This window comes from Papaver somniferum, chromosome 1 (genome assembly GCF_003573695.1).
Source record: "Papaver somniferum cultivar HN1 chromosome 1, ASM357369v1, whole genome shotgun sequence".
Lineage (NCBI taxonomy): Eukaryota > Viridiplantae > Streptophyta > Magnoliopsida > Ranunculales > Papaveraceae > Papaver > Papaver somniferum.
The window spans coordinates 121,214,407-121,284,847 of record NC_039358.1 but is presented as its reverse complement, the minus strand read 5'-3'; the positions used below and the strand labels follow the sequence as shown (position 1 = coordinate 121,284,847).

The following is a 70,441-nucleotide window of genomic DNA, read 5'->3' as shown; positions in this document are numbered from 1 at the left end:
TGTATACTTCTCAGCAACTATCTCTAGGTTTGCGAATTTTGGATCCTTAAGTTCTTTGGAGTAAAGAGATCCTCTACCAGCACCAAGATTAGCGAACTCTAGCATCAGACGGATGCAGTCCCCACTTAGTTGGAAGATGGCTCGCGAAAATCCCGAATGAGCGAGAATTTCATAAAATAAAGGAAGATATGGGTTATAAAGAGGAATAGGGAGACCTGCGAGAATTTGACCTAGCAAAATTATGATTGATTGATCATTACAATATTGATCATAGAAAAGCTTGACAGAAAGAATTGATTTGGCATTCTCACCAGGAATGGTGGAGAGTGTGAAACCTTTATCAGCAAGATCTTTTTGGACATCTTGTAAATTCTTCTCATATCTATGACCATTTGGAGCCATGTTTGAATATAGAGTATGGGAATGTATAGAAAGTAAAAGGATTGAAGGAAGAAAAAATTACAGCAGCAGAATTTGTAGAAGAATAACAGAGTTGCAGAGATGAGAGAATAAAAATATAAGAGAAAGTAAAAAGAAAAGTGGAAAAAGAGGGTAAGAAGAGTATATAAAGAATATTTTTTACTCGAAGAAATAAATACCATTAAGACGAAGAGACGTGAGCGGTTGAAAAGTAGCGGTTACAGAAGACGTGTCAAGAAATAAATGGAAGAGAGAGTACGTGTGATAAATGTGGAATATTAGAGATAAACAGCTGCGGCATTTCTCACATCGTTCTCTACTTTGCAGAGAAGATATGAGAAGAGGCAAGATGTAGGATCAAAATTTCGCAATGACAATGTTTCAGCGAAGTTATCAATGACACAGCATAACAGCGTCGCAGAACAGTTTCAGAAATGATAGAATAAATGACGTCATCTAAGGTCACGAGAAAGATGTGATAGTCTTGCGAAGATTAGAGAGTTTACGAAATTAACATCTGTAAGGTTGCGAGAATGTCGCAAATCATATCCGAAAATAAAGGACAGATTAGCTGTCATCCACTATGTATTTCCTTATAAATAGTCATTCGAGTTGTAAAGAAAAGGGGGATGTTTTTTGAGTAAGAAACAAGTAAATAGGAGAGAGAAAGTTCAGAGCAGAGATCCTTCTTGACTTATATATCTTTCTTGTAAGAACATTCACAAATTAATCAATAAAATTAAGAGTGTAAACCTAAAAATGGGCTGATCAACAATGAAATCATATGAGGGGTGTAGTGTAGGATTTCCTGCAACTACAACAGCTTAGCGATTATGTTTTCAATATGCACGACTTGAAAGATACATTACGTAATGAAACAATTCAAGTCAAATATTACTAACCTCAAGTGGAAGGATGATGTCGTCGTTGTAGCTCCTTACTTCTTCACATTCTTCAAGTCTTCACGTAATACTTGTAATGTCTCATATCCTAATACTTTCAAGATAACCTATACGAAGTTGACTCTAGTAAATAATCAAGCGACTCTTTAAATGAGTTTTGGTTCACTAAAATAGGACAACCAAACTTGACATACCAAGGCTTGGTGGGTTCAACCGAGCTATGCTCTAACATAGCAATTGATATTCACTGTTAGATGAACTCCTGATTTAAGATTCAAGCTAAGTCTGCTTAGAAACTAAGCAATCAATCTCCATCGTTAGATGGTATTAGCTTGATACACACAAATAAAATATATCTATATTTAGATATGGATGAACCGTACCTAAACGTGTATAACTTGTAGGCCCAATAACAGTTAACCGAAGTTAGCTATATGAACATTTATAGTTTAGCCACATTCATCTAACACTTCTAGATCAAATATGATGATCAATCAATCATGATAGATAATCAAATGAATTTAAATGTGCTTTAATAGAGTTATTCAAATATTCAATATCTCAGAGAAATATCTATAAATAATTTGAAACATATTCGGTTTGGTTTGTAGTTGTGCAAAGTATTATGCAAGAACCAATTCATGAATATAATGCCACGGTTTGCAAAACAAGTTCGTACACCTTATTTCATTAAAGTTCCAAGGACTTTAGTTCGCAAACTGATTTCAAACGAATGTAGGATCAGAGTTTCGCAACGACAATATTTCAGCGAAATTATCAACAACACAATACAACATCGTCGCAGAACAATTTCAGGAAGAATATAATAAATGACGTCAGCTAAGATCACGAGAAAGATGTGATAGTCCTGCGAAAATTAGAGAGCTTGTGAAATTAATATTTGTAAGGTTGCGAGAATGTCGCAAATCATACCCAAAAATAAAGGACAGATTAGCTGTTATCCACTATGTATTTCCCTATAAATAGTCGTTCAAGTTGTAAAGAAAGAGAGAGAGATCTTTTTTGAGTAAGAAACAATTAAATAGGAGAGAGAAAATCTAGAGCAGAGATCATTCTTGATTTCTTTATATTTTCTTGTAAGAATATTCAAATATCGATCAATAAAATTAAGAGTGTAAACCTAAAAATGAGTTGATTAATAATGAAATCATATGAGGGGCATAGTGTAGGATTTCCTGCAACTACATAATGGCGCTAGAAACAGGGAGATTGAAGATTGAAAGTTGAAGATTGTTGTTGAGAATATTCAAATCAAGAAATTGATTAAATAAATCAGTGAACCAGTTAAAAGAAAGATGAATAGAATTAATGAAGATGACAAAAGATTGGAGTGTAATATGATAACAAAAACGATGGTTAATGAATTCCATGAAAACATCAAAGGAAGAATACATAAACGAAATTTTGAAGGAAGGAAAGTTATGGCGGTAGAAAATACATCACCCTTGAAAGATTGGGAAAAGCAAAAAATTACATTCATGGCGGCAGAAATACCAAAAGAAAATTTGAACCACACATCTCCATTGGTTATCACAGTGCCTATTACGCGAAAAGAGAAGGAGACAACGACAAAATCCACAGGAGAATGGATATTGAACAGAACTTTAATCGATACAGGAAGTTCAGTGAATATAATATTTTATCACGCATTCCGGGGAATGGGATTTAAAGATGAAGAAATGTCCAGTTCAACATATTTTGTTCACGGCTTTGGAAAATCCACAACAAAACCTAAAGGAGAGATAGTGGTACGAATTCCACTTGTAGAAATCGAAACACATGTAACGCTGTGCGTAGTGGATATGGAATCGCCATATAATATGTTATTAGGAAGACCATGGATACATGCGATAAAAGATGTAGTATCAACGTTTCATCAATGTATTAAATTCCCCACACCAAATGGAGTAGGTGAAATCAGAGGATATGTTGACAATGCGAAATTATATCATCAAATTGAAGTAAAGCATTATGAAGGACAAGCAAAAAAGAAACAATTTCGCAGAAAGTTGGCAAAGGAAGCAAAGAAATAAGAAGAATTTAGAGTATATATGATAAGGGCAAAAGAAGGCAAAGGAATACCCAGCGAAATTTCGGAAGAAGGAGAAGGACATATGAAAACAATAAAAGAACCAACACCAATGGGAGAAGCTAAACCCAGTTACACTGCCGCAGAACCAACAAAAGAAATAAACGTTGGGACTATAGAAGAACCTTTAATATTGAGAATTGGAACCAAAATGGATGTGGAAGAAGAAGAAAGAATTGTTAACTTGTTGCGAGAATATAAAGATGTTTTCACAGGAAGCATGGATGAAATACCGGGAATAGATCCATCAATTGCATGCCACAAGTTGGAGATTAACAAAAATGTGAGACCATTTAAACAGAGAATAAGAAAAATTGCAACAACTTACCATTCCCAAATAGAAGAAGAACTACAGAAAATGCTTGATACGGGAATCATAAGAGAAGCTAAATACCCAGAATGGATAGAGAATATGGTCATTGTCCCAAAGAAAAACAAAGGAATTAGGATTTGCATAGATTTCAATGATTTAAACAAAGCTTGCCCCAAAGATAGTTTTTCGTTACCAGATATTCCTCAAATGGTGGAATCCGCAGCGGGAAACGATAGAGTATCATCTTTAGATGGGTACAAAGGGTATAACCAAATCCCTCTTGCTGAAGAAGATCAAGAACATACTGCTTTCTTTTCCCCTAGAGGTTTATATTGTTACACGAAAATGCCATTTGGTTTGCGAAATGCGGGAGCGACATACTAAAGGATGGTAGAGAAGGTGTTCGCAAAATGGATACAAAAAACATTAAAAGTATACGTGGATGACATGTTAGTAAAGAGTAAAGAAGCTAAAGACCATGTACAAGACCTGAGGGAGATTTTTGAACAAATGCGGCAATATAACATTAAATTGAATCCTGAGAAGTGTACTATTGGAGTTGCATCGGGAAAAATTTTAGGCTACATTGTATCAAAGGAAGGAATACAGGTTGATCCAGAAAAAGTGCAAGAAGTTCGTGACATGCCTACACCAGCAACAATAAAAGATGTACGAAAGTTGAATGGGCTTCTAGCTTCGCTGGGGAGATTCATTTCGCGATCATCAGACAAATGCAAATATTTTTTCGATATACTCAAGAAGGGTGCGAAATTTAAATGGACTGATGAATGTGAAAAAGCTTTTCAAGGGATCAAAGAACATCTTATGAATACAACTATTTTACAAAAAGCAGAATCAGGAGAAGAAATATTTATCTATCTTGCGACGACGTCGCATGCATTAAGTGCTGTGTTATTGCGAGTAGACGCAGTAGTGGAGAAACCCATTTATTACATTAGCAAAACTTTTAATACTGTCGAGAAGAATTACTCAAAGATTGAGAAGTTAATCTTAGCATTAGTTTATGCATCATTTAAGCTCCGCATATACTTTCAAGCGCACAAGATAAAGGTATTAACAAAAGTACCAATTGAATCAGTGATGAAGAATTCTAAAAGATCAGGAAGAGTGGAGAGATGGAATGCACAAGTAGGCCACTTTTATATTAAATATGAAATTTTTTCTTCACCAAAATCACAAGTTGTTGCAGATTTCTTGGCAAAATTTCCATTAGAAGAAGATGAAGCAGTAGAAGAAATGATGGATGTAGAAGAAGAGCATGGAGATCCAAAAGATTTATTAACAGAACCAAATAGATGGGAGATATTGGTAGATGGATCATCAAATGGAGAAGGAAATGGAGTTGGAATTGTTTTAATTTCGCCAGAAGGAATAAAGATGGCTTTTTCATTCAGATTGGAATTTGCATCCACTAATAATGAAACAGAATATGAAGCTGTGATACATGCCTTAAAATTCGCAATAGAAATGAAACTAGAAAATGCCAGGATCACTAGTGATTCGCAGCTAGTTATTCGCCAAATAAAGGGAGAGTATACTAAAAATGAACCATCCTTGAAGAAATACAAGAAGCTGGTTGAAGAATTGTCAGCGAAAATCCCAAAAATAAAATGGAGGCACATTTCAAGAAAGGATAACAGACTCGCATACGCTTTTGCTTTCATCTCAAGCATGATGACAGATCCAACTGCGAGATGCATAAAAATACAAACACTTCTGTCATCATCAATCAATAAAGAAGAAGAAGACGTGGATGTGATGATAATAGACAATGCAGAAGAAGAACAAATGAACAATATCGCAGACTGGAGAAGGGAACTTCATGCATATTTAGCGAAAGGAGAAACACCAAGAAATAGATTGGAAACACACAAATTAAAAAGCCGTGCAACGAGTTATGAATTAAGAGATGGGTTGCTATACCGAAAATCCTTTAACGGACCATCACTCAGATGTTTGACACGAGAGGAAGGAGAAAAAGTGCTAAAAATGTTACATAGTGGGGATGCTGGCAATCATAGCGGAGGAAGATATTTGGCACATAGAGCAAAAACGCAAGGTTATTACTGGCCATACATGCACGAAGATGCAAAACGAATATCAAGACGTTGCGAAGATTGTCAGCGGCATGGAAAGAAAATACATGCACCTGGAGCACCACTATCATCTTCAACCAGTGTGTGGCCTTTTGGAAAGTGGGGCTTAGATATTGTGGGACCATTTTTACTAGGTTCTGGACAAAGAAGATATTTAATAGTCGCAACAGATTATTCCACAAAATGGACACAAGTGAAGGCAGTACAGCATATTCGCGACAAAGATATCTTTACATTCATATTCGAAAATATCATTTGCAGATTTGGAATTCCTGCACAGTTGGTATTTGATAATGGAAAACAATTTGAAGGACAGAATATAGAAATGCTACTTAATGCATTCAAGATAAAATGTGGAAAGTCTACTCATTTGTATCCACAAGCTAATGGGCAGGTAGAAGCAACAAACAAAACAATTGCAGATATATTAAAAAAGAAATTGGAAGGACATCACAGAGCATGGTGCGAACAAGGACATAATGCAGTATGGGCTTATAATACAACTAGAAGAGAAGCTACTGGAATGTCACCTTTTTGTTAACATACGGAGTTGAAGCGGTGTTACCAACAGAAGTTGTTATTCCGACAACAAAAAGAGAAGCTTGGGAGAAAAATCTTAGTGCGGGCTTGATTTTAAATAAACTTGATTAATTAAAGAAAGAAGAGAAAAAGCTTTACAACATATGGAGAATTATCAGCGAAGATTAGCCCGAGAATATAATAAACGTGTCAAAATACGCGAATTTCAACCAGAAGAATTAGTTCTGCGAGAAACACCAATATATCAGCGAGAAAATGGTGGAAAATTAGCGAAAAAATGGGATGGACCTTACATCATTAAGGAGATAGTTGGAACATGATCTTATAGATTAATGGATCCAGAAGAAAGAGATGTTGGTCATAGATTAGATAGACGATGGAACAGATTGTTCTTAAAAAGATATTATCCGTAAGAAACTTTGAGAAGTTATGGATTCTGAAAGAATAATTGCAAGATTACTCATATCAAAACAAGATCATGATGTCACAGAACAATGACATAAAAGAAAGGGGCGAACCTTTATGGCGTACACCCTAGTTCGCGAATAAAATTTCGCAAGAGGCAAATGTAAGACCTAAAGTACGTCATATTAGGGGGTACCTGTTGCATGGCTCAGGGAAAGGCTACACCGCCACCGGAACCTGAGTCATGGAGATTTGGGGTCAATAAAACCCATCCGGGAGAGGCACCTTGGATTCTTAGCTTAAGCATATGACTTGGGTTGGGCGACTAAGGTAATAAGGACTCTCCCAAGGAGTGCAGATCTGATTAAGGCGTCGAGGTACACGGCTGAGTCAAGAGTGCCAGGGACGTTTGAAGTGTACCTTGCCATTCTTGACAAGTCTTGGCTTATACTGCACTCGGCCCGAAGAAAACCCCACTTAGGGTGCAGTCTCGTAACTATAAACCCTATAGGTAAAAGGGATAAGAGGCTGCGAAAACAACTGGTTGTTGTTAAGACTGGATGGGAGGAGCTAACCTTGTATGGTAGAAGTACGCCTCCTTGAAGGGGAAACCAGGGGGAAGATAAGGGCGGCACCCTCCATTAGGGAGCTGATGAGTTGTATCTCTTTCAGTGATAGATGAATCTGTTACTTCTTTAAGTTCATTTCTCAAAGAGCGAAGAGATTCCTCTTGGTCATCACATACTTTTTGAAGAATAATAAGTTGTTGTGAAGATATCGCCATCTTGTTTAAATAAGTTCGCTTCTCTTGAGATAAGGTTTTATTCTCATCTAATAAAGTTTCCATCCCTAAATTAGATTTAGTTAAAGAATAAGAAAGACGATATACTTCATTACTTAATAAATCTTGTCTTTGAACTAATTGGGTATTTTCATTGGTAAGATTATTTATATGATCAAGAGAATATGAATAGAGGTTATCTAATTGGTTATATTGATCCATCAAGATTTCTTTATCAACACGGGCTTCTTTAACAGTAGATTCAAATTGATATCTCTCCATTATTCGTTTCTGGTATAAAGCTTAACATGCGAAAGAGGATTTCAAGGATAATTAAATATGGGAAGGATAAAACCATTAAAAAGGCAAATTAAAGACACAGATAAGAAAATCATACCTCTCAATTCATCATTCTTCTTGCGAAGAATGTCACGAACCACCAAAACATTCTGAAGCTTCTGATTTTCGAGACGAAGAGCATTACATTCTTTTTCCAAAGTTGTCTGCGAAGCAGTTCTGTCAGAACCCAAATGCTTGCTCAGAATTTCGCAAACATTATACTTGATAGGATGAATAGAAGACTTCTTAACATCATCCAGAACTTCAGATTAAACTTTGAAGGAAATATCTATCCCTTACACAGTTTCTTTCGAAATAGGAAGAGACTTAGGTAGAGAACTGGTAGAGATAGAAGGTTGAGAAAAATTCTCAATGGGAAGAGAAGAGGTTTCATTCACAGAAGGATCAACAAGGGGGGTTTCAATAATTGAAAGGTCAGATGAAGAAATGAAGTCTGAGGCAGCTTTTTCGCGGATTGGAGATAAAGGTTTGTCTTGCGAAGATGTCGCAGGAGATTTAGAAGAGATGAGTAAGTGGAAGGGAACAGAAGTTGGAACAGTTTTAAGGTGGCGAGATTTCTTGAGAGGTTTATTAACATCTTTATCACCCTGCGAATTACAATCGAGATAAGAAACAGAGGCAACAATATTGTTATTAGAAAAGGATAGTGTTTCTTACTACCTTCTCATTCGCAGACTTTCTTTTATGCGCAACAACCTTATGCTGCGATTTGGGAATGTTAGGGTTCTGAACTGTAAATCTAGTGTTGCAGGCACTTTTGCTGAAATAACAAGAGTATGGAATCACATAAACAACATCAAATAAGGCAATAAAAAAGATCAATTTCAGCAAAACTCATAAAGAAGAAAAAAGAAAACTAACCTTGATGAATCCATGGAAAGCAATATCAGGGAGATTGTTTTGAAGAAAATTACGAATTATGAAGATATGTAGAAGAAATAGTATAAAGATGAAGAAGAAATTAAAATGATTGAAGAAGAAAGAAGAAAAATTGCAATATTGGAATTTGCAGAAGAACGATGAAGTTGTAGAGAAAATAAAAAGAAAGAAAAAGAGAGTGAGAAGGAATATATATAGAGGGAATTTTTCCTCGAGAAAATAAACACGATTAATACGGAAAGATATAAGCGGTTAAAAAGCAACGGTTACAAAAGACGTGTCGAGAAATAGATGGAAGAAAGAATACGTGTGATAAATGCAGAATATGAAGAGGAGAACAGTTGCGGCATTTCTCACATCATTATCTACTTCGCAGAAAATATATGAGAAGAGGCAAGATGTAGGATCAGAATTTCGCAACGACAATATTTCAGCGAAATTATCAACAACACAATACAACAGCGTCGCAGAACAATTTCAGGAAGAATATAATAAATGACGTCAGCTAAGATCACGAGAAAGATGTGATAGTCCTGCGAAAATTAGAGAGCTTGCGAAATTAATATTTGTAAGGTTGCGAGAATGTCGCAAATCATACCCGAAAATAAAGGACAGATTAGCTGTTATCCACTATGTATTTCCCTATAAATAGTCGTTCAAGTTGTAAAGAAAGGGAGAGAGATCTTTTTTGAGTAAGAAACAAGTAAATAGGAGAGATAAAATCTAGAGGAGAGATAAAATCTAGACCAGAGATCATTCTTGATTTCTTTATCTTTTCTTGTAAGAATATTCAAAGATCGATCAATAAAATTAAGAGTGTAAACCTAAAAATGAGTTGATTAATAATGAAATCATATGAGGGGTGTAGTGTAGGATTTCCTGCAACTACAACGAACCTGAGTTCATGAGTATGAATTTCCATACTTAGCGATTTTAGAACCTAACCACTATGTTTGCATACTGAGTACGTGAACCACAGTTCCGGACTTTGGCCTAGTCTTGTCGTTCGCAAACAGAGTACACAAACCACAGTTCCGAACTTAGCCTTGTCTAGACGTTCCTAAACATAGTATGTGAACCACAGTTCTGGACCTTTCACAGGTAAACCTGTTCGCAAACAAGAGTTCCGGACCTGAACTAGAACTTCACAGTTTTCATACAAGGTATACATACTGTGTTATATCCAGGCATTGGTAGTAGTTCTAAACTCGCATTTGATCATTGAAACATCCTTTGAAGACAACGATGGTAATCTTACACATACCACTAGTTTCAAGTAATTTTCAAGTGATTAATCGATCAATACGAACTTCCCAAGTTAACATCAAATGATTGTCTCACACAAATCATATAAGATGTTCAAGGTAATTTTCACATGATTATCTTGACTTAATATTTAGTTCCAATAAATAAATTATCTACAAGTAAACTCGTCAAGTAGATGATGAAGTTTAAGCTAAAGCTAAAAAGTTTCCAACACGTATTTCGATAAATATATAAACGAGATAAACTCGACTCGAAATTTCAAATGTGTATAATGTAAAAGTCTATATAGCTATACAACTTAGTCTCATTAGAAGATAGAATAAAATAGACTTTTGAGTGATAGATAAGTTTTAGTCTCCACATACCTTTTGTTGATGAAGTTCCTCCAAGCTCTTCAGTAAATCTTCTTCTTCAATTGGTGAACGTCGTGAAGTCTAAAGCTCAACTACACACTTCTATCCTAATCTACATAGCTATAAGTAGACTAGAAATCAAGTATATAGTTATGATCAACTAAACTTGACAAACAAGCTTGATATAACAACGCTTGCGAGTTTGACCGAGCAGTGCTCTAACACCCGTAACTCATACAATGTGTTGACTCAACTCCCCCAAATTATAACGTAGATGAAAATATATATGAAAATGCTGATTGAGACTAACGAAGTTAGATAATCATAAATTTTGTAGGTGCGCCTGTGTAAATCCTCACAAGACACAACTCGTCAATTAGACCACCTAATGGTTTAAAGGCTTCTTGCGCATGTGATTCCTACGAAAGTGAGTTAGGATTTAGAGTTACTTTGCATTTGGTTCCTAAGTTTTGGTATGTCATAGTGTTTGTATCCTAAGTGTCTGTGCAGAATTTTTTTTATGAACACTAGAAGAAATCTTAGATTGAATTTGGAGATTGATATTGCCTTGTTGACCACACACTCCATTTGTATTTGGTATTTTCACATCTTGATATTGTTGTTGATCTGATTGATGTGAAAATCAATTGGGTTTTTGTATTAATGTTGAAAAAAGGGTCCCAACGCGCTTCCAACTTTTTTAAGAGAAAACCCTTACTCTTCCCTCTATAGTCGTTTCATTTCTCTATGAATCAAAATATTATTTCTGTTTAATCATTTTTTTTTGCGTATCCAGGTGGAACTATGACACGTGGAGGCCATTCAGAGACTGCCATCACCCGTGTGTACCATACGAGTCGTAGTAGAAATTTGGGTTGGTACAAAATCATGTGTATTATGAACAACCTCACTGCTCATAAGACCGTTGGATTACTCGCCCGTTATTGGATCATCTACCAGAAACTCTCCCACTATCATCAAGTGAATATAACTAAAAACACACAAAAAACCTTTGTTATGGATATCGCCAGAAAAACAATGACATATTTGAAGCTTGAAACTACCCACACGATTATTCACACCACATCTCTTTATAGTCTTAAACCCTCACCATGCGCTACGTTTGTTACTCAAACCAGTACCTTGAAACCTCATTTTTAACTTTATTTGCACATGCATATCTATTATTTATACTCTTTATATTATTGTACTTTTGATGTACTTCGAATGGTATTGCAGATATACCCACAGGGACATACTAGTACTAAACAACACCAATTTGTCCAAAGGATTTGTCATAAGCACCAAGATGCTCACCCTCGATAAGACTTGGGATCCTGATGATATGACTGCCTGTCTGAATCCCATTGGAGAAGTGTCTAGCATCCATCTTAGTCTGACTAAAGACTGTTTGAAATTAAAGGATACTCAACCCATGATGTATTACAATCTGAATAGCCAATGCGACATTACAATTCAAATTAAATATCTTCTTATTTTGGCATCAATTATTTACAATCCATCTCCTCATTACTCTTACCAAACCTCAGTTCAATTTTCTTTACATCATGCCTTCTCCCTCTAATTCCAAACGTGAACACACTATTGCAAACTTGCTAGCCAAATGAATACATCTCTCAATATCCTTGAAAACCTTTTTCCTAAAGTTTACATTAACTTTGATAAAATCCTACCCAGGAAACAAATGAGTTGGAAATGATGCTTCATTTGGAGACTCAGCCGTAAATATCCCACGACCAAAAATCATTTATAGGTTCATAAATACAAATTGGGAGCTCAGAAGAGATTCTGGGGTTGACTTATGTAATTCTATCAAGTTCGGAAGCATGGATGACTGCAAAGTCTTTATACAAGGTGGAATTAGAGGAATATTTGGAAAATAAATTGTTCTTACTGAAGCCCCCCATCTGGTCCCGATTTCATCGATGAAGCCAACTTTATGTTGTCAAGATATGTGTGCTTATCAATGGAATCCTAAAACATATCATTGCAGATATAAACAACATTCTAAGACCTGCTGGTATATTCCAAGATCCTAAAAAACCTTATGGTAGAGACTCTGATGACAAGAACATGGAGGTTCTCTTGGATATCTTACTATACTAACAGTGTGTTCGGTTCACCAAATAGGAAGCCCGTTAATCGGATTACAAGGGAATCGGGAAAAAATAATTGGATTACAAGGAATCAATTCCTGGAGCAAACTTTTAGTGTTCGGTTCAGGGTTTTCAGGGAAGAATTCAAAGAATGAGAATATACAATATAAAATGACTTGTAAGGACTACCATGCTAAACTAGATAAACTTTAATTGTGATGAACTTCAATGTTTATACCGAGAGAGAATGGAGAACTTGACAGCAGCGAGATTAAGGATTTAGGGGTTCTGGTTAGAGAAGAGAGAGAGCGAATACCATAGGTGAAAACATATTTCTTCTAACTGATAAAAATTTATATGAGAGGGCAAATTTTTCAATTGACATGAACTCCACCTCAATTCCCGAGAATCGGTTTCCATTCCACTCCATGACGAGTGCAATTGAAAACAACGAATTTGAAGTAATCTGATTCTCGTGGAATCTGATTCCCTGAGATTTCGTCGTGTTCGGTTCAGATAATTCATCTGATTCCCCTGTAATCATATTAATGCGCTTCCAACTCGGTGAACTGAACAAGCTGTAATATAAAGAAAAGAGTTATTTTTGGTGAAGCCTGCTTTTTGGTTGGTCACAAAAAGACAAAATAGCTTGGTATCACCCTAATATTACTAATATGACCTTAAATATCAACCACTACTATACATATGTATTCAAGGGTGAAAATGTACATTGAATCAATATTTGTATATTCACAGGAATGCAATTGTTTTAAAAATAGATCAAAAAATTTAAAACTTAGATATCTTTCAAAATACACATCGGATTTTTGCAAAATTAGTATGTTTGGAAAGCTCTTTGAATTATCTATACAATGAGTAAAAATAAGAATGCTAAAATTTTATTTTAAGAATATTTTTTTCATTATTATCAAATTTGGTGTTGTTAAAAGAATCAAATTCAATCATGTGCATCGCACATGTGGTCTTACTAGTTAATATTATGAGAGCTTTGAAATATGAAATTGATGCTTATGAGACTCCATTTATTTCCCATTGGCTTGAACTCACGTATGCTCTAAATGTCCTTCAATTTTACAAAGTTTGTAGAGTCCCTGATCATTCTGGTCCTCCTTGTGAAGAAAGAATGAAGACAAACAACAGAAACCACCCCCACATACCCCAACTATCCCATCTACCCTAAAAAACTCTCAAAACCTCAATACCCCTTCACCAACTTCAAATGTCATAATCAAAACCCAGACCTAAAAAACTCTCAAACCCTCAATACCCCTTCACTAACTTCAAATGTCATAATCAAAACCCAGAGGAGAGGTTACACTTGTAGATGGGGAAAAACGATTTGCTGGTTTTTAAGGAATTGAGGAGACGATCGTACGGAGGAGACTCCTCGAACCGAGCGAAATGTTAAACCTCACACAGATGCACTGCTGCAAAGGGGGTGCTTTAGATTCGAGAGATCAATCTGTAGTACTCCGGCCTAAATCAAGACAATGACCGTTCCAGAGTAAATTCGGTCACAAGAGAGGATGGGTTGATCTGTAGGAGGGAAGCTGAGAAATATGTGGAATCAATGGTAATCAAAGATTGTGGGTGTGTGAATTACGAATACGATAAGCTCTGAGTGATTGAAATTGCTCAATTGAGAGTAGTTGCTCAATTGATGAGTTGATGATCTCGTGTTGTCGATGAGACGTGAGATTGATGATACTGTTGATGATGATTCAATCATGATTCAGAGACTTATTTATATTGCTGGAATTGTAGACACCATGATTCCATGAAGTGTGACAGTTGATGGAATCAAGGAGTGGGGAAGTGGAGATCGTGTTTGAAACCAGTTGCTCAACGTATGGAGACTTGGTCGATTTTCCACCCACTACCTCGTGAATTCCTTCAACTTATTGCACTACTTGCTCACATTCCATCGTGTGTTTGAACACACGTGTCGTAGACCGCCAGACCAAAACCCTAAGTGATATCCCCCCAAGTGACACGATTGACGTCTCGTGTTTTGTTAGTCAATTGATGACTTCGTGGTTTGATGAGACGATGAGTCCATGTAGTTGTTGAGTTGAAAATGATGTTCTGAAACTCGTGAATTGAACATGTCATGAGACAGAGGTATAGTTCTTATGATGAAGTGAGCAAGTATTGCTCATTCGATGGATCGTTGAATATTGATTGTTGAACCAATATTCCTTGGTTTGAACAAATATTTATCATCTGAGCAAGTGTTGCTCATGTGATGAATTGTTGAATATTTGGTCGTCTGAGCATGTGTTGCTCGTCTGGTGGATTATTGGCAGCGTACCAAAAATATTAATTAGAATACTGGTCGTTGAACCGAGCATAATTAATAAAATTAATGACCATGAGGTCGTCATAAAATTATTAAGGTTAGAATCTGGAATGATGATACTTGGATTCAGAAACCCTAATTTGATCAATTGATGATCAATTCATGGTTCGTCAGAATTTCAACCATGGGACGGAGGAGGGAGCGATTACATGGGACCGTGGATCAACCATGTAGTGTCCATATGCTCACGTGAGCAAATACGAAGAACTCCTGAAGAGTTGACGATTTGTTGGTGAAAGAATGATTAAATGCTGGTTTAATCATTTATTTGAAAACGCTCGTCTGAGCCTTAGGTGAGAAAACCTAATTAATTATGACGAGGCGAGGGACCGACCATGGAGTCATGAAACCTGCCCTGGGTTGCCCCGTGACCTCCTGACGATCACTTCATGAAAATCCAAAGTGTTTGGGAGAGTTCTGGACCTAATACGAGCAATTGTGCAAATTAGGTCAAAACTGTGAAAATTGATGGAACCGGCTTCCGTGAGCCAAATAGCCAATCTTGGTCGGTCTAGATAGTGTGCTCGTGTCCCCAAGGCATCCGCGTCTCAGGCCTGAGAATTTTGATATTTTCTGGCGTGCAATTGAGCATCCATTCGAGAAAATATGCAAAAATTAGGGTTTCTACGAAACTGAGGAAAACACCATGAGATGATGAAAAATAATTATAAAATAAGGAATGAGAGGCGTGGGACCACCGTGGTGAAGGCATGGTCGTCCGTTCGTGACCACGGTCCCGTGGTGCCTTTTCCTTAATTTTATAATATTTTGATGATTTTATGAAAAATTCATGAATTTTGAGAAATTTGATGAATTTTAGGAGTTTCCATGAATTGAAGGAGTTTTCATGAGTTCAAGGAAGCAAAAGATATTAAAATAATAAAACAAGGGCATGTGGGACCGTGAAAGTCATGGCCGGCCGGCTAGGGCCCGGTCCCACGAGTTTTCCTAATTTTATAATGATTTTATGAAAAATTCATGAATTTTGAGAAATTTGATGAATTTAGGGAGTTTCCATGAATTGAAGGAGTTTTCATGAGTTCAAGGAAGCAAAAAATATTAAAATAATAAAAAACAAGGGCGTGTGGGACCGTGGTAGGCATGGCCGGCCGGCTAGGGCCCGGTCCCACGAGTTTTCCTAATTTTTTAATATTTTTTAGGTATTTTGATGATTTGAGGGAATTTTTCCTAATTTGAGAGAAATACCATGAAATCAAGGAATTTGATGAATTCAAGGAAAACTAATAATAATAAAATAATAAAACAAAGGGGCGTGTGGGACCGTCTAGGGCATGGCCAGCCGGCCAAGGCCTGGTCCCACAAATTTTCATAATTTATTTTATTTTATTATTATTTGATGATTTGTGGAAAAATAACATGAAATCAAGGAGTTTTTTCATGAAATTAGAGAAATAATAATAATAATAAAATAATAAGGAACCTTGGGTGTGGGGCCGGTTGGGACCAAGGAATGGCCGGATGGCCAATGGTCACGCCCCACACTCCTTTTCTTAATTTTATATTATTTTTTATCGATTTATGGAAGTACCATGAAACCGAGGAGTTTCCTCAAGACGAAGGAGATTTGATAAAATGAGAGATTTTTCATCAAATCATGGAAAATAATAAAAATGCATTAAAATATAAAACTGGCGTGGGATTGACCACGACACGGTTGATCGGTCGTGTGTCCGTGCTCCCAGCACCCTGGTCAATATTTTTAATTATTTATTATTTTCTTCTCTATTTTGCATATGTTCATCGTTTCGTTGTATTTTTGAAATACTCGTTCGTGCGGTGACTGTTAGTGTATCATCGTTGAATACACCTTCACCAATTGAATCGGGGCTTACTTAGAGGTAGCTCAGACGCCCGGTTGTTGATTATTTATTACTAATTTTGGAATTCGGTGGAGAATAATTCACAAAACTGAGTAATAAGATGTTTATTATTAATTCATAGGATCAGCTGAGGATTCGACTACGAATTCATAATAATAAAGTGAGCGTTACCATTCCATGGGATCGTAGATTCGACCATAGAATCAGAGTAATTGAGATTTATCTATTACCATTTATGAGACCAGTTGTGGATTCAATCATGAAATCGGACTAATGAGATAATATAGTTATTTCTATTCTATGAGATCAAGCCGTGGATTCGATCATAGAATCAGAACAATTGTTATTGCCATTCCACGGGACCAGTCGTGGATTCGACCATGGAATATGAACAATTAGGAATAATTAATTTTGTGGCTCTATACTAGCAGAGCAAGCTGTCTAGGAGCATTAATTATCCCGATATGAGCTTATCGGTAAGTCATATTCTTTATATAGTCAGGGTAAACTCGTTTTTTGTTCCTGAAGACGTTATCGCTCTATACTAGCAGAGCAAGCTGCCTAGGAGCCGTCCATCTCGTGATGTTATATAGAAATAATCACTGAAAGTATTCAGTATTCATGAGATATGTCGTTGTTCAGTCGTGAGAATACATATCTACATTGTACTCTGAGAGAAAGTACTCTCTGTTGAGAATTCGATGAGAGACCAGTGTCTCGATACTCACGTCTAATTGTTGAATCAGAGCTTCGTATAATTATGAGTTTACGAATTTAGCCTTTGTCGAAAATCCACCATCTACATTAAGTCCCCTGCTTACTGAGGAAAGTTGTGTTCCTCAGTCAGCATTAAATGGTGATTTTCCGGCCATAAATAATAATACCAGTAATTGAACTTAGTCGTAAGTTGAGACGTTACCGGATTTAAAGAGCATGAGCAAACCACGACTTGATGAAGGCTTCAATGTCATGATTGGAGCGTCTTTTGATGAACATAAATTGGTGTTGAACCGCTGGTTTGGACGACGAGTCCGTGGTCGGTTAGGATTCGCGGGTCGGGCCCAATAAGGAAATCCTTAGAAAATTAGGTTTTGGAAATAAAATTGATATAAAAGGAATTAATCCTTTTCTCTTTTTTTTCTTTTAATTTTCTCACAACCGATCAGTGCTTCATCACCTCTCCACCACCTTTACGCTAGCAGCAGGAGGAAAAAATTCGCCCGCACTCCACCGTCCGCCGTCGTCCGATCACCGACCGGCCAGATTCCGGCTGGCATCGACCAGGTAAGCGCCGAATTTTTTTTCTTCCATATGTTATTACCTTCATGAGTTGTTCATGTTTTGATCATGATGAAGTTATATACATGTGTGTATATTAGTGTGAGTTTTATGAAAAACCCTCGTTTTTGAAAACGTATGTTCGTTCGATCGTTAGTTTTGTAAACTAACTATAATCCCTGATTTAGGAGAGATTTTTTTTTATATGAACCTAGGTTCAGTGATAAAACTTAGTTTATGAGTTTTCATGTGTACCAAGGTTTTATCATAAAAGAAGTGAATTTTCATGAAATCGGAATAATCCTTCGTTTTAAAGACAAATAACGATGACACGAAGGAAAATATGTATGATGAACTTGTGTGCAGTGATAAAATTTTGCTTATGATCTTTCATGTAAATACAAAACTTTATTATATGTATGAGATGTGGGATTTCACAATATTTTTTGAAATAAACCTTCGTTTTAAAGACAAATAACGACGATACGAAGGAAAAATAATTTTTTTTATTTTTATATATATGTAGCCGTGACATATATTGTGTAAAATATGATGGTATATTTTATTTGCATGAATTTGTTTTCATTAGATAAAATTCTTGAGAATTTATGTAAGCAATGTTGCATTAATTGCTGTTTTTTTGAAAAATAAAAACGTGGGTTTTGAGAAACCTTCGAAGATAGACAATATATTTATGATGAAATATTTTATTGTTGTAAACTTCATAGGTCAGTTGTGTGAATGTTCACATTATGAAAATTGTGTCCGTGATTTCATGAAAAATCAGTTTCAGAAATTAAATAAAGTTTCTTTCGTTTTTGCAGTTTTCGAAGAGACGAACGATTTTGAGGTGTTAACTCTAGCATTAATATCACTATTGTTAGTGGAAGTATAAAAGGTAAGAGTTAAGAGTTACCATTTTTTCTTGTATTTCCTTGATTTATATCTGGACGGCATACTGAAGTAGAATGTAGTGTGAACCTTTTCAGCTACTTAGCAAAGATGTCCAATTCCCAAGCTGACGACGCCTCGAGGGAAAAGATGTGCGTTGATGATGGTATCTCCAGAGATGAGACATGCATGGATGAAACTTCCGTTGGGGGAGACGAAGATGAAATCCCTGGGATTAAGAATGTCCCGTACATAGATGATGCATTCTTTGAGAAAGATATTCCAGGAGCTGAGCAACATTTGAAATCTCCAGTGTATCGTCTTTTGATAAATCTCATAACTGTTACTCAGAAGAAATTGGTGACTCCTAAGACAATGATTCGATTTTGTCTTGAACGAGGGGTCTTCACCTCATCAATCATAGAGTTTAAGCTTTCTCGACGACCTTTGGAGAAATTTGTCGGTTGGGCGAGGCATATGTTGGGTTTTCCTCATGTGAGGACTATGCTCGACCAGGCGCAGGTGACGAGAGATATTCAAGCTTCTGGAGAGTTGTTCATTTATCATGACGCAAGTGGTATTGTGGCTCTGCTTGCTCGCTGGTGCATTCTCACTCACACTTTCATATGTAGATGGGGAGAGTTTACCATTACCTTGGAAGACGTGGCGGCTCTAATGCATCTCCCGATCACGGGCAATCTTCCTGGGGATCTTTCAGATGAGGAGACCGCCGTTTCTCATGTCTTGACAGCTGCAATAAAGAAAGCGAATAAGGCTGGTAGTAAAGGATGCTATGCTTCCTGGTTGACACACTGGTGGCCCAAAGACGAGGTTTCTGATAAACCCATCGACGGTATGTTACCCATTGCTGCTTTCTTATGTTTATGGTTGTCCAAAGACGTTTTTGAAGACAGTGGAAACTTGTTGAAGCCTTTTGTGATTCCCTTTGCTATTAAGATGGCTCAAGGTGAGCAACTTCCGATAGGTAGTTTATTCTTAGGATCCTTGTATTACAACCTGGACTCCTTGATTATAGACTCCAGTGTGTCGAACGGCTCTATGAAGATTGAGTGTTATGCCAACACGATGTTTCTTCAAGCTTTGATGTGGGAGCATTTTAAGAATTATGCACCTACTCCACGTAATGTTCTGCAAGGACCGAATACTGATACGCGCCATACTTTCCCTGAGAAAGATAATGCTAGGATCATGCGTTGGTCCACAAAGAAGCCTCGTTCTAAAATACGCTTTACTGATGTGTTAGATGAAGAATCTGAGTTCAATTTTCGCCCGTGGGTGTCAGTCCCTGATTATGTTTCTCAGCCGATGACTTTCAATACTGGAGAAGGCACGAGTTTGACGTCTGGTGCGCATCTGAGTGATGGCGAAAGATCTTTCATGTTGAGTTGCACTCCTGGTCATTTACTATCAGTCACGTTTGGAGAGCTTTCAGTGGAGAGTATAACATTGATAGAGCAGCTCGACAAATGGGTATGGATCAGTGTGTTCCAACCATACGGAGGAGGAAGCCATCAGTTGAGCAACTCAGGACTCATTTGGATCATACTCACGTGGATGGGAGTAGCTACTGGTTTCCTGGTTCTGGTAGATTCGCCTATGTAACCCCAGGTTATGTAGAATTCTGGGATCAGCAACTTGGGCGTTTGCGTGGCTTTGTAAGATTTCCCAGACCTCCATTCAAGGATCTTCCTTCGGCTGAGATGATTTCCAGTCGACCAAGATTGAAGTATATTTCTGGTGATAAACGAAAGTCGTCTCCAGGATGCTCTCAGGTATGTTTTTTCATATAATCTTCACGAAATTATAAGAAATGTATTCTGATTATATTACTGGATTTCACCATAGGACGGTCGTAATATACGACCTCGAATCTGTGTAGATTTCTCAGAGACTGAGGCGGTTATTCATGGCGGAGAAGGCAGGCATAAAGGTTATAAGATGTTACCCAATACCGTAAAGTCCCCAGTTGGTGCTTTGGTGAGTTCCCAATATTTCTCACCGTGACTTTCATTGCTATTAACATTAGAATCATGAAGCCAATGTTGTTAATTTTGTTGCAGAATTTTACTCCATCGAGTCTTGAAGGTCTTCAATTTTCTGCTACTGAACAAGCAATCGCTGATTTGAGTGACGAAGAAACTGTAAGTATTTCTTCATATGTTCAAATGTGGTGCTTCATAGATGAAAATATTGATTGTAGAAGACGTGTACAGGAGGATGTCGTCATGGAGATGGAGAATTCTGGAATTCAATCATCCTCTGGGAATGGGAATAGAGGTAATTCCCAAGGTTCGGAGCCGGATGGAAGTGATGTTCCTCTTGTCGTTGATGTGGACAACTCCAACCCCTTGGACACTTTAGAGACTCCTCAAGTAAGTATATATCCTGTATATTCTTCATAGAAGTATAAAAGTGATGACTTGTGAATGAATGAATGAGAACCCATGTGAATATATGAAAACATAGTCGAATTTCGTCGTCAGCAAATTCAGAACCAAGCTTTTTAATAGAAACGCTGTAGAATCTTCGTCCGGATTCGGATTTTGATGATCTGCATGTGCAAATTCAAGCTCGGAAAATTTCCAAGCTTTAGCAAAGAAGCTTTTTAAGTTTTGAGCACGTTCAGAGCCTGAAAAAGGCGAAATAGTAAACTTCCAGGAGACTTCCAGAACTTTTTCAGATTGTGCATCACTTAATATTTTGGCCACATCTACTTGATCGTTCATCGGATTGCCATGAAATTTTGACATGTCATAGAGGACATCCGTTCGAAGAGAATGGCATATGATCCATCCTCGGATTCCTTGTATATTTCTCCCAGTTTGTCTCCTAGTACACGGCAGAGTTCAGTTTCTTCAGACGGATTCATCGTAAAATGTGTTTTCATGAATTTCATGTTATTTGCTAGTGCCTTGAATGTAGTATGATGAACCTTGATGATGTTGCCTTTCTGGTATACTGTGATTCATAATCTCCTTTGGATTCGTGACTCTAACCTCATGTAATCTTCGTATTAGGTGCTAAATACCGAAGTTGTGGATACTGGAGCCAACGATGATAACCCTAACCATTCCGGAGTTATTGATGAAGAGACAACCATACCTGTATTTCAAGGCCATGAGAAGGTCGCTACTGCTGTTATGGAAACCCAGATGGTTGTTGCCTCAGTGATAGAAGAAACCGAGACAGCAACGGAGAATACCGAAGGAACTGTTGCTTTAGTCGTGGGAGCCACTCTAGTGACCGAGAACCGTATAATAGTGTATGAATATCCAACTGCAGGGGTCGCTTTCGATCCTCCCTTTAACACTTCACTCCCGTATCATGAACTGGTCGGTGGATTCAGCGTTCCCATTGGACATGCACGCTTGTATGAGACGATATGGAAGAAGTTCGGCCATATGATCGTTGACAGGAACCCTGGGCGTGCTTACGCTTTAATCATGCAAGTAGGCGTTATCTTGCGTGTCATGAGTGATATGCATACGAGACCCAGGAATACCGTGACTCAAGATATACTCTTTGATTGGGAGTTTAACTTGGAGAATTCAGAAAGACTTGGCCTCAACGTGAAATGGCTTCGTAAGCAAATAAACGTTATCAAGGATTCATGTGAGAAGAACATACCCTTTCCGAACGATGCTGTGAAGGGGAAGGAGAACAAGATTGCCAAGCTAACCGAGGAGTTGAACAAGGAGAGGGCGGCTTTGCAAATCTTGAAGGATGCTGATGAGCGAAAGCCTTTTCTTGCTGATCTCTTGAACTTCTGAACTTCTGAGAGATGTGAGGTTTATACTTGGGTTTTTGATATTTAGATGGTTGAGGATTTTCTTGTAGATTTGATAGAGATTTTCTTTTACGAAATATGAACTGAATTTTGATAAATTGCTGAATTCAAATACTGTTTGCAAGTATTGCAAATGTTTTGGAGGAATTAAAATACAAATGAAAGAAAATCCTAAATGTTAAATCCCAACACCATGAGTGCTTCAAACGCCCAATACCTTAAATGTCCAATAATTTCAGATAAACGCCTTGAGCCAATTTTCGTGAATTACTGGTAGGGTTCTGCCATCTGTGTTGGTCAATTTGTAGTATCCTCCGGCCACGGATTCAGTGACCATGAATGGTCCTTACCAATTGGAGTTCCTTGTAGAATGAAGACCGCGCTTAACTGCTTTGAGAACCAGGTCCCCTTCATGAAACTTGTTAGGCTTGGTCGATCGTACCTTGAATATCTTCCGCTGATTCGGAATTCCCTGTTTGATGGAATTCCTCGATTGTGGCCCGTATGAACACTCGCGCGGAAGATAGTATCCAACATAGTGTTGATCATGTTTATCCAAGTCTTCAGCAATAAACCTCTCGATGGAGTGACCGATTTGAAGAAGTTCTGAACCTAACCATTGAGTGTAATATTGTCGAGGTGAAGTCACCCACTCGTAGCTTTTGATGACTGCTAAATTATTCATGGGGAGAAGTCCCTGGAGCATAGTAGCGTATTTGAACATTAGTAATATTGGAGCAAGAGGAGGAATAAGACTTGCCTGAGCTCGAAACCTTCTGACAAAGGTGTGCGGATTATCTCCAAGTTCCTGCGTAAGTCCCATCAGAGTTTTTACTTCTTCCAGATGCTCAAACGGTGGTGCGTCCTCTGCTTCGTCTTCCGACTCGGAATCCTTGTCGATGACAGGATGTGTTGAAGGCATCGTTGTCCTTTCAGCATGAATCGAAGTTCTCCCAAGGACCATGTCGTATCCAGGGTCTTCCCGGATTATGAAAAACTTGGCCTCAGTGCAGATCGATCTTTCCGTAACTTTGAGAGTGATGAAGCCGTATGCGTTTCTGGAGATTCCTTCATGGTCCCTGATTTCTATGGGAGCGTGGGTGGCTTCCCGTCGAGTAATACCAGCAGCTCTGAGAGTTTTCAAAGGGATGATGTTGATGGCGGTACCAACATCGATGAACTCCCTCTTGAACTCATTTTCTTTAATGTGCACTGTGGTGAGCAGTCCCCAGTCATACATTTCTGTGTCGGTGGCTGAAGGTCCGGTGGTAGTCTCTTGGATCAGCGGACGTCTTCCGGACACGATGTGGTTCAGTGCAGCAAACATGTCTTTCCTTTGAGCTTTCGAAAGATACAACAGATCGCAGACATGTTCGATCAGAGGTTGGACTGTTTCCTTGACAGGAGGTTCGGAGATGGTAAAAGTTCTGACTGGGAGGGGTTTTTTGTGCACCCCTTCAGTCCCCAGGTTGAGCTCTCCTGATTCGACCTTTTCTTTGAATATGCGCTTCAAAATTTTGCAATCACTCGTGGGATGGCTGACGTATCTATGGAAGCGACAATACCGAGGATTTTCCATGGCCTCTTCAGTTGGGTCCTTCTTGACATAAGGCAATTTGATTGCGCCGTCTTGAATCCAGGCATCGAGTAGTTCATTAACTTCTTCCATTGAACAGGGAAAATCAGGTGCTTCTGGATCTTCCGTGTGTTGAGGAGGGATTTTCGAATTCTCCTTCTTGTGTGTCTTTGAAGGGGTGGAGGAAGTCTGCTTGTGTTGTGGTTCTGCTTTTCGCTTACTCCCTTCCGCAAAAACATTTGTTGAAGGTTGCAGGTTATACTGCTTGTTGATCAGACGCCTGCTTCCTCGAGTGTCTTTTGAATCTTCAGTCTTTGTAGACTTTGCTCTTTCCAAAAGAGCGGGTGCAGTGGTTGTCGACCTCTTCACAGCTTCGTGAAGTTCTGAGAAAGTCTGGAATCGAAGGTTTTATATCAAGGCCCTGTAGACCGGGAGCATGCCATTGATGCACAAGTCCACCAGTTGTTCCTCCGTGACGTTTGGGTCATGACAATCCAGGGCTTGGACTCTGAACCTTTTCACATAATCATTGGAATTTTCACTGACCCTTTGAAACATTCTTCCAAGGTCGGAGAGGGTGACTTGTTCTGACGCGAAGAAGTATTTCCTATAAAATGCGTTAACCATTTCTCCCCAATTGTTGATGGTCCCTGGTGTGATGTTGTTATACCAGGTGTATGCCCTGCCTTTCAGAGATTTTGAGAATTCCTTGTGACGGACGACATGATTATCTTCATGTTCTCCCAAGGCTTCGAGAAAACGAGAGACATGTTCCCGAGCATTGCCAGTTCCATTATACAAGGTGAAAGTTGGATAAACATAACCTTTGGGGAGTGGAATCCTCTGCGTAGCGGCAGGATAAGGAGGTTGATGACGATGGTCATGCGATGTCTTTCCTTTTTCATGGTTCTCCAAAAGATGCTCCAGATCCTCGCGAGTGATGAAATTCGATGATCCCTTCGGTGATGAGTTTTCTGCAGCAGTTTTGTGGACTTCGTCGTCTTCTACTATATGGATTGGAATTACTTCAGGACCGTCGTCTGAGGATTTCTCCTTCTCCTTTCCCTTCTCTTGAGTCTTCTCTGACATCTTGTCAGTAAGAGTTTTGAGATAATTATACAACTCCTTATGTGTAGCAGCCATGTCAGTCTGGTTCTTTGCAAGAGTCTCCTGCGCTTTGATAAGATCAGCAATAGTAGGCGGTGGATCTCCTCTGACTTCTTCAGGGTATCGTCCGGACAGTGGATGACCTTCGGCGTGAGGAGGAGTAGTGTCACCACCATCAGTGTTGGAGGTTGGAATTATCTCCGGGATATTCTGATTATTGTTGTTGCTACTGCTAGCACGGTTTGTGTTAGGATTCGTAACTGAACCTGACCTGAGATCAACCATCTTGTGAAATTGTGAGATTGCAACCGAGAGAATGATCTCCCACTGTGGTCCCCAATCTGTATATGGGGAAAAAAGATTTGCTGGTTTTTAAGGAATTGAGGAGACGACCGTACGGAGGAGACTCCTCGAACCGAGCGAAATGTTAAACCTCACACAGATGCACCACTGCAAAGGGGGTGCTTTAGATTCGAGAGATCAATCTGTAGTACTCCGGCCTAAATCAAGACAATGACCGTTCCAGAGTAAATTCGGTCACAAGAGAGGATGGGTTGATCTGTAGAAGGGAAGCTGAGAAATGTGTGCAATCAATGGTAATCAAAGATCGTGGGTGTGTGAATTCCGAATGCGATAAGCTCTGAGTGATTGAAATTGCTCAATTGAGAGTAGTTGCTCAATTGATGAGTTGATGATCTCGTGTTGTCGATGAGACGTGAGATTGATGATACTGTTGATGATGATTCAATCATGATTCAGAGACTTATTTATATTGCTGGAATTGTAGACACCATGATTCCATGAAGTGTGACAGTTGATGGAATCAAGGAGTGGGGAAGTGGAGATCGTGTTTGAAACCAGTTGCTCAACGTGTGGAGACTTGTTCGATTTTCCACCCACTACCTCGTGAATTCCTTCAACTGATTGCACGACTTGCTCACATTCCATCGTGTATTTGAACACACGTGTCGTAGACCGCCAGACCAAAACCCTAAGTGATATCCCCCCAAGTGACACGATTGATGTCTCGTGGTTTGTTAGTCAATTGATGACTTCATGGTTTGATGGGACGATGAGTCCATGTAGTTGCTGAGTTGAACATGATGTTCTGAAACTCGTGAATTAAACATGTCATGAGACAGAGGTATAGTTCTTATGATGAAGTGAGAAAGTATTGCTCATTCGATGGATCGTTGAATATTGATTGTTGAACCAATATTTCTTGGTTTGAACAAATATTTATCATCTGAGCAAGTGTTGCTCATGTGATGAATTGTTGAATATTTGGTCGTCTGAGCATGTGTTGCTCGTCTGATGGATTATTGGCAGCGTACCAAAAATATTAATTAGAATACTGGTCGTTGAACTGAGCATAATTAATAAAATTAATGACCATGAGGTCGTCATAAAATTATTAAGGTTAGAATCTGGAATGATGATACTTGGATTCAGAAACTCTAATTTGATCAATTGATGATCAATTCATGGTTCGTCAAAATTTCAACCATGGGACGGAGGAGGGAGCGATTACATGGGACCTTGGATCAACCATGTAGTGTCCATATGCTCACGTGAGCAAATACGAAGAACTCCTGAAGAGTTGACGATTTGTTGGTGAAAGAATGATTAAATGCTGGTTTAATCATTTATTTGAAAACGCTCGTCTGAGCCTTAGGTGAGAAAACCTAATTAATTATGACGAGGCGAGGGACCGACCATGGAGTCATGAAACCGGCCCTGGGTTGCCCCGTGACCGCCTGACGATCACTTCATGAAAATCCAAAGTGTTTGGGAGAGTTTTGGACCTAATACGAGCAATTGTGCAAATTAGGTCAAAACTGTGAAAATTGATGGAACCGGCTTCCGTGAGCCAAATAGCCAATCTTGGTCGGTCAAGATAGTGTGCTCGTGTCCCCAAGGTATCCGCGTCTCAGGCCTGAGAATTTTGATATTTTCTGGCGTGCAATTGAGCATCCATTCGAGAAAATATGCAAAAATTAGGGTTTCTACGAAACTGAGGAAAACACCATGAGATGATGAAAAATAATTATAAAATAAGGAATGAGAGGCGTGGGACCACCGTGGTGAAGGCATGGTCGGCCGTTCGTGACCACGGTCCCGTGGTGCCTTTTCCTTAATTTTATAATATTTTGATGATTTTATGAAAAATTCAGTGATTTCAGTTCTTCTTCTGGGTAGATGATCAACTTCTCAAAATATGGTATTTTCTTTAGCAAAAACATTACTCCTAAAATTGCTGACAGTATAAGCCTCTTCATGAAGTTTTAAAAGATTAACACTAAGGATTGGTACTTGGGCTTCCCTTTACTCATCAATAAGAACAAGATACAAGTTTTTCAACCCTGTATGGGTAAACTCAAATCCAGGCATGCTGGATGAAAAAGTAAAAATATATCTCCAAGTGGCAGAGCCACCATGATTGCAAGTGTTATTTCAACTTCTAGTATCTAAGATGAATTCTTTGAAACTTCATAAGAAGACTTGTAATGATATGAACAAAATTCAAAGGGATTTCTTCTGGAATAAAGACCCTGAGAAGCCTATGGGCATCTACTACATTTCCTAAGACTCCATTCGCAAACCCAAAGAATCGGGAGGTCTTGGTTTCAGAAACAAGGAACTCTTCAAAAATCCAAATGATCATTAATATAGCATGCAGACTCATCACTGAACCAGACTCTTTATGGTCTTCCACCATGAAAACAAATCAATTTGAAGGTCAAAAAGTTATTAGAATGGATGCCAAACCCAAAAGAACTGACTCTTAGGTATGGAAAGGTATCTTATAAGGTGTTGAAAATGTTCAGAAGTATTACAGATGGAAAGTGTCGAATGGTCAAATCAGAATCTGGGAAGACGGATGGATACACAACAAAAATAACATTTTTATAAAGCCCCAACTTTGCCCCAATGATCTAACTATTTTCGACAACTCATCAAAAATATATGCGAATGGGTACTGACACTCTTGCTCTCTGGTTCTCCCAAAATGATCAAGTTGTTATCCAGGATATCATCTTCAACATCCAAGAATAGGATACTATTGTTTGGAGCTTTCATGACAAGGGGGAATTTACGGTCAAATCTCTCTGTGATATAATAAAATCCAGGACAAGTACAAAGTTGACTTTATCAACACTACTTAGAAGGATACCTGGAAGATGGACACTTATCCTTTATTCAAATGTCCATATGGAAATACGCGCATGAAATTCTTTCCACGGGTACTAAAAATGCTAGCATCCTCAACTACACTGATCTTATCTGCAATTTATGCAAAAATGTCGAAAATGATATAATGCGTACTTTGATGTCATGTCCTTATGCTTCTGTTGTCTGGTTAAATCTCTTTGGTGCTCACCGTCAGGTATTTAGAGAAGCTACCAACTTCATAAAGTGGTTAGCACTTGGTTCTAACCTCTGAGCCCTCTCAACAATTGGATCTCCACCTTTGCTACCACTTGCTGGTTCATTTGAAAAGCTAGATGTGACTTCATCTTCCAGAAGATTCCCTAATAGCTGAGGCCACGACCAACAAGATCAGACAAAATATCTACTCATTTGACAGAGTCATGCACAATCGAAACCATATTCTTAACAATCTATCAGAGAAATGGTCAGGATAACTTAGAAAGACTCATCAGAAATCATAAAGAAAAATTGGGCGTATATATTAGTATTAGTTCCATGGACTCCTATATCATGGAAGGAAATGCTTACTCCTATTCTCGCATACTAACTTTGCTCTAATTCCCATGTCTTATTCAGGAAATTGTGTGGAAGCAAGAGACTTCAAAGACATTATTGCTGGAATCTGCAGAGCTATGAGGGGAGCTGAACTAGCAATATGGTGGCCAAAGAGTTACAGAGGACCAATACAGATTTCATACTGAGAATGATGCAAATCTAGAGGAGATAAAAGAAACATAGATAAAAAGTCCAAGGAAAATTCAATGTGACATTTCATCAAATGAATGATGGAAATTTTGAAGCAGTATCTTTTGTCCAAGGTAACCTGATCAAAATCAACCCCGACCAGAACAAAACGGTAGTAACAACTTCTTAAACAATTTTAATTAAAAAGGTCCAAATTTGATGTACTTTTATAAATAAAAATTGGAGTCAGTAAAATCAAATGGCAGTGCCAATCTTATATTTGATAACCTCAGACTTTTGCATGATGTCGGAGCTGGCTGCAAACTCAAATATTATTATTGAGTAACTGTTTTCCATGACAGTTATCTCTTTTCTTATATATAAAAAAATGTTTCAGTTCGTTTCAGCCATTTTAGTGCATTCTGCACCCACTGATATGCCCATCCTTTTTAATCCGGAACCTAGCTCCGCCCCTGCCGAATCCCATTCGTTTCCTCACCATTGTGCCTTCTATCTGTTCGATCTAACATAACAATGTGACTTCTACATCTACGTTAAGGCATGTCATCATCTGGGGATTGGATTCCATTCTCCGGAAGACCATGGTATTTATGGCGATAGGATCAGAAACATCCAATCGCTCAAATAAACTATGAGTACAAAACAAAAATGGTCTCACCAATCGAGGAGATAGTCACATACATTTGGTAGTTGACTCCAATGTATCGGTCGGTTTGCACCTGCACACACTCTGACACTTTAACTCTCCTTAACAACCAACCAAACATCGACATTTGTAAGGAAGGAAATGAAATAGCCCATCTTTCCGTTAAATATAGGTCAGCATCCGAAGTAGCTACTAACGTTCCACGTGTTACCCGTCAATTTGGTCTCAACCCTGACGTCGCATTGTCACTGTCGCTACTATAAATCTGAGAGCATCAGTATTTAGATAATCCACCGCCACGTGTACATCATGAATGCCTGCTTGTATAAGAAACCGCAGTAGACTAGATTTTGTGTGTAAATCAAACCGTCCTGTCGTTTCTCTCCATTTCTTTCTCTGTTTCTTTCTATCTTTACAAACAAAACCAAATTTCCTGAGTTTTCAAAGTTATTTCATAATTCATTAGTTTCGATTTTTGGTTCTCGAATCCAATCAAAAACAAGATCAGAGTGAATTTATTGATTATCATTACCATCATCAGACTGTTACTGCTACTACTAATCACTGAATCTACCAGATGTTTGTCAAAAAATTAGTGGAGAAGGCTTCAAAAAAGGTTAGTAAAAGTATGATTCGATCTCAAATTTCAAATCTTCTTTACTTATTTGACTGATATCCACAATTTAATCTTTCTTTTAACATTTTTCACAAGTTACCATGAATCATATTAGTGACTCAAATTTTGTCATTGAACTGTGATAAGTGTGATTTTCTCCGTTCTATAGCATTTCCAATTAAGTTAGTTTCATGAATGAAAGTTATGATTATTTTTCCTATAATACAGCTTTTGCTTTTTCAAGCAATATTTTATTTTGCTTATAAAATGAATAAATGATTATGATCTTCCTTTATTTGAAATTTTGAAGCAGATTCCCATGTTAGAATTTCAGAGTGTTGATTATATTTCCATACTGGATTTGAGATTCCATAACTAGCTTTCTGGCCCATGCTTTTAGATGTATGATGGCCCATAATAGGTATGACCTTCTCTCATTACTGTCTTGTCGGCCCAGAAAATGTAAGTACTCTGATGACCGGAGCATACCAGAGGAAGATAAATAGAATTGATCGGTACAAATCTGCGACTATAGCTGGATACCAGGTTTACTTCGGGACAGTGAGCATCACCATTGGACCGTAATCATAACTTAGATGGTCTAGGTCAATTAGCAGATTCGTATTTGAACACTAAACTATATGCACCCAGGATCTGTCATAAGACACAGTCATTTACATTTTTGTGATTTCATGTGAAGGTCCTACTTTGATATTGAAAATCAGACGAACCAGATAAATAAAGAAAAGAAAGAAATAAAGAATGTTACAGGGTCACCTTGTACCAATGAAATGCTATAAAGTGGCTCGTTTAAAATTTACAAATGGGTACCCTTTTTCTTTTTCATTTCTTTTTTCCAGCTTAATTTAAGGTCAATCTAGATAAGTCATGATGATGTAGACAGGAACATTGGATCACAAAGTAGCTAGTAAGTAATTGGGTCCATGACTACTTCAGGGTTACCTAAACCATCTTTAGATGCATGTGCTTTAACCACCATCAGGCGCCAGATTAATCTGGATTCACCTTTTTTTTGCCACTAAATGGGAAAAAGTAGACAGAAAAATATTCTCTCAGGGAGAACTGAACTCGTGTCTTCTAATTAAAGCGACCATAGTCAACAAACTACCACTGTACGACTGTTAAAATGAGCTGCTTAGGTATTGTCCTTGGGACCAAGGTAATCCAGTAAGTATGAGCTGCTATATGAGAGTGCTAGGCTAAAGAGCTAGTAGTCTAGCATGGTTGATGCGGCAGAGATGGCCGTGACTGTGAACTATGAGCAATACAGCAGTTGGGCTGAGTGGGTTCTCAGTTCTCTCTTTGTTCTTTACGCGTTTGTGTAATGTTCCGTGTGAAATCCGAGTGTTCAGAATTTTTTTTTTTTGATGTTTCTATAAGCAGCCTGGAGGAGGAAGTTTGAGTAGTTTGAAGTCTGATGATGTAAACCCACGTCTAGTTTTCCATTATGGAATTCCTGCAGGAGCAATTAAACTGGCTTATGATTCGATCCAAAACATACTTGCAATATCCACCAAGTAAGAAAATTTCTCTCCTCAAATTTTAGTTTGAATGTTTGATAATATATACTACTCACTCTTACTGCTAAAGGATGTAGTGAAGGATGGAATAAATAGCTTTTTAACATTTTTCTCAGAGATGGTCGAATCAAATTACTCGGCAAAGAAAACACTCAAGCTATACTGGAATCCAGTGATCCAATTCCTAGCAAGTTCCTACAGGTTTCTTGCTCTCTCATCGAAGTTTCCAGTTAGATTTTTTTGTAACATTGCAATTATGAAGAATGCTCCAATTGCTCTTTTCGTAAGATAATTTCTCATGTTGCAGTTTCTTGAGAATGAAGGAGTACTTATAAATGTAACAGCCCAAAACCACATTGAGGTGTGTGTTTCTGTAGTTTACTTACTTTCAGCATACTATTGTTTCATTACATCTACTTCACTTTCCATTTTATAATATGAATCAAAACTGCTACTATATTGTTAGGTTTGGGATGTAGAGAGGAAGCAATTATCTCACGTGCACAAATTTAAACAAGAGATTACCGCTTTCACTGTCATTCAGCATACTTCTTATATGTAAGTAAATAGTAGATATATAATCCAGAATATGATTATCCTTCTTTAATGCATGAAATGGATTTGCAGCCATAAACTGAGATAAAATGCTGTGGTGATTGTAGCTACATTGGAGATTCCATCGGAAATGTTTCAGTATGGAAGGTTGATCAAGAAAATCATCATATACTGCAGATGAGATACAATATTCCTCTCTCAGTATCCCATGGTAGTAAACTTTCACTATCATACATGTGTGATGCGTCCTTGGATATTTTCATTGATTATATAATTTGATTCTTATGTCATTCTATAATTTGATTCTTATGTCATTCCCTCAGGGAATACAGCTGAAGCAGAAGGAGATGCTGCAGTATTGTATATACTGGCACAACCAATGGCTGAAAGCAAAAGAGTTCTTGTGATCTTCAGAGATGGTGCTATAGTCTTATGGGGAGTGGAAGAAAGCAATGTTATCTTCATCACGGGTGGAAATTTGCTTCATTCACTGTCTCCTGAAACAAAAAAAGTTACTTCTGCATGTTGGGCATGCCCGTATGGTAGTAAAGTAGTTGTCGGATATAACAATGGTGAGATATTACTCTGGGCTATACCATCACTTTCTGATTCAAAAGGTTCGAGTAACAAAGATGTATCTGCAACTCAAAATGTTCCTACTTGTAAACTCAATCTTGGGTATAAGATGGACAAAATTCCTATATCTTCGTTGAAGTGGATTTATGGAGATGGCAAGGCTAGTCGTTTGTACGTCAATGGAGAATCTGACTCTGTGACTTCGAATTTGTTTCAGGTAGTTTCTTTATGCGAACCTACAATTCCTTTGATGTTAAAATTTAATTTTTCTATTTGCGAGCAAGCAAGAGTTACCCTTTAGCAGTTTGTATCATAGTAAAGTATTACAACGATGAGGCAATATATTATTCCATGAATGTTTTTGTGAATGTAAGTTGATTATTCATTGCAGATAATCCTTCTGAATGAGCACACAGAATCACGTACAATTAAGCTGACACTTCCACTGCCGGAACGTTGTTTAGACATGCAAATTATACCAAGCACCAGTGACCAAAACAAGCACAAACACGATTCGCTTATACTCCTTTTGAAATCTGGTCATCTGTGTGCCTATGATGATTCGGCGATCGAAAGATATCTACTGCAGTTGCACTCCAAGTCAACTCCTTCCCTTCCAAAGCAGGTCATGATTAAGCTGCCATTTGTAGAGCCAAGCATTACTACAGCAAAACTCATTACAGATTGTACAAATCTTTCTATGGATGAGGTAATACCATTATGAAAAAGAATTTGGTAAACCAACTCTTATTTGTTCATCATTCTCCACTTCTAAATTTACTACTTCTGTAATTTTGCAGGATTACAAGTTGGTGGCTAAAAGTTTGCCGTCATTTCTTCCAGTTGAAGCAAAGGAGAAAGATGGAAAATGCATAAGTAGTGGATTCACAAAGGTTAAATGTTTGTATATAACGGGACACAGTGATGGATCTATAAATTTTTGGGATTTATCATGTCCCTTGTTTCTTCCTATTTCATCTGTTAAACAGCAGGTAAATATCTTTCTTTTGAGCTTACCCTCAATTGAATTTATATTTTTCTGATCTTCTATTGTTTTTATTCCAAATCTTTTTAATCACGCAGAGTGAGGATAACCATTCTGTTACTGGCATTCCAGTGACAGCATTGCATTTTGACCACAGCTCACGATTGCTTGTTACAGGCGATCAAGTTGGAATGGTAAAGTATTTACTTCTAATTTATCACCTTAACAATGAGAAAAATGCTGGATCTTGTACTTTATAATTACTTGTCCCCTGATTCTATGTAGGTCCGCATATTCAAACTCAAACCTGACCAAATCTCAATGGAAAATAATCGTCTTTCACTACAAGGTGTTTTTGCTTGAAGATAATGATTGTCATATATACTTGAGATTAACTTTTCTATGGACTGTTGGAAATCCTTTACCATGGCGAAATAACATTGTAATGAATTTGACTATGTTACAGGAAGTACAAAGAAAAATATTATCCACAGTGTTAAGGTGATAAAGGTTAATGGAGCTGTACTTTCTATAAATCTGAAGCAGGACTCAAGTCATGTTGCTGTAGGGTCTGATCAAGGATATGTGGGTTTTTTCTATCTCGTGCCCTCTGACTTTGTAAACTCGCAGTTATATCTCTAAACGAGTTCTTAGTAGTCACCTTCTAAAAATATTCATCAACTTTTTGGCTTTCAGATTTCTATAATTGGCATGGAAGGCCCTACATTACTTTCTCAAAAACAATTTACCAGCGAACTATGCACTGGTGTTATCTCCTCACAGTTTGAAACCTGCAGCTTCCATGGTTTTGAGAACAACGTTTTATTGGTGGCCACAAAAGACTCATCAATTGTGGCGCTTGACAGTGACAATGGAAACACATTAAGTGCCAACACTGTCCATCCCAATAAACCTTCTAAAGCCCTTTTCATGCAGATTTTAGGTAATAATCAGAATTTCTTGTGGATCATACTAGCTAGCTCTTTCTTTCGTAGACATTTCATTAGTTAATCAACTTGTGCAGATGTACTGGATGATCTGGTATTGCTCTGCAATGAGACATCTATCTACATATATTCCTTGGTTAATGCGGTTCAGGTAATTCTATTCATTGATGGTAGTACTATTATATCCATATTATGTGCAAAAGTAGCTGAAAATACTATTACTTTCTCCTTGTCCATTGAACTACTATCAAAGGGAGTTAAGAAGGTCTTGTACAAGAAAAAGTTCCATGGTACTTCTTGCTGTTGGGCTACAACAGTACACGATAACAACTCAAACATTGCAGTTATACTTCTGTTTGCAAGTGGAAAAATTGAAATAAGGTTTGTAGTATTCCAACTCATGATGGCTTCAGTGTTCATTTTGTTGAACAAAAACTGAAGTTTGAGTTGTTCTTATGTACTTTAGGTCTCTTCCAGAATTAACCCTTCTCAAGGAAACCTCCATAACAGGTCTGACAGTATCAAATTCAAAGTTGAATTTCTTATGTGCTTCATCTGGTGGAGAACTAGTTGTGGTCAATGGAGATCAAGAAGTTTTCTTTGTCTCACTTTTACTCCAGAAGGAAATCTATAGGTGCATTCTTTTGGTTTTATTGTCCACATATTCTGCATGTACTGCTAGCCTAATTAAGTGATTTAAGCTCAATTTTCCTTCTCAATTTCAGGATTTTAGACCATATTAGTCTAGTTTACAAGGAGAGAATGCTAGTTCAGCAAGAAGTGAATGTACCTGTTATCCATAAAGAAAAGAAGAAGGTAACAGTCTTTTGAATCATTTTACAGTATTCCTTGTTATACGTGTAAAGTAGTCCATAAAAAGTAAAATTGATGGACTTTTCAGGGTTTCTTTAGCTCTGTTATGAAAGGAGGTAAAGCCAAGGCTGATTCAGATGTAACATTTGAGGAACCCAGAGCAAGTGTAGGAGAGGAGCTTAACACTATATTTTCGGCAGAAAACTTTCCATTAGATGCTGAGAACATAGATCATGTGCCCGTGGATAACGATGACGCTGAGCTAAGTATAGGTATATGTAACTCTCTCTCTCTCTCTCTCTCTCTCTATCAGTGTTTAACTTGATCGCAATGAGAAGAACATCCCATTGACTGATTGTGTATGCTGGTTCTTTCCGTAAAGATGATATTGATATTGATGGTGAAATGGAGAAGCCCAAGGGAGGTGGACATAATATGATTCCAGGACTAAATACCCAAAAGCTGGCAAGTAGATTTCAAGCACTCACAGGTTGGTGTGCACTTTTTTGGGTTCTCGTATTTGTATTTATTTACAGTTCAAGAATCTTTCGACCATAATGACATCATAAACCATTTCCTTTGTAACACTGTCAAGCATTTTTTTTCTTACTGAAATTACAGGCAAACTGAAACAAAAAATGGTTAAAAACGAAAAAACTCATGCTAAAATAGAGAATGAGGCTGGGAAAAGTGGATCTCCCAGAAAAGATGAGAAAAACAGTTCAATTGACGAAATCAAGAAGAGATACGGTTTTCCTTCCTCTGGTGTAAGTTCACTTACCTGTTCCATTTTGAATGATAATTTATCGCACCACTGGTTGTGGACAGCGTAAGTCTTTCCCCTCGATGTAAATGACTTGACTTCATTTTCTGTTGTCCCAGGCAACTAGTGAGGCTAATATGGCCCAAAGCAAGCTTCATGAAAATTTGAGGAAGTTGGACGTAAGTTTTTTTTTTCTTTTTCTTTGTTTAATAGTCCTTCAAGTGTACAACCTTCTACCATAAAGTTTTGATTTTCAACCATTTGTTTTTGAGATACTGTGTTGCTTGTGCTTGCTATTTTAGGGTATCAATGTTCGAACAAATGAAATGGAGGATACTGCTAAATCATTCTCAGCTTTGGCGAACGAGATGTTAAAAACTGCCGAACATGATAAACGGAGTTCATAACAGCCCTGGCTTGTCAGTGTGTTTAGGTAAATTAAAATTGTGTGAATTCAATTTTGTGTCGTTTTGTTTTTCTATTGTACGGCTACAGCTATCATTTTTGTGTGGGGGTGTCTGCGCCGTGTGCTCTATGGGTAGTTTTCTGTTACTTTATATTTTCCATAACAGTGTGATTTTTCCACATTCTAATAGAATAAAATGATCTTCCACGTGTACAATTTTATTATTCCTGTATAAAATTTGAGCATTCTGATAACTCAAAACAAAGGTTTTAGTATTCCTGTATAAAATTTGAGCATTCTGACAACACAAAACAAAGATGAGACGCTTCAGAAATTGAAGCAAAAAAGTGAAGTGTATTCCATGAATCCAAAAGACCGCACATGCCTCGTACAGAATTAGGTCCTTGGTAGCACATCTACGAGTTGAGTGTAAATCTGTTCTTTCACGGCTTCTCTGTTCCTTGTGTTGATCGTGAATATTGTAGCCCCTGGATGATTCCTCATTCGTGCAACTGCACAAGAACATGACACCCACAAGTTACTTACATGTCAAATTGAAAATGCAAAACGCTAGAATTTCCACAAACCTTTTGAAACTTGTTTACCTTCAGGTATGTCACGTCCGAATTTGGGGATGGGTATGGTAGCTAGAATTGGGATATTAGATTCAAGCACTCGTAACACAGCCGGGAAAAATGAAGAACTGAACAACTCCATTTTACCAATTTCATCAATGATGAATAAATCGGTATCTTCTTTAACCTACATTGATAACATTTCAAAATAAAAGAACACCGACAAAATAGTGAGCCAAATTGACTTAATCAGGTAAAGCTCTTGTGGAGGATTCGTAAATTTACGCATGCCATGTCTCTAACCTGCAATTCAGGCAATGCTAGTGACTCAAATGAGGTTATATCCACTTTGAACCTTCCAACACTAGGCCATCTCTGTGACTCTGCCCTGCTATTTCTAACAAAAAAACATACTCTATGTTTTTAGCGAAACACAACAAATTCCAAAGAGGGAAACAGATAAGTGGTGAGTAGAATTAGACCTAGATACAGTGGTAGAGGCAAGAGGAGCCTGGCGACCATCTAAAGTCACCACTTCAAACCCAACTCTCTCCATTCCTTGCCTAATCTCACCTACACAGTAATTTCATCATACAGATTGTCAGCAAATTAAACACATTTTCAGCTAATATAAAAGAAGAAGAAAAATGAAAAAGGGAAGGAATGTGAAGCGAAAGTGCTCTTACTGGTATAGAAACCTTGAGCTTTCAGGTTCGGATTAGAAGCTCTTAGAGTTTCTAGAACTTTCATTACCAAAGTTGTTTTCCCCACTCCCTGTTAGCTGGGTTGCACCAATACGCCCATTGGGTCGCCGTATCGTGTGTCCGGCAGTATGGATACAGCCACATACAGCAATACTCCAAAAATACGGCAGGATCTATTTGTTGTAACGATCACCTACTTTCAAGGGAGGTAAAACTTGGTAAAACGTGTATGTTAGCCCATATTACAGCTGTGTGGTTGTCATCGTCGGCACATATTAGCAATCGATGGTTCCAAAGATAATAAATATCTTTGACTGAGATGAAATCTGAAAAACCAGATCTATTTGTTGTGTTCTATCAAAAATCAATCTCTATTCTTCTTCTTCTTCTTCACCATATTCCATCACTCATGAATCTGTACTAGCACCGGTAAACAAGCTAAGCTACTTAGTCTTTTGTTGTTGTAGTAATGTCAGAAAACTTAGATGCACCATTATGGAAGTATGTTAACAAACTCTGTAGGAGTAAAAGTGGGGGCGGAAATTGGGATATGGAATGCAAGTTTTGTTCAAAACCTTTTAAGGGATCTTATTCAAGGGTTAAGGGTCATCTGTTGCTAATTAAAAAGCAAGGGGTTTTTTTGTATAACTTTTTTGTAAGTACCACTGCCACTGGTATACATGATCACTTCATGCTTTTTTTATAAGCTTTTTGCAAGTATAAGATCAAAACTGAAAATCTAATTGAACTTTTGTTATATATTTTGAATCGACATTGAAATTATGCCCTGTTTATATGTTTACATATCTTTAAAAATTAACGATATTTATGCCTACCGGTGTGGCGCCGTATCATGGTTTTTTAAATTTGCCGTATTGGACACACGGAAACACGGGTGTGGCAGACACCCGTGGCGGTATTGGTGCAACCCAGCCTGTTAGTTACATCGAAATAACAATAAAAAGATTGTCATCCTGCAGAAAATCTGAACTTTGAAATTGGAATTGATTTAAAAGGAGATGAATAACTGCTTAGAAAAATTTCTTTTTCGCACTTACAGGAGGCCCTGTGACAAGAAAGCATTTTGTACTTGGAGCTGCCATTCTCTCTCTGTCCAGTTTTGGAATTGTATGACCAAACACAGCCCTTCGTAGAATCGAACTTTTGCTATTTGTAAACTAACTAATTATGACCAAACAACAGTTAAGAGTCAGTTGCCAGCACCAGGCTGTGTGTACACTAACCTCGCAGTGTCCTTGGGAAGGACATCGACCAAAGTCTTTAAGCTGGGAAGTTCTAACATGTTATTTGTACCAAATTGTACAGGAGAGCCGACTTATAAATGTAATTAGCAACAAAATCACCTTATAAATTAGCTGCAAAAGGTTGAAACTTATACACAAGAATAAGAACGAAGGCCTAAAAAGTGCCCACATAGAAACATTTGTACTATAGAGATGCAAGCTTCTATATGAGAAAACACCACTTTTTGTTGATTACATTGATCAAGAGTAGTAGTAGACTAAACAGAGAACAAAGATGGCCAACTACACCAACTAAATCATCTTCTGCAACCAAAATGAAAAACAATTCAAATAACTGTCGAACTAAATTTTGAAAGTTTTGTTCAAATGAATCGAAATTTGTTTTGCACAAGCACAAAAAACGTCTTCACTGTTATCATCTTCAACATCCTCTATGAGGTTTTTATCATGCTTAATGTTTACTCCATTAGTCATGCCAAAATAAAAAAACTTTTTCGTAAAAGGAAATGACAACCCCAAACTGATTCCTGTATGTTTAAGAGTTCGCACCTCCCAAGGGCTCACAGCCTTCTTCTCATGCGCTTCCCAGTACTTGAGATACTCGATTTTCCTTTGCTTTTCCATTGCTACATAAGGAGCTTTCTCCTGTAAAAAGAATAAAAGTTGAAGCTAGCGAAAACTACCGTTAATTGGATGGAAAAAGTACAAAACATTTGTTTTTATTAGAGAAGCTACTTACAGAATCGGACATTGATTTCCATCTATCTCCTCCAGCTTTGCCTACCTTTTGGTTTCGCAATAAGTAAAACAAATAAATGATAAGCACAAAGGGAACTAATATGCAGAGAAACTGAGGTGAATCTATAGTGATAACTTACAACACAGACAGATCTATTGTTTGGATGCTTTTCTTTGTATGCTTGTGAGAATTTTTCCCTAGAAAAACAAACAAATATGAAACATTAAATGAGAAAAACAAACATAAATGAGAGAAAGATACGACCAGTATTTGGAAAATGAGGAACAATTTGAGGAATAGAGAGAGTTACATGAAAATGAAATAGGCACTGGCAGGCCGTTTAGGTCTGTCTCGATCTACCTGCATAAATGAAACAGTAGACAATTATCATTCTGTTGGTAATAGTCCAGTTATTTTTGCAAAACAAGTCGAGGAAGGTTTTTCCAACCAACAGCTTTTCAGTTGCTTTTAAGAGTTGTTATCCAACAATGCTTGACATTTCGTGAGTAAAACTGGCCACCATTATAACAGCTGTTATATGGTCGGACATTTTGTTTTATGAGACCTTTGCTGCTTTGCATATCTTATTTTCCAGATAAAGCAATATACAAAGAGACAAAGTCCAGAAACCCTACTCATAGTAATAGTATTACTTCCATATTATTAATCGTGTAGCGACAACCAGAATTTATTTAGTCCTTGAAGAAACAGATCCTGGTTATAACTTATTAACAATTTGGTTTCCAAACATTTACAACTCATAAAAAACAAACAATTTAAGGTGACATCTTTGAAGTTTGAACCATATAGTATCGTGCAACATGCATGTGATTTTAGCTTTGCTTAGTACTGTAACTCAAGCACATTTTTGTCTAGTCATACTCTAAACCTAACAATATAATCACAGAGAATCAAGCAAAAAACAGAAGGATCATAAAGAGCTCATCGAGAATTTATAATAGTTCATGACAATATAAAAAGCTCACGTCTTTGGGAATCCTAACAGCTGATGTAGTAACTAGCGAGTTATCAAGTCTTCGGCCATACAATAACACAACCAACAACATTAGCATTAGAAGGTTTCTCATTGCACGGTGACTGGGGATCCAATTGTATAGCCATATTCTAATATTGGCCTCATCCCCAAGGACCCGGAGGGAGTACTAAAGATTTTGAAGCAGTTGTATACAGGGTTTAGGGTTTAAGGCTACTCTTACCAACCTCGGTCCTCGAATGAGTCAACCGTTGGAAGAAAACTTGAGATGAATGTCAAAGAAAATATTAAACTAGGGTGCGTAAAGAAATACCTCTTCACTTTCATTATCTTCATCAGACTCTGATTCGTCTGACTCGTCGGAGTCAAAGGATTTGTCTGATTCATCTTCATCAGAAGCTACTCCTTCACTCTACCAAATCATGACAAGAATAAAAAATACATTGGAAGGAACAATGCAGAAAAAAGACTATTGAAAATAAAAGACATCAGAAATTTTATTAAGAATACCGTTTTCTTGCTGTAAGCATCCATGTACTTGATGTACTCAGTCTTCCTTTTTCTGCTTCTGCTACATAGGGAGCTTTCTCCTGTATTTATTTTTTCAGAGACAAAAGTTAAATTTAAGTAAACAAAAATTTCAAGATCTTTATGAAAATCAAACTTTTGTCCCCGAAGAAATCACTTACAGCGTCAGACAATGATTTCCATTTATCTCCTCCGGCTTTGCCTATCTATTTTAAGTGGAAAGGAAAAGGCAAAATAACAAATATAAAAGCACGGTAAGAAATAAAATTCACAGACAAAAAAAACAGGGAGAGATATAACTTACGACGCTGACTGATTTGATGTTAGGATGCTTATTCTTAAATATTAATCTAAATTCATCCCTGGCAAAATCAGTTGTAAGTTAGAATAGAGATAGAGAATTTGAGGAACTTATAAAAAGAATGAGCATTGGAAAGAATTACATGAAACAGAAAAAGCCACTCGCTGGTCTCTTGGGTTTGACTGTATCCGAAAATTAGTTCACAAGCTACACAATAGAAAACAATAACAGCAATTCAATCATTTGTAAGTGGCTGGATTCCTTGTAAGAACCAAATTCTTTGTTATTGCCCATAATTTTCATAATGATGGACTTTTTCACATCTTGCTTCCCAGATAAACCAAACCATATTGGCAGAAAGTGCATGAACTTCAATTCATACTAAAAGCGTGATTACTTAACGCTTTATTAAGAAATTAATTTAGCGTTGACAGCGATGAGGTTATTGTCATTATTAAGAAATTTATTCTAATATTTGTGGTAAAGTCATATCATGAACAAACTGATATAAGTTTCAGCTTCACAACCACGCATTGGATACAACACATGTTATGTGAACAAAATGTAGTTTTAGATCTACCATAGAGAATATTATGAATGCATTTCAAAACAAAGACTTGAATCCTAGATAATGATTCCAAATTTTGCACTATTTTCTACTCAAAATTGCTACGAGGATCACTGATATCACAACTACGACCCCTAGTAACAGATGACAGTATGATTATATACAGCACTCGGTGACTCTACAATGGTTCGCAAGAGATAGCAAAAGTGTCATGTTCGGGAGAGTTCCATTGGTGCAGCGGATAATGACATCTCTATTGAAACAAAGTTCACGCTTTCAACAGTCCAAACAGTTAATGTTGTAACTTATCAAGTCTTCGACAGTACAGTAACACAATCAACAACATTAGCATTAGAAGGTTTCTCATTGCACGTTAACTGGGGATCCAATTGTATAGACATATTTTAATATTGGCCCCATCCCCAAGGACCAGAGGTCCCAAACCATCAGAGTATTAAAGGTTTTGAAGCAGTCGTATACAGGGTTTAGGGCTTAAGGCAACTCTTAACAACCTTGGTCCACGAATGACTCAACTGTTGGGAAGAAAACTTTCGATGGATTTCTAAGAAAATATCAAACTAGGGGCTGTAAAGAAATACCTCTTCACTTTCATTATCTTCATCAGACTCTGATTCATCTTCATCAGAAGCTACTCCTTCACTCTACCAAATCATGATAAGAATAAAAAACATATTGGAAGGAAGAATGCAGACAAATGACTAGGGAAAATAAAAGGCAATCAGAAAATTTTATTTAGTGAACCATTTTTTTGCAGTAAGGACACATGTGCTTGTTGTACTCAGCCTTCCTTTTTTCTGCTTCTGCTACATAAGGAGCTTTCTCCTGTATTTATTTTTTACAGACAAATGTTAAATTTAAGTAAATAAAAATCAAAATTTTAATGAAAATAAAACTTCTGTCCCTGAAGAAATCACTTACAGCATCAGACAATGATCTCCATTTATCTCCTCCAGCTTTGCCTACCTAATTTAAGTGAAAGGAAAAACCAAATTAAGAAATATAAAAGCACGGTAAAAATTTGAAGTTACAGATGAAAAAAATAGGTAGATCTGCAGAGATAACTTACAGCGCTGACTGACTTGTTGTTAGGGTGTTTATTCTTATATGTGTGTCTAAAGTCTTCCCTGGCAAAATCAGTCAAATGTACGTTAGAAAAGAGAGAGAGAATTTGAGGAACTTATGAAAAGAATGAGCATTGGAGAAAAATTACATGAAACAGAAAAAGGCACTCGCTGGTCTTCTGGGTTCGACTGTATCCGGAAGTGAGTTCATAACCTACACAATAGAAAACAATAACAGCAATTCAATCATTTGTAAGTGGCTGGATTCCTTGTAAGAACCAAATTCTTTGTTATTGCCTATAATTTTCATAATGATGGACTTTTTCACATCTTGCTTCCCTGATAAACCAAACCATATTGGCAGAAAGTGCATGAACTTCAACCAATATTAAAAGCGTGATTACATAACCTGAAATTAATTTAGCGTTGACAGCGATGAAGTTATTGTCATTATTAAGAAAATTACTCTAATATTTGTGGCGAAATCATATCATTAACAAACAAGTGATATATGTTTCAGCTTCAAAACCATGCATGGGATACAACACATGTCATGTGAACAAAATGTAGTTTTAGATCTACCGTAGAGAATATTATGAATGCATTTCCAAATAAAGACTTGAATCCTAGATAATGTTTCCAAATTTTGCACTATTATCTACTCAAAATTGCTACGAGAATCACTGATATCACAACTACGAGCCCTAGTGGCAGATGACAATATCATTATATACAGCACACAGTGACTCTACGATGGTTAGTAAGAGATAGCAAAAGTGTCATGTTCAGGAGAGTTACATTGGTGTTGTGTACAATGCCATCTCTATTGAAACAAAGTTCAAGGTTTTTAGCAGTCCAAACAGTTAATGTTGTAAGTTATCAGGTCTTTGATTATAATAACATAAATATCAGGAGGTTTCTGTCAGGATTAGGAATCCAATTATTGGGAAGCCATGTGTTAATATTATCCCCGTCCCAACTACCTGGTACCCAAAAAGAATCAGTTTTAAGATGGTTGTGTCTACACACAACGCAGATTCCATACGATGATATTGGATCCAAGGTTTTAGCTTCAAACATATATTGGGACCCAGAATCCCAGATAATATCATCCAACATAGATGTGATTATAGCTTTACGAGTCATACATTATGAATGCACTTTCCAAGTAAAGACTCGAATCTTAGTTAGTGTACCAATGTTAAATACCTCACAATATAATCATAGACAACGGTCCCCCTCAAAAAATATCAGAAAGAGCTCAAGAAGAATTTACCATGTTTGATTAAAAAGTTATGTCAATTAGTTTTCCCATTACCTTAAAGCGTTTTTAGTTTTAAAAACAAAATGGATATTCTGAAGCAAAACCAAGTTATTTAGCAATGCACTGACATTAAGTTTACTCAACACCAAATGTAGTAAGTTATCAAGTCTTCAACAATAATACAATCATAGATATTAAGTTTTGCAATGCACTGTGCGCTAAAGCGAATATAATTGTGAAGCCGTATTTAAATATAAATCTCACCAGTTAACCAATGCCATGGTTTTGAACCAGCCATGAAACAAAAATTTCAATCAAATTAGGGTTTGTAAAGGAATACCTCTTCACTCTCGTCTGAATCTGAATCTGATTCATCTTCATCAGAAGTTGCTCGTTTACCCTGACAAAGTCCCACAAGAAAAGATTATTGAAGGGAAAAATGCAAACAACAACAAACAAAAAATTTAAAAAAATAATAATAAATAAAGGAGTAAAGATACCATTTTCTTGTCATAAGCTTGTATGTTCTTGACGTAATGAGTCCTCCTTGCTTCTGCTTTTGCTTCATAAATACCTCTTTCCTATATTTACACGAGGGGAAATAAAAAGGATCGTATTATCGAATTAAAACCGACGATTTTGAAAAATAAAAATAAATAATGTTTATATTCTTCTAGAAGAAAGTACTTACAGCAGGAGACATGGATCTCCATTTATCTCCACCAGCTTTGCCCACAATGGCAAATGACTTGTAGTTAGGATGTTCATGCTTGAATGTTTCGCTGAATTCTTCCCTAAAAATACAAAATAATTAACCCACACAAGTTAGAAAACACTAGGAAACGCCGATCAAAAGACGCTAGGAAATAATTTGGAGTTTAACAAAACCAAAAAGGTAATGGAGATTTACATGAAAATAAAAAAGGCGCTAGCAGGAAGTTCTAACGGAGCGGCCATTGTCTCTCTCTCTAAACTCTGGACTCTCTTCAATTTCCAGTCTCGTTTTGAAAAAAAGTTGCATATCTTCACAAGTAGAATACGTGTCGCTACACGGTGGCATCCTCGATATCTGGTTGATGCCTTTCCATTTTCGATTTTGAACGTGGTCTTTCTCTAAGACTGGATTGTTCTGGTCAAAGCCAGTAGTGTCACGCTTCAGCCCATCCACTACCCACACAAGCCCTATTGAATGTTTATCCACGGTAGGAGGCCCATTGAAAAATATCCTTCCAAATTTAAAATGGGAAATTTGCTGATTCATCCAGAAAACTCGACTAACTTTATCCTATAGTCCAGCGCCAAAAAACAGTTACCCGGAGGTTCGAAAAAGTTTTGAATATCTAAAATTACTTGTTTACCCTCACCACTCACGTGTGGACACAACTGTCTCGTTTTTCTTCTTTATTTTTTCTTTCCATTGTTTTCATCTACAGAAAACTCCTTCTTTCTTCTTCTCAATCAACACCAACAGCGAAATCAACCTAAAACCCATGCTTAATCATCTCTAAAAATCGATCAAGAACCCAATCAATCTTCTTCAGTAAACCCTAACTTCATTTTCAGCAACCCTAACGGTTCTAGTAACCGTCAATTCGGGAAAAAAAGGTTACCAAAAGGGAAATTAAACGAACAATTAGTGAAGTAATTGTAGAAGAAACTCCTTCACCAGCACAAACCAGAAAGAAAACTGCAGTTGATTCACCAACAGCAAAAACCAAAAAAAAAACGTTGCAAATTCACCAACAACAAGAAGTATGACAAAATCTATTGAATCTGTTACTCCTTCGCCAAAAAAAAGAATGAAAACGGCGATACTCCTTCAACAGAAACAAAAGGAAAGAAATCAAATGTACCCTTGAAAAAAGGTAAACATCTATTCAAACTCTTAGACTACATACCAATATGTAGTGTAGGTGGATTTGCAAAATGTGGAAATACTTTGCATGTTGAAATTCTGTTATGTTTTGTTGTGTTTGATATGAATATGTAGTGATACATATCATATCATTGTTGTGTTACTTGAATTACATATCAATATTAGTAATTCTTAATAACGAGTGGGCAACTCCCGTAAATGGTGATGCATATTCATAGTGATATGTAGTGATATTTTGCATTGTTTGTTTGTTATGAATATGTGGTATTTGTTATGAATATGTAGTGATGCATTGTGTTACTTTGTTATGACAGTAGCCTATATTCATATGTCTCAATATACTCAAAGTACATATCATTAGACACTACATATTGATATGTCTCAATATATTGTTAGATCGAATGGTATGTAGTGTCAAGTAGCAATATGTTTGATACTACATATCAGTAGACACTACATATTGATATGTTTTAAATATAGTGTTAGATCGAATGGTATGTAGTGTCAAGTAGCAATATGTTTGATATGTGTTAGATGTGTAGTGGTGCATATTGATATGTAGTGTCTATTCCTACATACAATTGTACATATAAGTATCAATATTCTTCTTAATCACAGTGTAGGTAACTTGTACATATATGTATTATTTCACTGTCAAATACTTATACTTTTAATGCACCAACAACAAAAACCAAAAAAAAAAAAAAAACAGCAGCTACTCCTTCACCAAAAGCAAAGGGGAAGAAAGCAATTGTCCTGAAAGCTGCTGCCCCTAAACCAAAAGCAAAAAGGGCGAGAAAAGCTGATACTCCTTCACCAAAAGCAAAGGGTAAGAAAGCAAATGTACCCCTGAAAGAAGGTACATTTCTTAGCTAGTGTTCTCTATTTTATGATTAAAAAGCATCACTACATGTCCAAAAAATGTATTGTTGGATATGCAGTATGAGCTGATATTTCTAGCTTGAGTAATTACCACAGTATGTAGTAGATATTATGACTACATATTGATATGTTCAATACTTTAGTGATGGAATATGTAGCAGGTGCATATTGAAAAATGTTGTGTAATGGCTCTAGATACTTGTTATTATGCAGGAAAAAAGTGTAAGCAAGTAGCTGGAAAACCAAGGAGCTTATACCGATCCGGTTTCAGGGGCTTGTATGGGCTTGTGAAGAAGATTAAGAAGACATAAAACTTTAAATTGGATGTTTTGCAGTTACAGCTGATTCGTGAAGCATCATATAGAAACCTCTTCCTAATGTTCTGGCACACAAATTTTGATTTAAAGCATTGGTTGAAGAATGAAGAAGCAGTCACCAAAATGTTACGCTGTTACAAGAGAGGTCGATATCCAAACAAGCTTATATTTCAGTTTGTAAGGCATGGCGAGAAGCATGAGCTGTCATCTACACCAGAAGAAATAGGAATAACTTATGGAATTCCAAGAATGCCGAATAGGGAATATCAAGATTTAAAACTTACATTAAAAAGTGTATGGCGTCAAACCGCATTCTTCAAAAGGACTTTTCCTAAAGTACCGGTGAGTGGTAAAAAGGTGACTAGGCCAATGATTGAAGACGCAATCTTGAAAATCATGAAAAGAACACCAATTAATGTAAAATTTCGTGAACATTCTATGCAAAGGGTGGGTGATCAATCAAATGAAGATTCTCAAGAATCTGAGGAAGATGAGGAAGATGCTAAAGATCTTATTAGGCTTATCTGCATATATATGTGCACTTCATTTTTTTTCGCAACAAAAGATGCAAACGCTTTGACTGAAAAATACATTGGTTTCATTGATGATCTTGAAAAAGCAAAGAATATTTCATGGCCTGATATTTTCTATTCTTACTTGGAGCGAGAGGTGAATGAAAACGAGGAAAGCGTAAAAGACACTACTGGTTGTGTTGGTTATTTATTGGTAAGATTTTCTTTACGTTAAGCTATTTTGTTTTGCGTGTTTCCACTACATATAATTATTTGATAGTATATCTTACATTACATATCAATACAGCCTTGGTTTGCGAAGCATACCCATTTGGTGGAGCCAGAGAATGTAGTGACATAACCTGGAGGAATGTATGTGCCAAGAGATGCTAGATGGAACCACACAAATATATGTACTGAATTCCTAAAGGATATTGATCTTTCTGAGTATGAGGTAAACATACATTAATAGTTGAACTTAAAAATAAACTTGCAGTACATATTTTGTCAAAAAAATACATATTGATAAGTACATAAAAACTGTACAGTTCCATGATGAATTCAAAGACGGGTACACAAACCATGAAAAACAATTTCTTAATTGTATCTCTATAAGGATTTTATAGGAGAAGATGTTGAAACTCTCATCGAAGAAGATGATAAAGCTGAATCGAAAGAAGAAAAAGAAGAAGCAAATGGAAGGCCAATGGAAGAATATGAGTCAGCAGATGGGGGAGAGGATTGGGAATCGAAAAACAATGATTTGAAGAGTATAGTCTCTGAAAAATGGAGCGAAGTGAACACAATGCAGCAAGTCTGCGCAATGGTTGACGCTTCAAAGCTTGTGTTGATGTTGCATGAAATATACTCGAAAGCTTTCCCTTTACAGAGAGAATCCAACCATGAAGATTATGTTCGTTTGGGATCTACACCTCCGCAAACCAACTCCACTGAAGATTTGGATGTTGACCCAACAATTGAAGTCTAAATGCCAGATTCGGAGAAAGATGAAACTAATGTTAATGCCACCTTTGAAGTTGGTTTGTCAACAACACCTCCAGTATTGAAGTTCCGCGGTATTGAGGTTCAGCTTTCTGAGATTAAAAGCTGGGCTAGATCTAATTTGGAGCAAAAAGTCGAAGGGATACAAGAGGAGAATAGCAAAAAAAAAAAAAAGTAAGTAGCATATCAGTATGTAGTTAGTATCATTTAACATTCACTTTTATATTGTATTGTATTAGTATGTAGTGGTATCTGATTTGTATGTAGTTGTTTAATTTTTTGAAACTCACAATATGTACCATATCAGTATGTAGTGGTAGACACTTACATTCTTGTAGTGGTATCTAACACTACATATTGGTATGTAGGGTTACATAGTAATACATATTGATATGTAAGTAGCTTTATGTTGACAGTTTCCATTGCTTTTGCAGACTGATCTACTTGAAGTTCAACAGGAAGCAGCAAAGGAGTTGATTACAACTATACAAGAAATAATTGCTTCAGTTGAAGTGTTGTCCCAGAATTTTGAAGACTATAACGTTGTAGCGGCGGCTAGCTTTATGATCCTGAATGTACCTTCTTTTACTGAGATGTCTAATTTGGGAGAGATCAGACAACTCTCAATCGGAGATTATTTTGACTTGGCAAACTCCGGAATGGGAGTTTACATCGAAGAGTATACAAATCTCCTCCCAGATAGTGGTACTGATCAAAACCTTGGTCTTTTTGGTATTGACATACGAAAACAATTTGAAAATTTATTTGGAAGAGATTTGCAACCTGTAGAATTTCCACAAGATACAACTGAGAAACAAGAAAACAGCGGACAAAAGATGAAGGTGAACCCAGTAGATCTAAAGATGAATGTGATGTTACAGTTGAGCAACAAGAAAACAACGGATCAGAAGATGTAGGTGAACCCAGCAGATCTAAAGATGAATGTGACATTATAGCTGAACAACAAGAACCCAGTGGATCGAAAGATGATGATATTTTGGAGGTTCCATCACAGGTGAATGATATGTACTGAATGTTTTGTGCATACTTAGTTTTAGATTACTTAGTTTAATTCTTGAGTAAGCAATTATGTTTTTTTTACAGTATATATTTTTTATGTTTGGTAAAAAAATGCAGGAACCAATTACTCCAAGTCAGAAACAACAGATGGTGGTAGTGTACAAAAATCGCGTCGCAAAGGAGCAGCGCATACCTACCAGACCCGTTACTCGTGCCCATACTGCAAAAAAGAAATATGACATTTACGAAAGTGGAAGTAAATTCTCTGCAACTTATAAAGAACAGAAGAAGTCGAAAACTGGAGCATCGGAAGTAATACCACTAATGGTGAGACCAAGGAAGAACAAAAAGCTTACAATTCGCAAGGCTTTCTATAAACTGAAAAAATTGCCATTCTATAAAGACTTGAAACATGAACAAGAAACTATCCTCTCCAAATACTTTGATAATGCACCATATAGGTAAGTTCTTAATTGGAAGTACATATTGACATCAAATACTTGATATCCATATCTACGACATACTAATATGTAAGCAATACATAATGATATTGAAAATGCAGGGGTCTAACAACACCACCCAATATTTCACTTAGCAATCTGTATGGACTAACTCCGAAACACTTACTAGAGAATCAACTAGACAGTCAGACTCAATCTAGACAAAAGTATCTCAAGGAGTTAATATCTCTCTCTTGTTTTGTTTCACTCAAGCTAATAGAAATCAGCGAGTCTATAATCAAACACAAGGAATAACATGGACGGTACCAAAGACCGATGCCCAAGGATCAATCAATATCAATCAACAACCAAAGGTAGGATTTCCAATTGATTGATTCAAACGTACAACCTATATTATTTCAATTATATAAACAAATATAATGCGAAAATAGAAATAACATAGACACCAGAATTTTGTTAACGAGGAAACCGCAAATGCAGAAAAACCCCGGGACCTAGTCCAGATTGAATACACACTGTATTAAGCCGCTACAGACACTAGCCTACTCCAAGCTAACTTCGGACTGGACTATAGTTGAACCCCAATCAATCTCCCACTGATCCCAACAGGATACTGCGCACTTGATTCCCTTAGCTGATTTCACCCACAACTAAGAGTTGTTACGATCCAAAATCACAGGCTTTAACAATAAACAAATCTGTCTCACCACAGATAAGTCTATCAAAGGATCAATCTGTCGCCCACAGAAAAACCCTAAAAGTTTTTGCTTCGTCTTTTGATAATAATCAAGGTGAACAGGAACCAATTGATAATCCGATCTTATATTCCCGAAGAACAACCTAGATTAATCAATAACCTCACAACAATCTTAATCGTATGGTAGCGAAACAAGATGTCGTGGAATCACAAACGATGAGACGAAGGTGTTTGTGATTACTTTTTATATCTTGCCTATCGGAGAACTCTCACGATATCAAGCCGATCAATATGATTGTACTGTTACGATAGAAGATACAAGATCAGATCACACAACTAAGATAAAAGTAGTATCGGTCTGGCTTCACAATCCAAATGAAGTTTTTAAGTCGTTAACCTGGTTTTAGAAGAAGAAAACCAAAGGTTAAAGGAGAATCGACTCTAGCAGAGAAACTAGTATCACACGGACGTGTGGGGATTAGTTTTCTTAATGCTAAATGTCTCCTTTATATAGTCTTCAAATTACGGTTTTGCCTTAGTTACAAAGTAATCAATATTCACCGTTAGATGAAACCTGATTTAGATTCAAGCTAATATTTCTCAACCGTTAGATCGAAAACTTAGCTTGTCATACACAAATGACTGTACGCTTCTAGGTTTGTTAACCACACCCAAACGTGTACATTGTTGGTTTAACAATAGTCTACCCAAAGAGGTTAACCATATGAGCGTTTCATACCAACCATGTTCTTCTTCACCATAACTAGTTCAATTGACTCAAATAAACTAGTTAAGAGAGTTGTTCAATTGCAAGGACATCTTATGTAACTACACAAAACACAATTGAAGCAAATAATATTTGATTCACTCGAATCGGTTCATGAACTTTAATAGCCACGGTTTGCAAATGCATTCTTTAGTCTCTTTGTATTAAGTTCATAAATCATCTTTAGATATATAACCTTCTCAAGTTCGCGGACTTAAGACACCGGATAGAGTTTACAAACTCCAGCAGAAATTCTCGGGTTCGAGAACTACGCCGGTTCGCGGACTGGGTTCGCGGACTCGGCTCACGCAAGTAGTTTGTCAACTCCAGCAGAACTTCTCGGGTTTGAGAATTTCGGCAGTTCGCGGACTTGGCACTTGCCATACTTCCGGTTCTCTTGATCAACAAAGTTCGAAAACTTCGGTTCAAGGAATCCATTGGTTATATAATCTAAACTCTCATTCCAATCATTGAAACATTTTTTGAGGACGTTATATAGTTGTTACACTATTTCTCGTCAAAGCAATTTTCAAAGTGATTGAAACATTCATGACTTTCGTCACTAGGTAAAGATAAACTTGGTCGAAGCGAAAAGCTTACCAACACATATTTTGAGATATAGATAGGCGAGGTATACTCGGCTCGAAATGCCAAATGTGTATGATCTAGTCTATATATATAGCATACGACTTTTGTCTCAAAGAGTAGGAGATAGAATAGATAGACTTTTGAGTGACAGATAAGTTCAAGTCTCCACATACCTTTTTGTCGAGAAGTTCCACCGGTTCCTTGAGTAAATCTTCTACTTGTATGATGAATCGCCATGAAGTCCTTGAGCTCAACTACACTTACTATCCTAGTCCGAGACTTAGCTATAAGAGACTAGAAATCAAGACTTATAGTTTTGATTACTAACATTGACAAACATGCTTGAGATAGCAACGAATGCGAGTTTGACCGAGCAGTGCTCTAACAATCTCCCCTTTGTCAATTTTACTGACAAAACTATCAATACATATGGAATATAATGAAACTTTAGTAGCTCCTATTCCACATGTCTATTCTTCAACATTCCTCGAAATCTTCGTCACTTCCAAGTACTCCAATGATCCCAAAGGTTGTAAGTTTATCATCACCGTTGTTGAAGATGCGTAGCTATAACAATGAGAAAGCATCGGTCTCGATCATTGTTATACAGTGTCATAGTATTATTATATAGTGTCAAAGTCCAATTGTATCACAACTTCAACAATAATACTATGGTGATATGTATCACTCACCCTTAGTCAATACTTCATCTCACATGAAAACCACTCCCCCTTACACAATGATCCGAAAACCATGTGTATTTGTAGTGAACTACATATTAATTCTCCCCCTTTTTGTCAATAAAATTGGCAAAGGTACAAGAACGGGATCATAATGAAATTTCCCTAAGAGACATTTCATGACTGAGAGAAAGAAACACACATCATCTTATTTAGATGCAATCATATAGCCGAAGCTAACAACATTCATCAAGGAGTTTAAAGATACAAGATAACCCCTCTAAAATTCCACAGCCACACACTCCTCAAGATATGACCATTAAACACAAGTTCAAAAGAACTCTCCCCCATTTGATGTCATTCCCAAGGGAACAACAAGAGCGACCTTAAATTCCAAAGAAAAGAAGGATTTTTATTGGATACCAAAACCATAAGAATGATTTTTATATCCAAAACTCAATCAAATTAATCACAAGTAAACCCATGATTAATTTAATCGGAATACGCAATCAAATTAAACACACAAGGTGATCAACTTAATTGTTTTATGCTCAACATAAGAAAACTTACGGAACATATGACTAACATAACCATTAGGAGATGATTAAGATAGCCATTCATATGCTCAACACAAGAAAAACTCATGGAATATATGAAAACTCAACTAGACTAATTACAAGAGATCCCATAATTAATCTAATTGGAATACGCAATCAAACTAATCACAAACGTAATTAATTTAATTGTAATTTGTTTTGCTCGACATAAGAGAACTTACGGATCAATAACTAAATAACCAAACAAGATGATTAATTTAGTTCACAAATGCTCAACATAACGTACCTTCCGGAACAACCAACCAAGTTAATCAAAAATAATCAACTTAGTTGTATCGTGCTCAACATAAGACACATTACGGAGCCTCACAATATTACATAAAATATAGATCAGTGAAGATCAATATTGTGGAATACACAATGATTCATTCTTTTGCACAAGCATATACAATAACAATAATCCTTGGATACAAAAGATTTTAACCTATCTTCCGTAAAGGGTTGACAATATAGGCTTAACTTTTGTATATGTCAAAAAGTCGATTCATTCTTAAACCAATAAACGAATACCGATCGTGAATGACTTTACTTTTGACAAAATATGGGACAACAAAGTTCACGGACGTAAACACTAATATCCCATAACAAGTTGCAATATAACAGAATCAAAAATATTGCAAACCATAATCCTCCAAATAGTTTTAGAATTTTAAACCAAAAACCTAAAAACAAGAAGATGAAAATAATAGCTATGTGTAGTCACAATCATCAATATTCAAAGCACTAGTTATTCTTCCAACTAAACCAAAAAGAAGACTTACTAGGCAACTAAACTCAATTTTCTTTGATGATTTCATACCTATGAAATGGTCCATCGAAATAGGAGTCACTGATATCCTTGATTTTGTTGACTGTAGAGACACCATGTTCATGAGTCAGAACGTTAGTTTTTCGATCAACAGTGCGAACCAAGTGTCGATCCTTAGCGCAGTCAAGAATAACTTTCTTCTGATTCCTGATCAAGATACTCTGAGTACCAAGGATTTTTTGCCTGTCCATCAATAAGCTGGTTTATCTGCAGTTGAAGATTAACAAGTTCGTTCTTTACTTCATTCTGAACGAGAATTAAATCCTTGACCGATTCTCCAATCCAAGAGTTATACTACATCCTGGATAGAAACCCTAGAGTTCCTTGAGGAGATAAGGACGTTCGTGGACTAAGCCATAAAACAAAATGGACCCAACCGGCAAAACTGCATACTGTGTCGCTTTCAAAAAATTTCCAGCCCTAAAAAGAAGGTCACAGTGATGAAATAAAGAAATACTAAAAACTCACTTCAAGAGATATCAAACATACATACTAATGAAAATCAGCTAATTACTTGAGCATCTCTCAAACATCATCCTTGTATCTCTCAAGCTAGATACAAGAACGAAACTTTCTGCTACTAGGTAGCAGAGGGTGACATAGTCTCACCATATTTTTTGAGAGAGTAGTTGTGATTTCCACCAGGATATCTGATCTCAGCATTTCTTGTCTTCCCATGGTAGTTTCCATTTTTATGGAAATTTCTCATAGCTCTTCCTGAAAGCTCAAGAGAAGGATGTTGTAGTAATAATATTGCGATAAGTAAGGGTTTTCGTTTCTCGGACTTGAATAGATTTTTAAAACCAAAATATATACAAAAATATTAACAATGGGCGAGAGGTACTGGGACTAGGATTCCGCCAAATTCAAATCTTAAGGTTCAAATAATAATTCTTTTATCAATAATAACTCGAAAAATATATTAAATATATCGACTCTAATTTATTGCCAAGATAGATTCTCAAAATATTAGGTGTAAATGTTAAGCATGGGACATCAAATCATCTAAGCGAAGCATGACCCATCAAATCAAATCACAACTAATTAATTTAAATCATAATTTCAATTAAAATTAATGCAAAAGTCATGAAAAGAATTAAATATAATTACCCAAGTGTGAAATAAGGCTTCCTCCATCGCCCCAGTGTTGGGATTTAGCTTCTCATATTAATCATAATCTCAAAATACATGTATGTTTCTCAAAAGTTGATTAAAATGATAAAAATGAGTAAAACAGTGAATGTACGACCAACAGAAGGCGTCACAAAAAGAACGATAAGAGACAGGTGCTGCTAATATTTAAACTGCGCTGCGACCCACGGATGCGCGTCTTAGACACTGTTCATAAACGACTGCCCTCGCGAGTCCGTTCTTCGTGTTCTTGGTGTTCATCAGCCGCAGCAGCAGAGTTTTGTTAAACTCTGATTTCGTCTTCTCTAGCTCTCCCTAGCTCCCAAAACTCTCGACAAACTTTCCCAAACTGTTTTGCCTTGTATTTATAGTGAATTGGAGCCAAAAATCCGACCATTGATTGCATATATTCTCCACTTAATCCAAATATTCTCGGCTGCCAATAATAACGAAAATTTTCAAAATTAACTATGTCACACGTTAGAATTGGTTCTGCACACTCCAATTCAGCTCTCCCACGCCTAGTAAGTCGTCGAACGTCCCTTAATCACTTCCATGCATAGCCAAAACACACACAACAGCGTGTACAGGGTGTGTTCTGTCCGTGTAGCTCTGTTTTGAGCTCGAGAATCAAATCGATATTTCCAGCCAATTCCGATCAAATTCGACACCCAAACTTTGTTCCTTATGCCAAATCACATCTTTCTGCCAATTTTTAGCGATTGAATCGCACTCTAACCCGTTCATTTTGACAATCAAAATTCTGCCAGTTGAAAACTTCATTTCCCGCCAAAAACACAAATTCAAATTGTTGAAGAAGGTGCCCCTTATCCAGAGTGCTGGGGTGCGAATATCAATTGGGGTGGAAATAGTAATTTTTATGGGTTCCTCGGGGACATTTCTGGGACGCTTCCGGTGCATTTCTGGGGTGCCTACGGTACATTTCTCCGGGGTGTAAAACACTGCTTTTTGAGCCCATTTCACCGCAAAGGCTTATTTCTCTAAAATTTCCTACAAGAACACAAAATAACACAATAAGTACTTAATCGAGTCTAACAATACAGAAAATTGAGAACAAAATAGACACATAAATGCGTCTATCAAAGGATCTTTCTGATTACTGAGTCTAGGCCCTCTAGAGATTGGTTCTAGGGGATCTTCGGAAACGAGCTCCATACTCTATACTTAGATTTACCAGAGTTATTCTGATAAAAAGAGGACATGCTTTCATGGGTAGCACAAGAAATTTTACCACTAGAATGCAACCCAGTCCTGTAATGACTTCTAGGAAGAAGATCATTTTTATAAGAAGTCTGATTCCTTGTGAAGAGGTTCACTGCAGTAGTCGTCTGACTATTTACTCCATTGACAGTGGAAAGAAGCAAATTGCGAAATCTAGAAATTTGTTTCTTCCTGGCAAAACAATGGATATCATAGTGATTTCCTTTTCCACAAAAAGTACATGTTCGTGGAGAAGACGCAACAGTTGGTATCTGTTTTAACTTTTCAGCCCTGTGAAAAGATTGTAAGTTGTATAAAATTTTCTCGACATAATCTTCTCTTGGAGGATATTTCTTCATGTACTGTATGTCAAGAGGAACCGTTGAAACAGAAGAAATTTTCCTTAAGACAGAGTTTTCCTTTTCCAAGGTCATACACTGTTCATGGGCTAGTGAAAGTGATGCATCTAGCTTTTCTTTCTCAACACGAAGTCTGTCAAGATCGGATGAAAGAATCTTGATCAAATATTTTTCTCTAATTGAGCCTTCTTTGATCAGCTTTTCAATATCACAAATCTTTTCATGCTGTAGATTATTCTGTTGAAGAAGTTTCTCAATATCCTTAGTGAATGACTCTATGATGTTATAGAGTACATGTTCACGATCAATAGACTTTTCAAATTCATCAATGAGCTTTTCATGATTCTGAAGATCAACAAACTCAGTAGATTTTTTTGCAATTCTGGTGAGCTCCATTTCAGCTTTTGCCATTGTGTCCAATGTCTCATTGGAGGAAGAGTGGCCAACACAAGATGGGATAATCTTCCTACCTCGAGATTCGGAAGAATCAACTAAGGAGTAATCCTTTGAGGTATTTCTGAGACACTTGACAGAGTTGAAATCTTTAGGAGGCATTTTGGCATGCGTACGAGATTTCGTCCTCAGACTCATATTGCTACAAACACAGACTTGTAAGGTCTTAAACGTGTTTTCCTGCTCTGATACCAATTGAAAAAGCGGGGGTCTAACACCACCACCCAATATTTCGCTTAGCAATCTGTATGGACTAACTCCGAAACACTTACTAGAGAATCAACTAGACAGTCAGACTCAATCTAGATAAAATTATCTCAAGGAGTTAATATCTCTCTCTTGTTTTGATTCACTCAAGCTAATAGAAATCAGCGAGTCTATAATCAAACACAAGGAATAACTTGGACGGTACCAAAGACCAATGTCCAAGGATCAATCAATATCAATCAACAACCAAAGGTCGGATTTCCAATTGATTGATTCAAACACACAACCTGTATTATTTTAATTATATAAACAAATATAATGCGAAACAGAAATAACACCGACACCAGAATTTTGTTAACGAGGAAACCTCAAAAGCAGAAAAACCCCGGGACCTAGTCCAGATTGAATACACATTGTATTAAGCCGCTACAGACACTAGCCTACTCCAAGCTAACTTCGGACTGGATTATAGTTGAAACCCAATCAGTCTCATACTGATCCAAGGTACAGTTGTACTTCTACGCCTATGATCCCAGCAGGATACTGCGCACTTGATTCCCTTAGCTGATCTCGCCACAACTAAGAGTTGCTACGACCCAAAATCACAGGCTTTAACAATAAACAAATCTGTCTCACACAGACAAGTCTATGAAAGGATCAATCTGTCTCCCACAGAAAAACCCTAAAAGTTTTTGTTCTGTCTTTTGATAATAATCAAGGTGAACATGAACCAATTGATAATCCGGTCTTATATCCCCGAAGAACAACCTAGATTAATCAATCACCTCACAACAATCTTAATCGTATGGTAGCGAAACAAGATGTCGTGGAATCACAATCGATGAGACGAATGTGTTTGTGATTACTTTTTATATCTTTCATATCGGAGAACTCTCACGATCTCAAGCCAATCAACATGATTGTACTGTTACGATAGAAGATGCAAGATCAGATCACACAACTACGATAAAAGTAGTATCGGTTTGGCTTCACAATCCCAATGAAGTCTTTAAGTCGTTAACCTAGTTTTAGAAGAAGAAAACCAAAGGTTAAAGGAGAATCAAATCTAGCAAAGAAACTAGTATCACACAGACGTGTGGGGATTAGTTTTCTCAATGCTAAATGTCTCCTTTATATAGTCTTCAAATCAGGGTTTTTCCTTAGTCACAAAGCAATCATTATTCACCGTTAGACGAAAACCTGATTTAGATTCAAGCTAATATTTCTCAACCGTTAGATCGAAAACTTAGTTTGTCATACACAAATGATTGTACGCTTCTAGGTTTATTAACCGCACCCAAACGTGTACATTGTTGTTCAACAATAGTCTACCCAAAAAGGTTAACCATATGAGCGTTTCATACCAACCATGTTCTTCTTCACCATAACTAGTTCAATTGACTCAAATGAACTAGTTAAGAGAGTTTTTCAATTGCAAGGAAATATTATGTAACTTCACAAGACACAATTAAAGCAAATATGATTTGATTCACTCGAATCGGTTCATGAACTTTAATAGCCACGGTTTGCAAATGCATTCCTTAGTCTTTTAAGATTAAGTTCAGAAATCATCTTTAGATATATAACGTTCTCAAGTTCGCAGACTAGGTTCGCGGACTTAAGACACCGGATAGATTTTACAAACTCCAGCAGAAATTCTCGGGTTCGAGAACTACGCCAGTTCGCGGACTGGATTCGCGGATTTTGCTCACGCAAGTAGTTTGTCAACTCCAACAGAAATTCTCGGGTTTGAGAACTTCGGAAGTTCGCGGACTTGGCACTTGCCATACTTCCGGTTCTCTTGATCAACAAAGTTCGAAAACTTCGGTTCAAGGAATCCATTGGTTATGTAATCTAAACTCTCATTCCAATCATTGAAACATTCTTAGAGGACGTTATATAGTTGTTCACTATTTCTCGTCAAAGCAGTTTTCAAAGTGATTGAAACATTCATGACTTTCGTCACTAGGTAAAGATAAACTTGGTCGAAGCGAAAAGCTTACCAACACATATTTCGAGATATAGATAGGCGAGGTATACTCGGCTCGAAATGCCAAATGTGTATGATCTAGTCTATATATATAGCATACGACTTTTGTCTCAAAGAGTAGGAGATAGAATAGATAGACTTTTGAGTGATACATAAGTTCAAGTCTCCACATACCTTTTTGTCGATAAGTTCCACCGGTTCCTTGAGTAGATCTTCTACTTGTATGATGAATCGCCATGAAGTCCTTTGATAGGACTAAAAGCTGCCTACAATATTAAAATGCAAGTGCACAGTGCCTTATTGTGTAAGGTGCAAATACAGGTCGATCCTCAGGGACTTGGAGGGTGTGAAGTTGAAGCTATGGTCTTTCTACTACTGATTTCAGAACAAAGAGTAACCGAAAAATTGGGGTTTTGTTTGCCGATACGGCCAGATGATGGTAGTGACTGAAATAGTAAAACAAAATGCAAAGAGTAATCTACAAGCAGATAAAAAGGATGCTAGGGCTGTCGAATCCACCTCTTAACCTACACTAAGTCAATCAGTCTCAATAATGTTCTTGTCCCTTGTATAGAAATGGTGAACTTCTAGCTTCTGCCGACTATCTAGATGGCAATGAAGATTCTAGTCTGCTGCATATCAAAGGGTGGCTTCAGTAGGAAGGTTTAGTATCATTAAGATAATTATCTAATCCTAGTATTAGCTGTCCTCTCACAAAACAACTAACCGCAGATCAATCACTTAGATGAGTAAACAATCCTGATATGGATATTCTAATCACAACTAAGGTGTCCCTCCAAAGTACTAACTGTCTTATTAAAGCACAACTAGTCAAAGGATCGAACAATAATCATTTAAACATGAGTTGCAGCACAATCAACATAGTGATGTTCTAACTACAATGGATACATGGCATACACTGTGAAAGCAAAATGATGAAGGCTCGGATTATATTTATCCAAAACATTACAACACAACAAGAATAAAATCAATACTTGAATTAAATTGAGCAATGGATTAATGGTCTCATCTAAACCCTAACTGTGAAATTAGAACATCATGGAGATAATAAAATCAGACATGAACTACTGCTTGGTGCACCGGCTAATCCGGGCATGATTTTTCTCTATAACCCTCCCCTCTACTTATACATAAAGTTCCCTTTCAATATCAACAGTAGACAACCATATAATTAGGTATAAGAATTCTGTCACTTACTAGTTTTCTAATCAAAATTGAACCACTTCATGTTTACCACTCGCTGTCTTCGATATGGCGCTGCCTTTTACTGACCTAGTTTTCATAGATTGAAGCGAAATTTCATGCTCAATTATATCCATCTTCATATTACTGTTTGAATAATGAAACCTAGGTCACTGTTGTTGATAAGATTGAATGAGGGAAAGAGAGAAATGGAGATTTGATGTATGCTTAGGCTGGGTATGAAGGTGGAGTGGATGGAGAGGGGTGAGGTCGTGGTGGTTAAGAGTACGCAGTAGAGAACATGGGGTGAATTGAGAGAAAACTGAAGCTTCTGGCCGTGAGGAGTTTAGGGAAGAAAAGAGGTGTTGCTAGGGTGTTTCTCAGTAATACCTAGGTTTGGTGTTTGGGAAAGAAGTAGTGTCTGGTGTAAGGCATGAATATGTGATTGACGTGTTCATTGGTGCCAACGGCTTGAGTGCGCCAACACAGGTTCTTCTTTTTACTCTTCACTGCCTTCTACTTCTTTTCTTGGCTTGTCACTAGCTACCCATTTCTCTGCTCCTCTTGCTTCTCCATATTTCCAAGCTTTATTTAACTACCTAAAATTACAAAAATAACTCAGTACAAACATATTTACTCAAAAACAATAAAATACAAGATTTGGTATAAAACAGGACATTAAAGCACTTGAGATGTGATAAAAGACAACAAAATGATCTATAAATATGCATTATTAGGCACCGATCACACTCCCAAACCTGAATTTTGCTCGACCTCGAGTAAACAAAAAACTAAGAAAATCCTACCTATACCACTGTCGCTGGTTTCTCGATTGCATTTAGCGAATGCAATAAGCCTTTTAAACCACTAAGTGTCCCTAGTGGACGAGTTGAAGTCTCGTGAGGGCTTGCTTAGAACATACCCACAAAGTTCTAGGTCAAAATAGAGCTCACCTTGTATGATGTGTGACACCTGCTTTTAAGTTTAAGCTCACAGCAAAATGGATCTGTCAATCTAGCTTTCAAAGGCACAAGTGAGACACACTGATTCCAGCACAAAAAATATTTTGAAATCCAAGAGTTCGAATAGTTAACATGTGATAAGAGTGTAAAGTGTAATTCTATCATGAGCATGCATAGAAACTGATTTATCAACCTAAGTCATGACTGCCAATACTAAGAGATAGTTGAACTGATTCAAAGGCAAGATAGCTACACACTCCTTTGCTTATTGCAAGACTATTTACAACATATGACAAGACATGACTCTTATTACATCGACTACTCTCTCATTCTGAGGAGAGAGAGAAACATTTACTTTTCTATTGAAACGGGAAAAGATAATAATGAGATGAGCAATGAATTTTCTTTATTTTTGTTTTTGTATTTTTCTGATATTCTTTTTTTTTCAAGCTTTCTGATTTTTTCTTTCTCTTTTTTTCTTTTTTTTTTCATTTTTTTTCTTTAGATGCAAGAGTTACGAAGACAATATAATACAACATACTTTACACGACTTTTCATAGAACAAAAGAAATATATTACATTGACATTATAACAAGAGGCAGCATCGGTAATCTAGATGATTGGCAGTCTACAGGATTATGCAAATCAAGCGCTATACATGCTTGACAGATAGTGCAAGTGCAAGTTTCATACCACATGTTCAAAAAGTTTCAAAAAAAAAAAGTAAACCGAACTCACATGTTATAGTGCTAGAATCAGAAAGATATCAAACTAGTACCTCATCATCTAGATCAAGAACCCTAACATATACGCGCAGGCATCACATATCAAGGCAGATGAGCTCAATTATTATTATTACTTTTTTTTTATAACAAAAAAAAAGAGTTTTATAGCATGCTATCAATCATATGGTATCTACTTTACACCCCCAAACCTAAACTAAACGTTGTCCTCAATGTTTCTAAAGATAAGCTGAATTAACATACCATGAGAATCACGCTGAGTATAGAAAAGGAAAGAGATTACCAGATTTCAATGACCGGTCCAAGTGAGAACTCTTTTATTAGCGGTTATAATCCAATCAGAGATCAGCTGAGTGTAGCATTAGATTAGCACAAACATATGTACCACAGTAGTAACCAAAAATGGATACAAAGTACAGAGACTCAAACTGACTCGGAACAAAATGCAAGAAAGATTCACCATAGATCAACAATCTAAAGAGTTGAGGATCAACCCAAACGAAGATATACAGAGATATCGACAGTCTTACACATGCACAACATGAGAGTGCAACTGCAGATGTACACGAGTTACCCCCAAACCTGGATTTTTCAACAGAGATACTTTTGGATACAAAATCTACCAATTTCAGGGGTGCATCATGCACAAGGTCTAATTCATAGTGGACATTGTAAGGGACGGGCAGAGATACACATTCCAACTGTGGCTCCTCAAAGGTATCATATTTTGCCGAAAAATAGTCCAAGAGGACTTGTGAAGCACACAAATCTAACCCAAGGCTTGGACTTGTCCACAAAGTGGGTTTAATAAGCTCTCGGCCAACATTAAGGCAATCATGTTGTGACTTAAGCAGGGAATCAGAGCTGTCTAGGTTATTTTTATCTGTATCATTACACGATTCAACACTCCCTAATTCAGAAACAAGTGAAATATCATGCTCATATTCATTGAACAAATCAACAAATCCCAACTCAGAATCATCATCATCAAAAATTTCAGTCTCATGCATAAGGAAACCAGAAGAAACATCATGTTGTAACCTAGGCAGGGAATCAGACACATCAAAGTTATTTTCATGCATATTATCATTGGTGTCGACAGAAAATTCAGCATTCCCTAAGTCAGACACAAGTTGTCTGTCATGCTCACTTTCACAGAACAATTGCACAAGTCCCAGATCAGCATCAACATCACATGTATATGCATATGGAATACTAGAAGAAACATGATTCATTAAGGTCGAGGCAGAGAGGCCTAGTGTTTCTGAACCCAAAGGTTCAAAAATATTTTCAGCATAAACATGTTCTTCTAACATAACATCCTCATCCTCATCATCAAAACAGGAATGCCATTCCCTATTCAAAACTATAGTGTCTCTAGTCCACTCATTTACCTCTAGATTAGATCCATATTCAATATTAGTTGCATGAGTAGGACTATAAACACTATTTTCAACATTTACCTCATTAGGAATAACAAACATCTCATCATGAAATTCCTCCCTTCCTTCCTTTTGCACATGAAGCAAAATCTTATCTAAGTATGCATTAATTCTTTCCATGGAAGGAGAGTCTTCAACAGTAGGTATCCTCATTTCATATGGATATTCATTACATGGTTGAGCATGAGTGTCACTACAGAAAGGAAATTCAGAAGCATTGGTATATGGTTTATTATGCAATAAATTCAATTCAAACCTAGCATTATTTTGTTCGATGAATATGAGATTTTCCTCCACAGATTGCCTACACGAGGTCGGGGAAGTACAAAGTTGTTCAACTTCCCACTGTGGTGAATGATACATGTGTGCATGGTCATTGGGATCTATAAAATACTGATCGCAACCTTCGAAAGGTTGATTATGGTCCCAATGACTACTGGTGTCATAACCTGTGGCCATTTCATACCTTGGATTTTCCTGGCCTTCTCTAGATTGCCTATAAGCATGCAAAATATAGCAATTCCCAATAGGATGGCTTAAGCTACCACACAAGGTACAAGCAGAAACTTCAACTTGCCTAGATGAATTAGATGCGACAAATTTCTCATATATTTGCATTTCTAAAGCATTAATTTGAGCCTATAACTGCTCCAAAAGTGACGACTGTGTGAGTTTGGCACTGTAAAGATGTTCATTTTCACACAATGGTGGATGATACATGTGTGGATAGTGATTAGGGTCCATCTGTTGAGGCTCAGGACTATGAAAATGTCCATAACAATCCCTAAAACTATTGACATCATGGTCTGTGGGAGGCTCATAACGTGAAGCATTCCCGTAAGCAAGTTCTCTAATGGATTTGTTTTCATCCCCATTCGCAGACCAAAATCCTAACATGACTCACTCAAATAACAGATGAAGTTGTTGAAGGCTAGCTCGGATTTTCCACAAAGTGTATAAATTACTGACACTAGGCTTGTTGCAGGAACTAAGGGTTAGTCCAAAAATTGGGATTTCAGATAGGCAGTGTTAACGAGGGCTAGTCTGCAGTTTGGTCATTATCGCAGTCTAGGATACAAGCCAAAAACTATGTTATAACAACCAACATTGACAACAAGTGCCCAAGCTAGGCCAAAGATGAAGCTTATGATAAACAGATTCGGATATGTATGCCGCCACAGTATTTTTCAGATATCAAGAGAAACACAGTGGAACAACAATTTCAGCGAGCAACGATGGTATTCAGCTATCACAGAATCATGTTTATGGGAATCAAAAGCTAGTTTTTAAAATTATGCACACAGATTCAAAAATACTGCACTGATCAGTCAAGATGCAATTGCACAATTCAGAGAATCAGTGAAAATGATACTCAGTTTCAGGCAATACAGGAAGATAATGCTCGCGAGAATTAAAAGGCTATCCCTAGAATTTGTGCACACAGCTTTGTGATGATGCACTTCATACAAGCAGTAATGTGCAAACCAGGAAAAGTACTGCTTATAGGAATGACAAAAAGATTCGGGACTAATACACACACAGGCACGAGTTCTGTTGAGGTTAAGAGATCAACAGTGCAACAACAGACATGTAAAAATGTTCGTCAAAATTCACATAATTATGCCCATGAGTGTCATAGATTGCAGGAGTTGAGTATTGCTCAGCGGGGTAGCTAGTTTATCTGGACAACACATTTTATCATTCACGCAGTAACAGTAAAAATAGGTTCGAGAACGATACCGCCGGTATAAATCGGGTTTAGGCACGAAAACCACGTTCTGCTGCTCCTCTTTCTGCTCTCCCTAAGCTTGTGTTTCCAGCACGACACAGGAGAAGACCAACAAACTGGTTCTGTTGCTCCGTTTTTTCCTTTCCTTTCTGGTTTGCTGCTTCAGTTTCAAAGGTACATTGACGTGAGGGTAACTCGAATTTCTTGAAGAGAAAACTACAACAACAGCTGGGTAACACCTAACACAGCTCAGGAGTCAGCACAATGAAAAGAGCAGAAAAGTTCAGGATGGTGCTGTAGTGCAGCTGAGATGTGACAAATCAGGCCTTGCAGATTCAATGTTTAAGTGTAGGCTACTGTATCTACTTGTGACAAAACCTAATACTGAGTAGCAGGAAGTGACAAGATGACAATTAACAACTAACAAAAATAAATGTTTGCAGATTCCTATATGAATGCTTACTGATGGAAATATACAGATGGTTTCTAAGAAAATTAAAAACAGTTGAAACCTAACAACTTTACAACCTGAACTATGAACAAAACTAGCTGCAGAAGCCCACAATTCAAACTTGACACTCTATAAGACAATGATGCGGCTACTCTAAATAAAACAAGGTGCAGATTATGCGATTGACAATGGAATGATAAAAACTACAGTTACTACAGTTAATCTACTACAAAACTAAGCTACAACTACAACTAAATGATGTAGAGACAATGAAAGTCGAATACAAATTGAAAAGCAACAGAAAACCTAATATGTTAAAACTAATTACAAGAATATGATGTTGATGACTGAAACAAGATGGAGATATGTAATAACTGAAAATTAACAACTACAAATGGTTGAACTATACATGATATATGATGATGCAGATAAAGGAAAAATCAAAACTACAACTATACTAATCACCAGGATACAGGGTATCTAACAAATGGTTTACTATGTCTAAATACAAACTATTATGAGATGCAGATTATACTAATAGTTACTGAAAACAAACAGAATTCACACAAATATATACAAGATTGAACTAAAAATCAGAACTTACACTGAGATGCAGATGATGAGAATTATTGAGATTTAAAGCTACAGATGATGACAAAAACAAGCTTGAAATTGAATTAAGTTACACTAGGAGACCATGAGGCAGGTGATCGCGACAAACAAAACTGAAAGAGATCTGAACTATATGCTTAACCAGATGCAGCTGCAGATTGAAATGGTATTATGACTAGATGCACACTGATGCACAAACTAACAGAGTTACTATCTAAGTTACAAGATGATGGTAAACTAATAAGCTACAACATGCAATGACTGAAAAATTAAAATTATAGCTAATACTAACAAAAGGAAGAAAGAAATCTAACACATATATACAAGAGATAAACGGAAAATCAGTAAAATGGAACCAACAAATCAACCACACCGCTACCGAGTCCCCGGCAGCGGCGCCAAAAACTTGGTAGGACTAAAAGATGCCTACAATATTAAATTGCAAGTGCACAATGCCTTATTGTGTAAGGTGAAAATACAGGTCGATCCTCAGGGACTTGGAGGGTGTGAAGTTGAAGCTATGGTCTTTCTACTACTGATTTCAGAACAAAGAGTAACCGAAAAATTAGGGTTTTGTTTGCCGATACGTCCAGATGATGGTAGTGACTGAAATAGTAAAACAAAATGCAAAGAGTAATCTACAAGCAGATAAAAAGGGTGCTAGGGCTGTCGAATCCACCTCTTAACCTACACTAAGTCAATCAGTCTCAATAATGTTCTCGTCCCTTGTATAGAAATGGTGAACTTCTAGGTTCTGCCGACTATCTAGATGGCAGTGAAGATTCTAGTCTGCTGCACATCAAAGGGTGGCTTCAGTAGGAAGGTTTAGTATCACTAAGATAATTATCTAATCCTAGTATTAGCTGTCCTCTCACAAAACAACTAACCACAGATCAATCACTTAGATGAGTAAACAATCCTGATATGGATATTCTAATCACAACTAAGGTGTCCCTCCAAAGTACTAACTGTCTTATTAAAGCACAACTAGTCAAAGGATCGAACAATAATCATTTAAACATGAGTTGCAGTACAATCAACATAGTGATGTTCTAACTACAATGGATACATGGCATACACTGTGAAAGAAAAATGATGAAGGCTCGGATTATATTTATCCAAAACATTACAACACAACAAGAATAAAATCAATACTTGAATTAAACTGAGCAATGGATTAATGGTCTCATATAAACCCTAACTGTGAAATTAGAACATCATGGAGATAATAAAATCAGACATGAACTACTGCTTGGTGCACCGGCTAATCCGGGCATGATTTTTCTCTACAACCCTCCCCTCTACTTATACATAAAGTTCCCTTTCAATATCAACAGTAGACAACCATATAATTAGGTATAAGAATTCTGTCACTTACTAGTTGTCTAATCAAAATTGAACCACTTCATGTTTACCACTCGCTGTCTTCGATATGGCGCTGCCTTTTACTGACCTAGTTTTCACAGATTGAAGCGAAATTTCATGCTCAATTATATCCATCTTCATCTTACTGTTTGAATAATGAAACCTAGGTCACTGTTGTTGATAAGATTGAATGAGGGAAAGAGAGAAATGTAGATTTGATGTATGCTTAGGCTGGGTATGAAGGTGGAGTGGATGGAGAGGGGTGAGGTCGTGGTGGTTAAGAGTACACAGTAGATAACATGGGGTGAATTGAGAGAAAACTGAAGCTTCTGGTCGTGAGGAGTTTAGGGAAGAAAAGAGGTGTTGCTAGGGTGTTTCTCAGTAATACCTAGGTTTGGTGTTTGGGAAAGAAGTAGTGTTTGGTGTAAGGCATGAATATGTGATTGGCGTGTTCATTGGTGCCAACGGCTTGAGTGCGCCAACACAGGTTCTTCTTTTTATTTTTCACTACCTTCTACTTCTTTTCTTGGCTTGTCACTAGCTACCCATTTCTCTGCTCCTCTTGCTTCTCCATATTTCCAAGCTTTATTTAACTACCTAAAATTACAAAAATAACTCAGTACAAACATATTTACTCAAAAACAATAAAATATAAGATTTGGTATAAAACAGGATATTAAAGCACTTGAGATGTGATAAAAGACAACAAAATAATCTATAAATATGTATTTTTAGGCACCGATCATCCTTGAGATCAACTACACTTATTATCCTAGTCCGAGACTTAGCTATAAGAGACTAGAAATCAAGACTTATAGTTTTGATCACTAACATTGACAAACATGCTTGAGATAGCAACGCATGCGAGTTTGACTGAGCAGTGCTCTAACAGATATCTAACACTACATATGTACTTTTGACATGTAAGGCATATATTATGCTTTAGTACATATGAATATGTTCTGTTACACATGAATGCATATTTATATCTAAAGCTTCTTACTTTGATTATTCTAACCTTTTCGTCGTTTATTTCCAGCTCAATTGCTTGGAGAACGGGAGAAGGTGGTCTTCGTGTCAGCGGATCTATAGTTGAGGACTTGGTGCATAACAAGCC

At 37.1% G+C, this 70,441-nt stretch overlaps 3 protein-coding genes across 9 annotated transcripts; 1 reads left to right on the top strand and 2 right to left on the bottom strand.

Moving 5' to 3' along the window:
• Positions 1 to 30,382: 30,382 nt before the first annotated feature.
• LOC113298766 lies at positions 30,383 to 37,434 on the top strand. The gene is made up of 22 exons (XM_026547596.1): positions 30,383 to 30,624; positions 32,029 to 32,162; positions 32,282 to 32,366; positions 32,473 to 32,526; positions 32,632 to 32,723; positions 32,828 to 32,931; positions 33,044 to 33,513; positions 33,688 to 34,005; positions 34,097 to 34,288; positions 34,380 to 34,475; positions 34,567 to 34,630; positions 34,748 to 34,866; positions 34,978 to 35,224; positions 35,306 to 35,379; positions 35,482 to 35,609; positions 35,695 to 35,862; positions 35,954 to 36,044; positions 36,130 to 36,313; positions 36,424 to 36,531; positions 36,663 to 36,808; positions 36,924 to 36,983; positions 37,107 to 37,434. Exons 1-22 carry the CDS (start codon positions 30,586 to 30,588, stop codon positions 37,209 to 37,211), a joined length of 3,078 nt encoding a protein of 1,025 aa, XP_026403381.1. The 5' UTR covers positions 30,383 to 30,585; the 3' UTR covers positions 37,212 to 37,434.
• Positions 37,435 to 37,581: 147 nt separating this feature from the next.
• LOC113298798 (cancer-related nucleoside-triphosphatase-like) lies at positions 37,582 to 38,809 on the bottom strand. Of its 3 annotated transcripts, none has more exons than XM_026547632.1 (5): positions 38,472 to 38,809; positions 38,268 to 38,358; positions 38,089 to 38,182; positions 37,816 to 37,972; positions 37,582 to 37,722 (listed from the first exon to the last, which is right to left on the bottom strand). In XM_026547632.1, exons 1-5 carry the CDS (start codon positions 38,533 to 38,535, stop codon positions 37,607 to 37,609), a joined length of 522 nt encoding a protein of 173 aa, XP_026403417.1. In that variant the 5' UTR covers positions 38,536 to 38,809; the 3' UTR covers positions 37,582 to 37,606. The 3 variants fall into 3 exon arrangements, with proteins under 3 accessions (XP_026403417.1, XP_026403424.1, XP_026403432.1); XM_026547639.1 differs by having other exon boundaries at positions 38,089 to 38,176; XM_026547647.1 differs by having other exon boundaries at positions 38,089 to 38,173.
• A 412-nt stretch (positions 38,810 to 39,221) lies between these two features.
• On the bottom strand, positions 39,222 to 46,259 carry LOC113298773 (high mobility group protein B3-like). Of its 5 annotated transcripts, XR_003334386.1 has the most exons (15): positions 46,141 to 46,259; positions 45,922 to 46,024; positions 45,731 to 45,811; positions 45,571 to 45,630; positions 44,116 to 44,180; positions 43,972 to 44,029; positions 43,824 to 43,868; positions 43,647 to 43,727; positions 43,484 to 43,546; positions 40,804 to 40,853; positions 40,633 to 40,690; positions 40,494 to 40,538; positions 40,304 to 40,399; positions 39,548 to 39,671; positions 39,222 to 39,423 (listed from the first exon to the last, which is right to left on the bottom strand). XR_003334386.1 is itself a non-coding variant. In XM_026547607.1 (14 exons), exons 1-14 carry the CDS (start codon positions 46,185 to 46,187, stop codon positions 39,657 to 39,659), a joined length of 867 nt encoding a protein of 288 aa, XP_026403392.1. In that variant the 5' UTR covers positions 46,188 to 46,259; the 3' UTR covers positions 39,222 to 39,656. The 5 variants fall into 5 exon arrangements, 4 of the variants coding, with proteins under 4 accessions (XP_026403392.1, XP_026403400.1, XP_026403407.1 ...); XM_026547607.1 differs by having other exon boundaries at positions 39,222 to 39,671; XM_026547615.1 differs by lacking the exons at positions 39,222 to 39,423; positions 39,548 to 39,671 and adding an exon at positions 39,842 to 40,057.
• Between the last annotated feature and the right edge of the window lie 24,182 nt (positions 46,260 to 70,441).

Coding starts and splice junctions, on each gene's coding strand:
- LOC113298766 (XM_026547596.1), top strand. CDS start 30,586: ATGTTTGTCAAAAAATTAGTGGAGAAGGCTTCAAAAAAG. Junction 35,225..35,305: donor CCTTTTCATGCAGATTTTAG/GTAATAATCAGA, acceptor CAACTTGTGCAG/ATGTACTGGATGATCTGGTA. Junction 36,809..36,923: donor ACGGTTTTCCTTCCTCTGGT/GTAAGTTCACTT, acceptor CTGTTGTCCCAG/GCAACTAGTGAGGCTAATAT.
- LOC113298798 (XM_026547632.1), bottom strand. CDS start 38,535: ATGAAAGTTCTAGAAACTCTAAGAGCTTCTAATCCGAACCTGAAAGCT. Junction 38,359..38,471: donor AGCTCAAGGTTTCTATACCA/GTAAGAGCACTT, acceptor ATTACTGTGTAG/GTGAGATTAGGCAAGGAATG. Junction 37,723..37,815: donor CGGACGTGACATACCTGAAG/GTAAACAAGTTT, acceptor GTTCTTGTGCAG/TTGCACGAATGAGGAATCAT.
- LOC113298773 (XM_026547597.1), bottom strand. CDS start 46,187: ATGGCCGCTCCGTTAGAACTTCCTGCTAGCGCCTTTTTTATTTTCAT. Junction 40,854..43,483: donor AAGATAATGAAAGTGAAGAG/GTATTTCTTTAC, acceptor TCATTTATGCAG/GTAGATCGAGACAGACCTAA. Junction 40,539..40,632: donor ACAATAGATCTGTCTGTGTT/GTAAGTTATCAC, acceptor CGAAACCAAAAG/GTAGGCAAAGCTGGAGGAGA.